At 38.6% G+C, this 72,089-nt stretch overlaps 5 protein-coding genes across 5 annotated transcripts; 1 reads left to right on the forward strand and 4 right to left on the reverse strand.

Moving 5' to 3' along the window:
* Nucleotides 1-1,274: 1,274 nt before the first annotated feature.
* LOC114023915 (olfactory receptor 56A3) lies at nt 1,275-2,222 on the forward strand. The gene has a single exon (XM_027836702.1). The coding sequence runs from the start codon at nt 1,275-1,277 to the stop codon at nt 2,220-2,222; it is 948 nt and encodes a 315-aa protein (XP_027692503.1).
* Nucleotides 2,223-5,980: 3,758 nt separating this feature from the next.
* On the reverse strand, nt 5,981-11,208 carry LOC114023883 (olfactory receptor 56A4-like). Its single transcript, XM_027836701.1, has 2 exons — nt 10,963-11,208; nt 5,981-6,676 (listed from the first exon to the last, which is right to left on the reverse strand). Exons 1-2 carry the CDS (start codon nt 11,206-11,208, stop codon nt 5,981-5,983), a joined length of 942 nt encoding a protein of 313 aa, XP_027692502.1.
* Nucleotides 11,209-27,013: 15,805 nt separating this feature from the next.
* On the reverse strand, nt 27,014-29,982 carry LOC114023875 (olfactory receptor 56A4-like). Its single transcript, XM_027836696.1, has 2 exons — nt 29,734-29,982; nt 27,014-27,709 (listed from the first exon to the last, which is right to left on the reverse strand). Exons 1-2 carry the CDS (start codon nt 29,980-29,982, stop codon nt 27,014-27,016), a joined length of 945 nt encoding a protein of 314 aa, XP_027692497.1.
* Nucleotides 29,983-58,713: 28,731 nt separating this feature from the next.
* LOC114023939 (olfactory receptor 56A4-like) lies at nt 58,714-59,655 on the reverse strand. The gene has a single exon (XM_027836717.1). The coding sequence runs from the start codon at nt 59,653-59,655 to the stop codon at nt 58,714-58,716; it is 942 nt and encodes a 313-aa protein (XP_027692518.1).
* A 5,504-nt stretch (nt 59,656-65,159) lies between these two features.
* Nucleotides 65,160-66,104, reverse strand: LOC114023931 (olfactory receptor 56A1). The gene has a single exon (XM_027836705.1). It carries the CDS (start codon nt 66,102-66,104, stop codon nt 65,160-65,162), a length of 945 nt encoding a protein of 314 aa, XP_027692506.1.
* Between the last annotated feature and the right edge of the window lie 5,985 nt (nt 66,105-72,089).

Below are 72,089 nucleotides of genomic sequence, written 5' to 3' on the forward strand. Positions count from 1 at the left end.
GCCATACATCACTACACAAAAAAAAACAAAACATAGCTTTGACTCTGCAGATCTTTGTTGCCAAGGTTATGTCTCTGCTTTTTAGTATGCTGTCCTGATTTTCCATAGCTTTCCTTCTAAGGAAAGGGGGTCTTTTAATTTCATGGCTGTAGTTGTACAATGATCTTTGATCTCAAGAATAAAAAATCTAACACTTCTTCCATTTCTTCTCCCTCTATTTGCTAGGAAATGGTGGGGGCAGTTGCCATCATCTTAGTTTTTTAAATGAGAAGCTTCAGGCCAGCTTTTACATTCTCCTCTTTCACCTTCAAGAGGCTTCTTAATTCTTCACTTTCTGCATATTTGCTGTCTGCATTATAGTACTGAAATTGCTCTCTTACATGACAAGGATGTCCTCCTTAATCACCACATCTTACCTATTTTCCTATCCTCTTCTTTGAACACTTCTACACTTGCCAATTTGGAGTATCCTTTCTTATTATACTTTTATTTTTTCAGCTTCCAGAACAATGTCCTCTCATTTTATCTTGCTATTTTCTGACCACTCTTATGTCCCTTTTTCTTATATCACATTCTCCTTCTGTCACTTAAATATGGGTGCACCCTACTATTAGTCCTCTTTTCTTTCTCTTTACTCTCCATTGGTGATCTCATATTCAAGTTCATGGCATCAACCATCATCTTTACGGAAATAATTCTCAGTTCTATGTCAACCCTAAATATCTCCCAGAAACTCACCTCTCATATTTACAACTTCTTGTTGGAAATTTCCAATTAGATAGCCTACCAGTACCTCAAATTTAATATATCCCAAACTGAGCTCTCTTTCTTTTCCCCACAATCTTCCTTTTCCCTAGGAACAAAAATTAAGGGAAAGAGGCAGAACAAGGATTAAAATTTATAGGGACAAGAAAAGAGGTTTCTGCTATTTTTTTTTAAGATAGGAAACATAACTGTAGTTAAAGTTAAGGAACTTATACAACAGGAGATAATAAAAATATTGTGTAAGAATTGGAATGATTATTCAAACAAAGTTATGGATGAGTTTTGGAGTGGGATACTCCAAGGGTAGAGATGGAGAGGATAGCTTGAGTGATGAAGAAAATCAAATTTTCCTCTGTTACCGGAGAAGAAGGAAAAAATAGTGATGACACTGGGAGGAAAGGAAGACAGGAGTTGAGTGAGTTCTCCATTCTACTAGAATGTTGTGTGTTCCTATTTCCAAGTTCAGATGCTAAGATCCAAGGCAAAACTGAACCCTTAGAACCCACACCATGATGTTTCCCAGCAATAGCTCCTCAACAACTGAAATCTCTGAGTTTGTACTGAACTGTTTTGTCAGATCTCCAATCTGGCAGCGCTGGCTCTCCTTGCCCCTGAGCCTGCTTTTCCTCCTGGCCATGGGGGCCAATGCCACCCTCCTAATCACTATCCGATTGGAGGCCTCTCTGCACGAGCCCATGTACTACCTGCTCAGCCTTCTTTCCCTGCTGGACATTGTGCTCTGCCTCACTGTCATCCCCAAGGTCCTGCTCATCTTCTGGTTTGACCTCAGACCCATAAGCTTCTCAGCCTGTTTCCTCCAGATGTATATCATGAACTGCTTCCTGGCCATGGAGTCTTGTACCTTCTTGATAATGGCATATGATAGATATGTTGCCATCTGCCACCCACTACGCTACCCATCCATTATCACTGATGAATTTGTTGGCAAGGCTGCCATTTTCATAGTGGCCCGGAATGCTCTTGCCACTGTGCCTATCCCTATTCTCTCTGCTCGGCTACACTACTGTCAGCAAAATGTCATTGAGAATTGTATCTGTGCCAACTTGTCAGTGTCCAGACTCTCTTGTAATGATGTTACAATCAACCGTCTCTACCAGTTTGCAGGGGGATGGACACTGCTAGGTTCTGACCTCATCCTCATTTTCCTCTCCTACTCCTTCATTCTTCGAGCTGTGCTGAGGCTTAAGGCTAAGGGGGCTGCAGCCAAGGCCATGAGTACATGTGGTTCCCACTTCATCCTCATCCTCTTCTTCAGCACCATCCTGCTGGTCTTTGTTCTCACTCACGTGGCCAAAAAGATGGTATCTCCTGATGTGCCCATCCTGCTCAATGTCCTGCACCATATCATCCCTGCAGCTCTCAACCCCATTGTCTATGGTGTCCGGACCCAGGAGATCAAGCAGGGCATTCTGAAGTTACTGAAGAAGGGTCTATGAAGTGGAAATGAATAGTCTGTACACTTTGGGCCCTCTACCTCCTACTTCACCTCCTTTTTTCTACTTCTCCTTCATCTTCATAATTGTGATCAGTTCTAGTTTTGTTGATTTCACAATGTTTCATGTCATGTAGGTCTTTTATTTCTGCTTCTATGTTTCATAGTTATTGTTTCAGGGGCAGCATAATATTCCATTACTTAAAAACATAATTTTTATCCCTTTTTCAATTGCTGGACATTTAGGTTGTTTCTAATTATTTTGCTACTGAAAATCCCTTTGTAATAGATTTGTACAGTTAATGTTTTGCAAAAGTATTTTTACAAAATATTTGAAGAATTATCCTCTTTACATAAATGATTTTATATAGGCTTTCCTTTTTTCCCTTTTGTTTAATGTTTTTGGAGTGAATAATTATCAGTGAATTCACAGGGTCAAAAGATATAGTCAGTTTTGTTACTAATATGTTGACCACTGCCATATTGTCATTCAAAATCTTTGGACTAATTCACAGTCCCACCAACATACATTAATGGACCTACTTTCCCACAGACCCCACCTACACTGGGCTTTATATTTTAACTTTTTAATATTCTAATTAATATTAGTGGTATCTGAAAATTATGTTCACTTGCATTTCTCTGATTTTTGAGGTTATTAACAGTTGTACTTTCTAATTTTTAAATTGTTGATGTGTTAATGTCCTTTAACTATTACTAACTTGTATGTGCATACATATATTTATTATGGATCTATATATATGCATATATTTATCAAGTATTGTGTGTATATATATATATATGCATGTGATTAGTGATGTACAATTTTAGTAATAATAGCTCATTAAGTTATACAAGTATATACGTATATATGCATAAATGTATATATACATATATACATACACAAATATCACATATGTAATGGAGTAATCTGGGAAGCCCATCCTGATATGCTGAACTGGGGCCTGTGAGGATCATTCGATACAGAATGGATAGGGGTGAGTTTGGGCAATGCGCCTGGTCCACTTCCAAAAAACATGTATTCTGGCTTATAAATGAAGGATTGGGCCTTTGAGATGATGTAACACCCATTATGCTGATCTCCATATACTTGTGCTAATGGGTTAATCAATTTTTGATTAGTTCCTTGATCCTTGTAATGAGAGGATGGAGGGTGGAGAGTGGTTGTGACAAGAGTAATTAGTGACTTAGCCAAGAAATGCTGCCCATTCAGTATATTTTCACTGACATAGCCATTTATTAGGCTTGGTTTTTTTTTTTCAACTGATAGGATTGTTCTTCAAAAAAATTGGAAATCATTGATTTCTTTAATTGGATTTCAGGACATGTGACTAAGCAGAGACTTCCTAGCACACATGAGAAGGTATTTGGGGGACAAAGTAGCATTCTTTTAACCCTTTTAGAAAGGTAGTAATCCAACCACCTAAGTGGTTTGGGAGCTTTTGGAGGTTCTAATAAACAGAGGCCTTCCCTTCCTATCTCCCTTTTCTTTTTTATTTTAATATTTTTAGAAATTTTTAAAAATTTATTTACTTATTTTTAGTTTTCAACATTCACTCTTTTAAGATTTTGAGTTCTAAATTTTCTCCTCCTCTCTTCCCTTCCCTCTCCCCATGATGGCATGCAATCTGATATAGGCTATATATATATAATATATATGTATGTGTGTGTGTGTGTGTGTGTGTGTATATATGTATATATATGTATGTATATATGTATATATATGTGCATATATATACATATATATTCATATTAGACGTATTTGCACATTAATCATGTTGTAAAGAATTAGAACCAATGGGAGAAACCACAAGAAAGAAGAAAAGAGAGCAAATAGTCTATCTCCCCTTTCTTTTCACCTCCTTGATCCAAGAATATTCTGATTATAGCTTACAATCTAGCCTTCAAGGATTAAAATTGAAAGGTTTACATAATACTCACCACTATTTAAAGTGAGGTCTGTGGCAAAGGGGACTCCTGGGCAAGGAAGAAGAATGCAAAGAATAAAGTCTGAGGACATTAACTACTAGGGAAGACCTTGCTCTTTGTTCTAAAGAACCTGATACCTTCAACTAACAAACTCCACTAATGTGATGAGAGGCTGCAGTTCCCTCAAGTGCTAAAGGAACAAATTAGAAGAAAGTGTAGAGTGGGTTTGAATTTCTGGTTGTAGGCAAAGATTCACCTTTTCAAAAAAATTTTTAAAAAATACTAATAAAGCCATAGACTGAAAGAACACGGCAGTATCCACTCTTCTCCTGAGGAAAAGATAGACAAGGATTATTGAACGTATCACCACAATTTGATAAGCATTTTTTAAGGACCTATATGTGCCAGGCACTTCTAGGAAGACAGCATGTGTATTTTGTGCACATATTACAAATTCCAGAAGCTGGCTCAACAATTACTCATGTACTCTTATGACTAGGCTCTCATTGGCCAGTTTGTTGTTATACGTGAGACAGCTATGTGGAATTTTATTTTCCCGTTGACTTCCAATATAACTTCAATAATACATTCCAATTGAAAAATTATGAAAAAAAAAAGCTGTAGTCTTACCTAGTGGACAGCTTTTACACATTAGCCTATACAATCCTCACAAACACAAACACTCTGGAACCATCACATGTTTATTGCTCATTTTGATGAATGTTCTCCCCAATTTCATGAGCTTTGGATATGTTAAAATTTCCACAACACATTTCAATAACCCCCTAAATATTTAATTGTGATGACAGGCCATTGGTCAGTTACAAGAATGCCAGGCCACTGATGTCTCACTGACTGAACATTCAATCAATTAACATTAGGTGCCTACTCTGTATCAGGCATTTTGCCAAGTATTAGGACTATCAAGAGAGAAGTGAGAATAATCCCTGCCCTCATTGAGCTTACTTTCTAATAGGATAAATAGCACGTACATACACCAATATACACATAATATATTCAAAATGAAAATGAGATTGAGGATGGAATACAATAGCTGGGTATTTCAGGAAAAGTTTCATAATGAAAGTGACTATTGAGCCAAACCTTGAATGAAAGCAAGTATTCTAATAAGGCAAAATGAGGAGAGCACACATTCTAGGAATGGGAGAGAACCAATGCAAAGGCACTAATTTTGTGTGTGGAATAATAAGCAGACCAGTAGTTATAGCTCTCTGTACATAACTGATGCTTAAAATATTTATTGAATGGAATTAAATTTGAATGTACAACTAAAACTCCTGTCAGATGATTATTTCTTAAATGATATATTGCTGCCCTGTTTCTTCCAATCCTGTTCCAATTTTTTCTCTCTCTTTTTTCTTAATAATCTTCTCTTCTCAATGAGTTTGACCTTATATTTCATCCAATGTTTAACTTCCATTAAATCCATTTCCTTACTGACAGTCTTCCCATTAACAATGAATATCTGTAAACACCTTGACAACACAGACTTCTTGTCCACAGAATGTCCATGGAACAATGGATAATTAATATTTAATATTTAAAATATTTAAAAGAGTAATTGTGAAGTTTGATATGGGTTATTGGCATATGGCTATTCATCTAGTGGTTGAGTGAGTAACTGACCATCAATGATTTGAGGGTAATAAAGAAGGTATGGGTAGAAATGGGGTTTAGGGGTGAAAGGAAAGAATGACTGAGGGTTCAAAGGTTCCAGGGTTAGACCATGGCTCAGAACAATCCACAGGTTTCCTTAAGTCTTGAGGGAAATGAACTATATAGCTTGGCTCTTCACTTCTTAACTTTCAATAATTTCAAAATACCATGCTTGATTTCCTGAGTTCGAACTCCATAGACAATGGGGTTGATGGCTGGTGGGATGAGGTGGTGCAGAACATTGAGAAAGATGGGGACATCTAGAGGGATTTGCTTTCTGGCCACATTAGCAATGACCAGAACCACAAGCAATGTGTAGAAGAAGAAGATAAGGATGAAGTGGGAGCCACAAGTGCTCAGGGCCTTTGTGGCCACTGCCACAGATTGTAACTTCAGTACAGCCTTCAGGATGAAGCAGTAAGAGAAGAGAGTTAGCACCAGGTCAGAGCCCATCAGGCACCAGACGCTCACAAACTGGTAGAGTTTGTTAAGATGGATATCCCCACAAGACAGTAGAACAACAGAGATGTTGGCACAAATGCAATTTTCTATTACATTCCCTGCACAGTAGTCCTGCTGGGCAGCTAGGATTGGGGTGGGCAGTGTAACCAATAAATTTCTTAAGATGATAAATATGGCAGCTTTGACCACAAACTGCTCAGTGATGATGGATGGGTAGTGCAGAGGTTGACAAATAGCAACATAGCGGTCATATGCCATGACAACTAGGGTAGAAGATTCCATGGGTAGAAAGGTATTCATCATGAACATTTGTAGGAAACAGCCTGTGAAGCTAATGGGCTTCATGTTGAACCAGAAGATAAGTAGGACCTGTGCAAAAGCAATCCATCAGTCAATCAACATTTGTTAAGCACTTATATGACAGGCATTCTGTTAAGCTTTAAGGATACAAAAGAAGGCAAAAGACAGTCCCTACTCTTAAGGAGCTCGCAATCTAATGGAGGAGACAATAGGCAAATAAATGTATATGAACAGTCATATATAGAATAAATAGGAAATAATTAACAGAGGAAATGCACTACAATGTTAAAATTAAGAGAATTGAAAAAGGCTCCTGTAGATGACAGAATTTTAGTTAAGACTTCAGGGAGTCCAGTAATAAGAGTTGAGGAGAGAGAACATTCCAATCATGGGGAACTGCCAGAGAAAATGCCTGGCCCTGAGGGATTGAGTGTCTTGTTCGTGGAAAAGAAAGGAGGCCCGGTGTCACTGAATCAGAGTCAATGATAAGGAATAATGTATAAGAAGACTGAAAAGGTAGGAGGGACTTTGAATGCTAAGCAGAGAATTTTGTGTTTAATCCTGGAGATGATAGGGAGTTTATTCAATATGGTCAGGGTGGTAAGACTAGACCTGTACTTTAGGAAAATCATGTTAATGGCTGAATGGAGGGTGGATTGAAATGGGAAGAAACTTGAGGTAGGCAGATCCACCAGCAGGCTATTGTAATAGTCTAGGCATGAGGTGATGAGGGCCTGCACTAGAGTAGGGGCAACATCAGAGGAGAAAAGGGGTTATATTTAAGAGATATTTCAAAGGTGAAATGGACCTGCCTTGGCAAGAGATTAGATATGGGGAATGAGAGATAGTAAGGAGTTGAGAATGGTTCCTAGATTGCAATCCTGAAGGACTGGGATGATTGTGTTACCCTTTGAGGGAAAGATAATGAGTGCCATTTTGGACATGTTTAGCCTAAGATATATACTGGACATTCTGCTATTAGATGTCAGAATGACTGTTGGAGATGATATTGGAGGCCGGCAGAGAGGCTGGGGCAAGATAGGTAGATTTGAGAATTGTCAGCATAGAGAAGATAATTAAATCCACAGGAGCTGATAAAATCACCAAATGAAGTGGTATAGCAGGAGAAGAGGGCCTAGGACAGAATCCTGTGGGACACCCATAGTTAGAAGGCAAGATCTCATTGAGGACCCAGCAAAGAAGACTGAGGAGTAGTCAGATAGGTTGGAGGAGAACCAGAAGAAAGTGGTATCCTGAAAACCTAAAGATATGAGAATATCAAGGAGGAGAGGGTGATCAACAATGTCAAGTACCATTTGGGGTAGGGTGATTCTCATAAATCTTTTAAAGATGTCACCCTACACAACTTTTACACAATGGGTTCCACAGTGAAAGCCACATCTCATTCAGGGTGCTTCAGAAACAGAAATAGCCAAGGCTAAAAATCTAATGACTCCAAAAGAATGACCTGAGAAACTCTGTTCTGAGAAGAGTCCAAAGATAATCAAACTTGAAAAAACACTTTTATGAAAGGTGTCAAAGGCTGCAAAGAGGTAGGGGAACATTTAGATTGACAAAAGGCCATTGGATTTGGAAACTAAGTGATCATTTCTCTGGAGAAAGCAGTTTCAGTGGAATGATAAGGTCAGAAGCTAAATTATAGGGGATTAAGAAGAGAATGAAAGGGGAGAAAGTAAGAACACATGTTGTAGATGGTCTTTCCAAAGAGTTTAGCTACAAAGGGTGGAAGATACATAGGATGATAATTAGCAGAGATGGCAGGATGAAGTGAGAGTTTTTTGAGGATGAGAAAGAGATGGCCATGTTTGTAGTCAGTAGTGAAGGAGCCAGTAGACAGGGAGAAATTGAACATAGGTGATAGAGAGAAAATGACAGAGGAGGCAATGTGTTGGAGGAAATGGGATGGAATAGTATTGCTTTAACAGGTCTAGAGACTAGCCTTGGAAAGGAGTAAGGCCACCCCATCATATGAGACCATGGTGAAGGATGAGATAGTGGCAGAAGGGATATGAGTGATATGAGATGGGAAAGATGGCAGGAGATGGAGCTCATGGCGAATGACCTCAATCTTTTTTTGTAAAATATTAGTCAAGCTGAAGAGGAGTGGAGGAACCATGAACATTTTTTCGTTGTATTTGAATTTATTTTAAACTTAAATATAAAATAATAAAAGAAAAGAAAAACATTGCCATATAAACAGCCAAACATAAGACAGGATTTAATATAAAGCAATAAATTTCCATTTCAAGAAAACCTATGTAATAAATATTACACATTATTTTCAAAGCTGTCCATCTTTTTTTTGCTTCCTTGTATGTTTTCTTTTGTCCTCTGCTATGCACTTTTTACTTATTTTTTTTTAGTCTCTCTCCTATCCCCAAGAAGGCTACAATTAAGCATGGATATATAGATATATATATATATATATATATATATACACATACATACATACACATAGATACCCATAAATATACTCAAATGCATATATGTAAGACCATATTATGCTTATGTCCACTTGTCATCTGTTTCTCTGTAAGTGGATAGCATCTTCCTTCATAAGCCCAAGTCTTTCCATATTTTTCTAAATCTGCCACCTCATCATTTCCTACTATACATTAATATTCTGACCCAATCACATTCTGTCTGGAAGATTGCTATGAGAGTTTTTTCCAAATTTTTCTATACTCCCTGTATTCTTGGCTACATAGGTTTTATTTATACAGGAAATTTTTAATTTAAAATAATCAAAATTATCCATTTTAAACTTCAACACTGCTCTCACCTTATAATATGGTTTAAGGTCTGACACTACTGAATCTCATTCCTTCACATCTTTTTCCCATGGTTTCCTTGAAGTTCCTGACCCTCTGCTTTTCCAAATATACCCTGTTATTGTTTTTCTGACTCAAGATAATTTTTTAATAATTTAATTGGGAGGGTATTACATAAATAGATTATGTAAAATTGACATTTTTATTATATTAGCTATACCTAGCCATGCACAATAAATATTACTTCAACTATTTAGATCTAACTTTGTATAAAAGGTGTTCTGTGTTTATATTCCTATAGGAACCATGAAAGTTTTAAGGAGGGATGAAATGATTTGGAATAGTGACTTGATGAGGCAAGTATAGAAGGACTGCTTAGCAGCAGTGGGGGCTCAGTTGAGATTATGTAACAAAAATTTGTAGTGGATCCAGTCAGAATGGTTGCCTGATTTTCTCCATCTTCATTCAACAGCATATGTGTAGCTGGGGAATCATAGGAATGATCCAAGACAAGGCTTGGCAGGAAAGTAATAGGCAACATGATAAGGGGTCTAGAGATTCAAGAAAAAAAGACAGTAGAGAGTTGAATTGGTTCACCAAAGGGTCAAGATGGGTAAAAAAGGAGAGAGTGGCTAGTATAGGCAAGACGGCTTAGGAGAAAATTTACAAGGTGAGGAGTTGGAGGTCATAATGAAAACGAAGAGTAGAATTCAGTAAGAGAAAGCAGAGGGAGAGATGGAAAGCCAATAGATTGTGGTTGGATAAGGGGATTTGGGAATTTCTGAACATGGAGGTGGCATATATGTAGGTGGTGGCAAGATCAAGGATATGATCATCTTTGTGTGCAGCTGAGGTGGGGTAGAGGGATAGGACATCCTTAAACAATGTTCTCCATATATTCTGCAATGACCCCAGGTCACTAAGCTTGAAGTATTTCCATAATATCTACCAAGATTGATGTAACATTGCCCTCAACTCTCACCAAACATCCTACCTACAACCTCAAGATTACCTCTTATCATTTCAGTTTTGGACCTAAACTACCAGGGGATTAGACTGAATCAGGCCTACCTCACTACACCATGATTTTTGTTGTTGATATTATTAATAACAATAAAGATAAGTACATGATAACAATAATTTTTCATTGCTGTGGATTGAGATTTTTGTTTAATTTAAACTTTTGCCTGATTTCTTCATGTGGATTTTCTGTTTCTCAAGGCAAAGATTTTACTTTCTCTTTCTATAGACTGCCTAATACTAGGATCCATGAGTAGTAGTGATAAACTGAGTTATTGCCTAGTGTTAACGTTCATGCAAAATCAAGTTGATTTGCTCGATTTACTGCATGATTTTGGAAACAACTGTAGCCATATGACCTTGGGAGTGACAGGAACAGTGAGTTACCTCAGAGATGGTGATGATTGAAAATTCTAGAGGATGATAGAATAAAATGACCCGGCTTAAGCTTAATGGTGACAAAAGAATCTCAGGATAACAGTGTCAGTGGCTTCTGAAAGCTAGTAAGTAACCTCTGTAGGAGCTCTCCAACAGGAATCTTACCTTGGGGACGACAGTGAGGCAGAGTATGATATCTAGCAGGGACAGAATGACCAGCAGGTAGTACATTGGTTTATGCAGAGAAGCCTCTTGATGGATAGTCAGCAACAGCACCATATTGGCTCCCAAGGCCAGCACCAGCAGTGGGGTCAAAGGTACAGACAGCCAGTGCTGCACATCCTGCATCCCAGGGAGACAGAGCATCAGGAACTCAGTCACCTGGGTTGAGGAGTTGGGTGACAGTGCCATGGCTGGTGGGTAGTTCAAGGCCAGACTGAAAAAGAAGAGAATTATTCATCCTTAGATTGCCACCCCTTTAATATGAACATCATCTAAATCATGTTTTTTTTTTCCTTTGGCTTAACAAGAAGGACATTTTTCCAATAATGAGAGCTATCTTACAATGAAACAGGAGACACTAGGAGATGATAAGTTCTTCACTGAAATTCTTCAAGCAGAGAGGTTAGATATCCATCTGTCAGGAATTCTATAAAGGGACTTCCAATTTTGGTACTTAGGTGGTGCTGCAGATTCAGCACTCAACCCGGGATCAAGAAGGCCTGAGTTCAAATCCAGTCACAGACATTTACTAGTTGTATGACCCTGGGCAAATCCTTTAACCTTTTTATCTTAGTTTACTCATTTGTAAAAGGGGGGGTACTAATAGCATCTACCTCCCAGGGTTGTTATGAGAACAGAATGAGATAATATTTGGAAAGTGTCTTATAAACCTTAAAGCATATATAATTGTTATTTATTATTATTAGGTAACAGTTGGATTAGATGTCATCTGAGTCCCTTTCCAACTCTGAGATCCTGTGTTTCTTAGTTTTTCCCTCCCTCCTCTTCTTTCAGTTTCTGCCCAGCTAAGCTGGCCAGCCCGCAAAGTATCGACTTTTTGGTTGTCTGGGTTAGTGCATCACCTTCTTTCTGGCCCAGTAAACATTACCGAACAAAATTACAGCTTTTGCATCCCAGATAGAGCAATCATCTCCATTGATGATATGGTCGCCAAATAGTACAGAGCTAAACTAGGGAGCAGATAGTGGGGGAAAGGAGGATCAGCTTTTAATGATTAAAATCATTTAGCACTCTATGCAAGGCTGTGCAATGCTCTGAAACTCTTCTGTTACCTCCAACAGTTAATAAAATTGCTTTTTATAGAATTATCAAATCTCAGAGGACATCGACTTCAAACTACATGAGTAGGCATCTACATCTCTTCTTAAGTCGTCATCTAGACTCTCCTTGAAAGCCTTCAGTCTTGGGAGACTCATCACCTTCTGAAGTGGTTTTTTTTTAATCTTTGAGCTGCTAGTGAAGTTTTGAAATTAAGACTATTTCCTGGTGCTGGTTCAAGGGCAGGACTTAATGAACCCATAGTGGAAAAATTGTAAGGGTTCTGGCAGCAGTAAAAAAAAAAGTTTCCAGTGTCCTTCTACCCTCCCTCTAAACTTGTTCTCATATGTTCTCATAACCTCACCGGGGGTAAGGGACTATGGGTGCTCCAACTATTAGCTGGAAAGTAGGTGGCCTTTTATAGGGAATGTGTTAGAAAGAGTGTATATCAAGATTTAAATAATAATTTTTATGGGAAAGATGGAGAAAGGACTACAAAAGTATCAGCTCCTACCCCCTCCACCTTCCATCCCTGACTTGTTGGTATTTATTGGAATCACAGCATGGAAATTGTTACGAACATGCAACTTGCAAAAGAAGAAATTCAAGGTATCAATAAGCTATGAAAAGAGGCTCCAAATCACTGATAATAAGACAAAAGCAATTGTAAAAAATCCAAAATTTCATTGACACAGATTAGTGGGAAAAAATGTCAAATTTCTTGAGGGCCTTTGAGTGGGGAGGCATACTAATTCACTGCTGGTGGAGCTGGGAATTGATCAAACCATTTTGGAAAACACTTTGGAACTATACCCCCAAACTGACTAAAATTGGATCACTTTGACCCAGCTATACCATATTTAGTTATATACCCCAAAGCCGGCAATGACAGAAAGAGAAACCCATACACACAAATATTTTTATAACAACTTTTTGTTATAACAAAGAACTGCAAAGAGATTACTCATCAACTAGGAATTGACAATGAAATTAAGGGACATAAATGTAAATCAATAGTTGTGTGCAATAAAAGATGACCAAAAGAACAGATTTTTTAAAAATCTGAAAAACTTGCATTAACTGATGCAGAATAAAATGAGCAGAACCAGGAAAACTATTTATTGAATACAATTATGTAAAGTTAAACAACTTTAAAAGATTTAAGAACTCTGATCAATAACTAACCATGACTTGAGAAAACTAAGGATGAAACATGCCTTCCAACTCTTGGCAGAGAAGTTGTAGACCAGATGAACAGTATGAGACTTAGAACAGTTCCTGACACAAAGCAATTCTTCAATAAATGCTTGTTAACTCAACTTGACATGTCTTTTCAGACATGATCAATTGTGGATTTGTTTTGCTTGACTGTACTTGTTTGATATAAGGGAGGTCTTCTATTACAGGTGAGAGAGATGTTGGGTCGTGATATTAGTGAAATAAAAAGAAAGGAAAGAACATGAATAAAGCACAAAATATAGAATAGAGAGCAGAATGAATTTTGAAGGAGATATAAATAAGCAAGGCAATTTCATTACTATCATGTTTAATTTAACATATGTAATTAAAATAATTGGAGAAGTTCATAATTTTATATACAATGTTTATTTCTAGTCTTTGCATATTGAAATAATCATTTGGTTGATGTTTCAGTTCATAATTTCAAAATATATAATTATAATTTAGATGAAAATAAAAGAGGTGACATCAGTCATGTCCCTTGAGCTACTTAAGCAGGTCAAAGATAAAACTGATGGATGAACTGTATAGAAACAGATGTCAAGGAAAAGTTTGGACATGAGGTCCTGCTTTCCTTACCTTTCCCTGCTTACATTTCAATACATCATTGGTGCATGATGCAGCCTGGTCATTATCAGCATGGTGGTCAACTCACTAATAACCATGGCACTCCCTCTCCAAAGCATCCCATTGGATAGAGGTATCAAAAGTGCCCTTGATAGATGTCTTACCCTGTCACTTTCAACCATGTCAATCAGATTTTTTTATCACTAGTCCCATTTGTAAGGGGAGCAGATGGATTATATAAATGGTGACCATGTCACTATATACCATAGTTTCTCCCTTCACCATTCCTAGGTGTTTCAATAGCTAAGGAAATAAAGAATAGCTCACTGTATGGAAGTCTTATCCTATGGAAGGATATAATTATTCTCCTTCTTTGGAGATTTTCAAGCAGAGGCTAGATTATCATTTGTCAGGTATGTCATAGTGGGGATTCTTTTTCCGTATGTGTTCGGCTAGATGGTTGCTGAGGTCCTTTCCAATTCTCAAATTTTGTTATTCTGTGACCATGGTAATTTCAGTACGTATCACAGAGACCATCCCTACAGAGATTCTACTGACTAAAGAAAATAAAGAATATATTTGTGGATATCCTATTGAGTCATTTAATTGTGTAACAGACCCTCAGTCATCCCATGGCTCCAAATCAATATTTCTCCATATTTGAATCTTTCTAAGCAAAAAATAGTGTTGTTATTCCAAACTCAAGTGGCTGGGTTAGGAGGTAGTTTAAATTTCTAGCATCTCCTTCTAGATTTCTTTTCTACAGGTATACTTTCTAGTTATTTTTTTCAGTCAGTCACTGTGATATTTCAGTCCACCTGGACATCATCAAAGAGTGGGGATTGTGTCTGTATTAAGCAAATCAATGAGAACTAGTGTAGCTCTGCACCTATCCCCAATCTCCTACCTCCCAAAATCTTTGACAAGGAAGCGAGAATACTTACAGAGATCTTGTGCTTTCAAACTATAACCCTCCAGTTCAGTAAACAGCTACCCAGACAGGCTGACAATTACGGTTATGCAAACAATTTTATGAGGCTGAACTCCCTACGACAATACCAGGGTTCTGAAACATTTGGGCTGCACCATTTCCCAAGTGAACTCTTCTTTCTAATACAGACCATGAATAAATACTATTTCCTATGGTAAGGGGACCTCAGGGCCTATCACATGAAAAAGGAGAATTGAGAGAATTAGAGTCTCTCCTGGGGCATGTAAAAGTCATAGAATTTCTGCTGAATTAGTCCTAAGAGTGAGCATTGTCATTAGATAAAACCCATTTGGTGATGGATATGATTGGGTGATCCTCCTGGGGCAGGAAAGTGTTACTCCTATTGAACACAAGTTGCCTGAACTATTTGTTATAGACATATTTTTTAATGTGTGTATTCATATGTAAAATATTTTCAAAGGAATTTTATTTTCCCAACTTCCATTATAATTTCCATAATATGTTCCCACAGGGGAAAAATATAGTCCCACCCAATGAACAATCTAACCATTTGGACCTGCATACTGATCATAAGCATATACAGTCCATAGCAGAGTACCTGACACATAGTAAAACACTTAAGTGCTTATTGACTTACAGCCACACATTTTTGACACATTATGTACTTCTTACCCATTTCAAGGAAGGTTTTTAATCAATCCCATGTATTTTGTTAAGCACATTGGTTGTGAAATCATTTTCAGGATTAGTGTAGGGCATACTCCCCATATGTATTTAATCATTATGCCCATTCATTAATAATTATTGGGAATCTACAGCTACTGCTACCTCTGAATGGATGTCCATCATACATCAGCAATTAGTCAGATAGGGCTTTGAGAAAAAAATGACTTATATAAAACAATTTGAGAGAGATTAAGAACTGAACTTTGTAGTGTTGTATTGAAATAAAAGAAGAATTCAGAAAAGAAAAAGAACAGTCATGAATGGTTGTAATTGAAGAAGGTCACATGAAAGAGGTGACAATTTAGCTCAAATTAAAAATCGGGTATTATTTGAATAGATGAAGGGAAAAGAAGAGACCATAACTGATGAGTGCTGTCAGCTTTAGTGCAGAAATGACTCTGAGAAAAATGGGGGAATCACTAAAGTGATTAACTAGGGGAGGGGGAACATGGCATATTGGAGTGGAGGAAAACTGAGAAGAAAATCAGAAATGCTTCAACCCATTTGTCCATTTAGAGTGCATGTAGGGTCTAACCCAAGTGGTCTAATGCAGGATGAATTGTGGTGGAGACTGAAAGGGTTGTATGTTGGTAAAATTTACTTAGCTTGGTAGATATGAGTATATTGGGTAGGACAGAAAAAAAACCTGACAAATTACGAAATAGAGAAGATGTATTCTGTTTCAAATCACATAAAATAGTTATACATAATAAAAAAAATTCAACCACTTAGTAATTTCAGTAGGATCACAGAATCATAGATTCTTAGACATTGTTGGGAAAATAGCACCCATCACTACCCATCTATATTTGACAATCCCCTCAACCAAATACCTGACAAGGGGCCAGCCAACCTTCATTTGAAGATCTCCAGTGAGGAGGAATCCACTATTTCTTGAAGTAGCCAATTCCACTTTTAGATAACTCTAATGATTAGGCCATTTTACCTCATTACAGTGTTCTAGTTTATCTAGGATCTCATCAGCATGAGCACTCCAACGATGTAAAATAAGCAATCTATACCTGCCATCCCATTGTGTCAATCAACATGCATTTATTAAATGCCTGTTGAGGGAATTAGAACAACGAGCGGTTAATTGTGGGCATTGAGTGACCCACACTGACTCCATCTTTTGACTTAATTCTGGAGCTAGCTTAGTTCCCTTTCTATTCAATGCTGGGTCTAGTCCAATCTATATCTTATGAGAAAACTTCATTCAATTATGAGAATTAGAAGAAAACCTTATTTTATTGTTTGAACCTAGCCTTGCATGATTGGGAAGCTGAATCACCCCTATCTACTGCTTAGAGACCTTTCACTAAAAATCTAGGTTATGCTGACCAAAAACCCAATCAGATCCAAAGACTGACGCAAGAAGTTTTCTCACACTTGTACATATCAAGGAACCCATATGTCTTATCTGAAAACTGTTCCTGTACTGATCAATTCATTATTGTTTCTATTTTCCCATGATTGTTCACAGACACTTGCTGGGAATGGGTCATCTCTTTTTCTGATTTTAGAGAATTGCACCTGTTCATTCTCCATCTTCTAACTTGGAAAGTCCCTAATCTTTCCTCCAATTAGAAATCACATTCCCTAATGTATTCTGGTTGTTTCCTTTTAATTAATTGGCCTTATTTGATTAAATGTTTTTAACATATAAAAATCTTTTTCCTCTAGTAGTTAGAGTCCAGTGACAAAACTGAAGAAAGCTACTGATCCCAATCTGTTATGCAATTGGCAAGTATTGTTTAATAAAGTGATATGCTCAGAAGCTGGAACCTTTGTTTCCTCAATCATTTCATCTTTCTCTTGCCACACTACTCTGTACCAGGCACTGTGACAAACTCTGAAGATACAATGAAATGTAAAAGACAGTTCCTGCTCTCAAGGAGCTTATAATCTAATGGGAGGAGACAATATGAAAATAAGATATATACAGGATAAATTATAAATAATCAATTGAAAGGAGGCATTAGCATTAAGAGAGAGATCAAAAAGGCTTCTTACAGAAAAGTGAGATTACAAAAGGTGAGATTTTTGCTAACACTTGAAAGAATCCAGGAAAGTTAGAAAGTGGAGGTGGAATGGCAGGAGAAAGTTCCAGTCATGGGGAATAGGAATTAAAAATGCCCAGAATGAGGAAATGGAGTGTCTATTTCAAGGAACAGCAAGGAGGTGAGTGTCATTGGATTGCAGAGTACAGTGCATAGAGGGAAAGGGAATGTAAAGAATAAGCAGACTAGAAAGACAGGAAGAGATGAGGTCATGGGAGGCTTAAAAGCTACACAGAAGACTTTATATTCCACCTCGGAGGTAATGGGGAGACACAGGAGTTTATTGAATGGAGGTAGGGGGCAACAATCAAATCTGGTTTAGGAAGATCACTTTGAGAACTGAATGGAGGATTGCCTGGAGCAGGGAGACTCAAAGCAGGGAAACCAACCAGCAGCTTATTGAAATAGTCCAAATGTAAGATGATAAGGGCCTGTAACTCTTGTCCATATTCTCATATAAATTTGTGACATGAGGTCAAAACAATTTACCAGGGCCTGTCTTCTAAATCTTTTAATACTGTATAGATACTAATAGAGAACATGGCCTTTCAATTAGTAATCTCTCATCATAACTATCACCAGCCTACCATTTTTAATTGTTATATTTTTCTGATGCTTACCTTTACCATGCTTCTTGTAAGTAATTTCTTATATATAACATATTATCACCTCTTTGTGACCTTGAAACATGATCAATAAATATTTTTAGCTCACTTTAGTTTTCCAGTGCCCACCATTAATGGTATTATTAGGTCAAATTCTTTTGAGTAATTTAGAATTTCAATGAGTGATGCAATGATAATACTTTTTGGCCCATACCCCAAAAAGATCAAAGAAAGAGGAAAAGGACGTATATGTACAGAAATATTTATTATACCTTTTTTTGTAGTTTTTCATTTTTTTAAATGAAAAAGGAAGTGCTCAGCTATTTGGGAATAGCTTAGGGAATTATGGTATATTAATATCATGGATTATTGTTGAGCTGTGTGAAATGATGAAACGGACAGTATCATCAAAACAGTGAATGAATTGCTGTGGAATTGAATGAGTTGAACCAGAAGAATGATGTATACAATGACAAAAGCATTGTACATATGAAAAGTATGACCCACCTGCTAATAGAGAGATAAATCTCAAAATCTCGAATGTCACTCTTGGACAAGATCAATGCAGGAATTTGTTTGATTTGACTATGCATATTTGTTACAAGAATCTTTTTCTTTCAATGTGTGTGGTGGGCAGGGGTAGGGAGCAGTGGAACTTAGAGGAAGAGGGAGACTAGAGACTGTTGTTATTCATTCGTTCAGTCCTTTCTGGCTCTTGGTGACCCCATGAACCATAGCACACCAGGCCATTCTATCTTTTACTGCCTCCTAAAGTGTGTCCAAGTTCATGTTAGCTTCTTCCATGACATTATTTATCCATCTCATCCTCTGCCAACCCCTTTACCTTTTGCCTTCAATCTTTCCCAATATCAAGATCTTTTCACTGAGTCCTGCCTTGTCATCATGTGGCCAAAGTATTTAAGCTTTAGCTTCAGTATTTGTCTTTCTAATATTAGTCTGAATTAATTTCTTTAAGTATTGACTGATTTGATCTCCTTGCTGTTCACGGGACTCTCAAAAGTCTTCTCCAGCACCACAATTCAAAAGCATCAATTCCATAGTGCTCAGCTTTCCTTATAGTTCAACTCTCATAACCATACATTACTACTGGAAAGAAAAATTCTGATTATACAGATTTTTGTCAGCAAAGAATATCTTTGTGTTTAGCATGCTGTCCAGATTTGCCATAGCATTCCTTCCATGGAACAAAGGTCTTTTAATGACATGGCAGTTGCCATCTGCAGTGATCTTTGAGCCCAAGAATATAAAATCTGACACTGCTTCCACTTCTTTCCCCTCTTTGACAGAAAGTAATGGGACCAGTTCTCAGTTAGCGTTGCTACAAGCCAGCTTTTACATTCTATTCTTTCACCTTCATCAAAAGGCCTCTTAATTCTTCACTTTCTGCATATCTGGTGTCTGCATTATAGTAATGAAATTGCTCTCTTATATGTTAAGGATGATTTCCTTAATCAACACATCCAATGACCTTTTCTTCTACCCTCTTCTTTGAACAGTCTTCTACACTTGTCAATGTAAATTTTCCTTTCTTATTATACTTTTATCCTTTCAGCTTCCAGAACAATACCCTTGAATTGCTGTCCTGCTATTTTTCTAACCATTCTCTTTCCCTATTCTCATACCACATTCTCTTTTTGTTACTTAATTATGGGTATGCCTTTCTATTGGTCCTCTTTTCTTTCTTTTTACTCTCCATCGGTAATCTCATATTCAAGTTCATGGCATCAACCATCACCTTTATGGAGATAATTCTCAGTTCTATGTCCACCCTAAATCTCTCCCAGATACTCACCTCCCATATTCACAACTTCTTGTTGGAGATCTCTACCAGCACCTCAAATTTAGTACGTCCCAAACTGAACTCTCCTGTTCTTTCCCAAAACTTTATTTTTCCCTGAGAATGTAAATTAAGGGAAAGAGGGAGAACAAGGCTTAACATTTGTTGAGGCAAAAGGTACAAGAGAAAGGGTTTTTTTCTGTTTTTTTTTTCAGATAGGAAACAAATGTAGTTAAAGTTAAGGAACTTATACAGCAGGAGATATTTAAAAATAATATGTAAAAATGGAATGACTATTCGAGCAAGGTTGTAGATGAGGTAGAGATAGAGAAGATAGCTTGAGCCACGAAGAAAATAAAATCTTCCTCTGATACTAGAGAAGAAAAAATTGGTGAGAACCTTGGGAAGAGTGAAAGGGAGAAATTGAGTGATTTCTTCATTCCATTAGAATGTTGTGTGTTCCTATTTCCAGGCTCAGATCCAAGGGAAAGTTGAACCCTCAGAACCTACACCATGATATTGCCTAGCAATAGCTCCTCAACAACTGAGGTCTCTGAGTTTCTCCTGAACTGTTTTGTCAGATATCCAAGCTGGTAGCACTGGATCTCCCTGCCCCTGAAACTACTTTTCCTCCTGGCCATGAGGGCCATTGCTAACTTCCTAATCATTGTCTAGAAGCCACTCTGAATGGGCCCATGGTACTACCTACTCAGCCTGCTCTCTTTGCCAGACATTGTGCTCTGCCTCACTGTCATCCCCAAGGTCCTACTCATCTTCTGGTTTGACTTCAGACCTATCAGCTTCTCTGCCTATTTCCTCCAGATGTATATTATGAAATGTTTGGCCATGGAGTCTTGTACCTTCCTAATAATGGCATGCGATAGATATGTAGCCATTTGCCATCCACTTCAATATCCATCCATTATCATAGATGAATTTGTTGCCAAGACTTCCATGTTCATATGAGCCTAAAATGCCTTCTTCACTGTGCCCATACCCATCCTCTCAAGTAGGCTGCTCTACTGCCACTCCAATGTCATTGAGAATTGTATCTGGGCCGAGTTATCTGTATCCAAACTCTACAGTTTGCAAGAGGACAGACACTGCTAGAGTCTGGCCTCATCCTCATCTTCCCCTCCTACTCCTTCATTCTACAAGCTGAAGGCTAAGGGGGGTTGCAGCCAAGGCCCTGAGTTGCATGTGGCTCCCACTTCATCCTCACAATGGCAGTTTGGGATCCTAAGAGGATAGATAACTGCTTCTCTCAAGGTTCTAACTTCAAAGGTCTCAGTTTCTAGTATTTTAGGTCCTGAGCACCAATGTGAACCCTCCTTATTAACAATCAGTCTAATTGATAATGATATTGCTTTCCTAATTGTTATCATATTGCTTACCTTCTCAGCGGATGCAGGGGAGGAAGGGTGGGGAGAGAGAAAGAGAATTTGGAACTCAGAAATGAAAAAAGAAAGGAATGGTAAAAATAGATAAATAATAATTTTTTTTAATAAAAACAATCAGTCAGTACCTGGTGGACACTTGAATTCAGGAGTCCTGAGCTGTAGGTAGAGCTAAAGTTAATCAGGTGTCCACACTAAGTCTATCACCAATACAATTACAATATCAATACCAATACCAATCCTCTAGGAAGAGAGAGCCACCAAACTGCCTAAAGGGAAGAGAACCTGTCCAGGTGAGAAAAAATGGAGCAGATTAAAGCTTCTGTGCCAATCAATATTGAGATGAGGTCAATGCAGCAGCCGCAATTTACTTTTCGATACACTGTTTACTCAAAAAGTATGGTAAGAACCACTGTTTTGGAACATCAGTCCTAGAACCTAGGATGCTCTGTACTACAAATACATATTATTAAAATAAGGGGATTGGAGGAGATGGCTTCTAGGTTCCCTTATAGCACGAAATGTATGATTATATTATCTGTCCTCCACATACTATCTGTGTGACCTAGACCAATTTATTCAATTTAGGAAAAGTTATACAATGTAGTGCAAAAACCATTGGGAGTCTAATCTTGGATTTTAGTTCTGACACTACCCTTTAGCTCTGTAAGTAATTGCACCTCTCTGTACCTCAATTTCCTCATATGTTAAAGGAGTGTTGGGCTACTTCATCTCAGAACCATTTTCTATCCCTTAAATTTTGTGTTTTTCACTGAATCCCCACGTCATGATGTGTAAAATGGGGAGATGATATTTCGTGTAGTAATATGGTAGAGGGAATTCCTATTCGAGTATGGACCTTCCAATTCTGAGCTTCTATGATCACACAGGCTGCCTGAGCTAGCATTGCTGCAAGTCAGGGAAAGGAAAACTACATCAGGAATTGAAGGAGGGGTTGTTAAGCCTAAATTTTAGTCCTTGTTTCTAACACCTTTTAACTGTAATGGTACACATGTCACTTTATCTTTTTTAAAATATAATTTCCATTTAAACACTGATACTCTTCTTCAGAGGACTGTTGGAAGTATTAGATGAAATAATATAAAAAGTTAGGTGGCCAAATGGATAGTGCTCCAGACCTGGAGTCAACAAGACCTAAGGACAAATCCTGCCCTAGGCATTTACTAGCTATGTAACCCTGGGCAAGTCACTTAACCTTTTTCTGCCTCAGTTTCCTCTTTATACAATGAGGATAATAGTACCTACCTCTCAGAGATATTGTAAGGATAGATGAAATAATATCTATGAAGTACTTTGAGAACCTTAAAGTATTATATAAATGTTAGCTATTATTATTATTAAATAAAGATAATAATTCATTACCCAAACCACAAAGCTGAATTTAATTCAACAAGCATGTATTAAGTTCCTAATGTTTGTAAGGCATTTTGCTAAGCTTCAGGGATGTGGGGTTGGGGGAAGGAAGAATCCCCACACTCATAGAATCTTTACAACATGTACACAGAAAAAAAGTGGCATAAAGTAAAGTGGCATTGGGACTGGTGGAGAACAGAAAGAAGGGAAGGTTTCATGATTCTTGAGGTCAGTCTTGAAGAAAGATTAAGATGCTAAGAGGGAATAGTGAGAAGAGAGGTCAATTAAACCATTGGGAATGAACAGAGGTAGGAGATAGAATTTTGAATGTTGAGAAAGCCTTATAGTCTGGTTTACCTAGGACTAAGAATATGGGAAGGAGAAATAATGCTGCTGTTTGTCCTTCATTTTCAAAGAGGACCAATGACATCACTAATTGCTGTAACTGGATTTTAGGATATGTGACTAAATGAAGACCTCCTGGCACATATAAGAAGATATTTCAGCAGCAGAATAACATTTTTTAGCCCTTTTAAATAGGTAGTAATCCAACCATCTAAATGATTTGGGAGCTTTCAGAGGTTCCAATAAACAGGATCCTTCCACACCTACCTCATTTTTCTTTCCACCTCTTTGACCCCAGAATGTTCTGATTATAATGTCTAAAGACTTTCTAGTCCCTTTGATTCATGTCAAACATGGTTATTTCCTATTCTAGTCGGTTTTTTTTTCTGAAGATTCTGTCTTATGCTTAATATGTGTTCTGTAAAAGTTTAGTGAAGATAAGTGACCTTCTATTGAGTCTCAGACCTATCCTAAGTATCCCTCAAATGCCTACAGGTTTACCTCTTGAGAACTGGAATAGAGTAAGAGGAACTGGGCTATCAGCACTGTAGGCCTCTATCTTATAACATTGACCCTGTGTTGGAGCCTGCAGCTTCACTAATATGGTTGAGTCATGAAGGGGCTAGCCTAAGACTATTGTAACATGGAGTCACAGAAACAGTACTGTAGAAAAACAGTGATGCCTCTGGCAGCAGTCAAAACAATCAGTTGATGTTTATTTCAGCCTGAACCAGTGACCCAAGAGAGCAAACCTCTATGCTTCTGAGTAGGCAAACATTATGAAATTGTTAAGCTGAATAGAATATTACTCCCTTCTCTCTATAATGAGAGCATCATTTGGCTGTTGCTTCATAATCCAGCCATTATATGGGACTCATGAACTGTCAGACACATTACTGACAAGAGTCTTAGTCCCACAGTCATAATTCATGCACAACTTTAGTCAACAGATTATTGCATTCTGCAAGAGAGTGCTACAAAAGCCCTCTGTGGCTTTCCACTAGCTGGATCTAAATATGAAAGGTCCAGATTACATTTAAACATGCATTGTCTCCTGGGATCAGCTTATCTGTGTCCCTTTTCCCTGTCCATCCATTCTTCTAGGTGGGGAGCAAAGAGGACATATAGGGTTTAAAACTGGGAAACCTCAAAACTCAGTGATGTTTGATGAGTTATTGAGCAAATAACAATTACGTCTAACTTACAGCCTAGCCTTCAGGGATTAAACTGGGAGGCTTATAGAATGTCCACTATAAATCAGAGTGAAGTCTGTGGCAAAGGAGGCTCCTGGACCAGGAAGAGTGATGCAAAGAACAGACTAAGTCTAAGGACATTAACTGCTTGAAGGGAACCTTGTTCTTTGTTCTAAAGAGCTTGTTACCTAAAACTAAGAAACTCCACCAGAGTAATAAGAGGCTTCAGTACCCCAAAACACTAAAGGAACAAATTAGAAGAATGTGTGGAGAGAGTTTTATTTTCTGGTTGCAGGCAAAGATTTTTGCCTTTTCAAAAAAAAATGTTGATAAAGCCAAAGACTTAAACTGAAAGAACATGGCAGTATCCACCATTTCCTTGAGGAAGAGATAGTCAACAATTGCATCCGAGCTAGAATCTGGACAGTAGAGCTTCCTCTGGCAGGGACTACATGTCCATCCAATCATCATTATAGGAGAAGAGTGCATATGGTTGAAGAGTATTTAGTAGAGACTAAGCTCAGCAGGGAGAAGGGCAGTGGCATCCCTGGAAGACATCAGCAGCACTCCAATGTGAGGAACATGAGATAAGAGCCCTGGCCAAATGTCCTCCTTATAGAAATACTAGCTATTATTATTGTATATCTGCCCATCCATATGTGTTCCCCATGAATGTCCAATCTTCCCACTAAAGTGCATTTGTAGGATAACACAGCCTCGTTTTTGTGAGAAGTTTTTCTTCCTTACTGTGCCATTTAATTAAATGCCTTTGCTTAGAACTAATTATGTTCTATGGCTCTCCATTAATGGACCACATATTGGTGGGAGTTTGTGTGGTATTGTTCTAGAGGGTGCAGGCCCATTAAATACCTTGAGCCAATGGTAGCAATTCTCCAGAGGACTTTAGAATTGGTGGATGCCCCCAGATGATATACCAGTATCAAAATGGATTTAATGCAATGAGGCAGAGAATTTGCCTCTGTGTCAACTGGGCAATTGGGACATCAAATTATACTAAGTCCCCATTATGGATGGACAAATCTACTGGTTGATTGGAACAGAGACACCGGCCCTGTGGGAGATCTTAGAAAAAAATGAAGGGATTCATTTAATCTTCTACTTCTTCTGCTGGTGTCCTGTGCTTGAATTTTGTTGACCTAAATTGAATTGAATTGCATTCTTGCCCTCAAGGTACAGATACTGTTATGGAAGCTTCAGAAATTGCAGGGGAATGTTCCACATATTCCTAAGAGATTAAGAGAGTATCCTGGCATATGGGACACTCTTCTCACAGCATCTCCTGAAATGTGCATATAATTCTGGATGTTATAATTGCTTATAATAAATGAAGGGAATAGGAGGAGGAAGAGAAAGTTGTGTATATTCTTTAAAACCCATGGTTTGGTTTTTTTGTGTGTGTAAATGAAAAGATAACAACAATGTATGGTTTCCCTAAATTCTAACTCCTGAAATTAAAGAAAAATGAAGAGGTTCTCAGTCACTACCAAACTCTTGAGCTTTTTCTTTCTAGGACTACAAACTGAAGACCATAGTATTTGCCCCCTATTTCTCCTATGAATTGAGGATTCCCCTGTCATAAATCAATATTGGCTTTATACTCAATTATATAAAATGAGATCTGGGAGGGGAGTATTTTTCAATTTATCTTTGAATTCCTGTGCTTCTAGAACAGTTTCCGGCATATAGTGGGTATTTGAGAAATGCTTAATGTATTAGACTTGAATGTGCAAGAAACTATGTTACCATAGTGTAAGGAATCTCAGAACAAATTATGTACAGGTTAGCAAATTACCAGTACAAAGTGTGCTTACGGAATCCAGCTTTTTTCTGCCTCAGGATGTGTCTTAATTAGAGAGTTCTTGACTCTAAATAGCCCTTCCCAGGCCTTTGTCACTCAGCATCCCTCATGCCATCAATCCTCCTTTCCTCTTTGTATTGTTCTCTAGAACTTTTTCTTAAGATTTTCTAGTCACCAAGGAAGTGGCAAGGCAGCATTTGAAGCCAGGTGATCTAACTCCAAAACAAGTGCTCTCTACTCTGGCATATACTGCCAGTCCACATCAATATTAAACCATTTTTTCTCTGTCTTCCAATCTTTCTCTCATTTATTGTTCTCTGAGTTGAAATAGAATGACAATACCCACTCTTCACTAGAGGAAAAGCAAAGGATTTCAATGGAGGTGGAAGCTGAAAGTACTAGCCCCCGTAGCACCCTCTATTCCCAATGGGTTTGAACTTATCTTTCACCCTGTTTAGCTTCCTTTCATTTTTCTACCTGCCAGTTTCCCCAATATCAATGAATATTTACATATACCTAAATTAGATACAAACCTCTTCTTCACAAAATGCCCAGAGAAAAAATAGTCAATGAAACAAAGACAATCCATCACAGGATTTGTGTGGGTTTGAATTGCAATTTTAGCACATGGCAATGCATATGACCATTGTCAATACTGGTTGAGTAGATAACTGAGAATGGAAAGGGGTCAGGACAGGTAAGGAGTCAGTTTGACAATAATGATAAAAGTCTGAGTGGAAGTGGGGTGGAAGAGTCACAGTGAGATGAGAATAGGGGATTAGAGTCTACAGATGAGACTATTTCTGAACTATTCCAAGATCTCCCTGACTCCTAAGAAGCATGAACTTTAGCCTGGCACTTCACTTTTGGTACTTCAGCAATTTCAAGATGCCATGCTTGATTTCCTGAGTGCGAATTCCATAGACAATAGGGTTGAGGGCTGGTGGGATGAGGTGGTGCAGGACATTGAGAAGGATGGGCACATCAGCAGGCACCTTCTTGCCAGCTTTATTGGTAAAGATGAAGACCAGTAAAAGTGTATAGAAGAAGAGGATAAGGATCAGGTGAGAACCACAGGTACTCAGAGCCTTTGTGGCTGCTCCTCCAGACTGTAGCCTCAACACAGCCCTCAAGATGAAGCAGTAAGAAAGCAAAATGAACACCAAGTCAGAGCCCAGCAGGCACCAGACACTCACAAACTGGTAGAGTTTGTTAAGACGGATATCCCCACAGGAGAGTCGAGCCACAGAGATGTTGGCACAGATACAGTTTTCTATTACATTCCCTGCACAGTAGTCCAGCCGGGCAGCCAAGATTGGGGTAGGCAATGTGGCCAGTAGGTTGCGTAAGATAATGAATATGGCAGCCTTGACCACAAACTGCTCAGTGATGATGGATGGGTAATGCAGGGGATGGCAGATAGCAATGTAGCGGTCATAAGCCATGATCAGAAACGTGGATGACTCCATGGGTAGGAAGGTATTCATGACAAACATCTGCAGAAAGCAGCCTGTGAAGCTAATGGGCTTCATGTTGAACCAGAAGATGAGCAGGACCTGCCAGAATCATCACCCTCAAGTACTGTTCTTATATTTTGGCACCAACAACAGGTCAGAAAGCCATAGTAACTCCCTCTTGCCCATTAGATTAAACCAACATTACACTTAAATACAGTTTACCTCACCTTTTCCCTTGAAATGTCTCCTTAACCCCACCCCGTCCAGTCTTCTCTCTATTCTTTTCATCTGACTTGCTAATTCCCATCCCTCAGAATTTAGTCTTTGTCCCTCCACTATTCCCTCCCCTCTTTCCTCTTCCTATCTATAATCATCACCTCTTCTAAAACTCAATTCCAAATTTATTGGTACTGAGAAGCTTTCCCAATCTGAACACCCTCATTGCCCTGTACCTTTCTAGTCTTTTGTGACCTTGGTTTGAGCTACATTTATGGCATCATAATATTGGAGGCTGCAAGAAACTTTCAAGATTATCTAGTCCAACTCCAACCCCAATATTTTACCACTGAAGAAACAGGCAAGTAGGGGACTTGCTCAAGGACACAATGATATTATGAAAAGTGTTAGGGTAGTATGAGAGGCAGCATGGGATAGTGGATAGATAGCTGAATGCAAAGTCTGACAGGCCTAGTTCCAAGTCCCATCTCTGACACATATTGGCTTTATGATCCTAGCAAGTCCTAACCTCTAAGTGCTCTAGGAGACTCTTTGAGATTATATGTTGCAGTGAAGGTGCTGTAAAGATCTGCTCTCAGGTGTACTGATTCCAAATAGAATATTATTCCCTCTGCATTATCCTATCTTCCTAACATTATTGTTAATAATGTAATAATATCTTTGGCTTGCTGGTATTACTGTTCTATATTGCTCTCTTAGAAAAGAGTAAATTGAGAGGTGGGGAGAGGAAGGAGGGTAAAGGTACAATAGATCTCTTTAAACATTGGAATGACTATACCTGGGGGAAAGGCATTTCCTTAGTTATAGAGGGCAGAAATAGGAGTAAAATCAAAGTTTAAAAGAGGCAGATTTCTACTTGTTGTAAGGGGAAAAGAGCCTGGCAACTAGAGCTATACCAAAGTGTAATGGATTGCTTTGGGGAGGGGCAGAGATTCTACATTAGGGTAAGTGTTCAATCAAAAAGAGAATGCCCATTTATCAAGCATGTTATAAAGGAGATTCTTTCTCATGTGTAATAGGGAAAATATTTTTCAATATTTTTGAAATTAAATTTTAAAATGTTGAAACCTCAATATTTCATATGCAATGAACTAGATAAACATTGAGGTCCCTCCCAACTCTCAAATTCTCTGATTCTTTGAGTCTCAAGTTATATTCTTCCAGTTTCTTAGGACAATAACTTTGTTTTTGGTCTTAATCTTTATGGAGCACTAAGCTCTGTAAGCAATGATGTAATATTTAGTGGACACTCATTTCTGTTTGAGTTTGACACCATTGACGTAAGATATGAAGAGCACAAAACGTATCTTTAAAAATCCAAGAACTAATACCCAATTGAATCTAATTTTTTCCTCCTTTTTTCTTTATTCTATGCCTTTTAAAAATACTATTTCTTCTATGGGATGGCTCTCTGTGAGGAAAAGGGAAAGGGACAGGGAGAAAACTATGATCATGTAAAAAACAACATGTGAAAAAACTTATTTTAAGAAATAACAGTGGTTACATAATGAATACATATCTGGACTTAGGGATAATGTAAAGAACTTAGAAACAATGTTGAGTTAATGACTTTGGGATTGGTAATGACCATGTGAATGATTAGATATAATCCTGACTGACTGACCCTGGGGATAATGGTGACACTATCAGTGGTAGAATTACAGTAATGGATTAGGCATGAAAGAATGAGTAATCATGGGGAAGAGAACAACTAAATGACTTTGGGGAGAGTAGTGACTGAGTGAACTTGGGGATTTGGTAATATTGCAAGGTCTTGAGACTTATGGTGACAAATGGCTTTGGGGATGACAGTGATTAAGTGGGTAAAGCCAGGTATGTCAGTAAGATAGTGACATGCAGAGCAGCTGACAAATCAAGAGCCTTACCTTAGGGATGACAGTTAGGCAGAGGATGACATCCAAAAGGGAGAGGATGGCCAACAGGTAATACATGGGCTCATGCAAAGAAGCCTCTCTTTGGATGGCCAGCAACAGCACCACATTGGCCCCCAAGGCCAACACTAGCAGGGGGGTCAGTGGTATTGACAGCCAGTGTTGTGTGTCCTGCATCCCTGGGAAGCAGATCATCAGAAACTCAGTCACCTGGGTTGAAGAGCTGTTGATTGATAAGGCCATGACTGGTGGGTGGGTTGGGGCCTGGCTGAAAGAGAAAGGTAATTAATTCAGTCTTTGGCTTCCTAGGCAGCTAAGAGAAGCAATAGATAGAGCACTGGGCCTGGAGTCAAGAAGATCTGAGTTTAAACTCAAACTCAGACATTTATTAGCAGTGTGACCTGGGGCAAAACATTCAACCTCTGTTTGCCTCAGTTGCCTCAACTAGAAAAAGGAGATAATAACAGTACCTACCTCACAGGGTTGTCATGAGGATTAAATGAAATGGTATCTGTAAAGTGTTTAGCATAGTATCTGGTACTTAGTAGAAGTTATATAAATGCTTATTCCCCTTCTCCTCTTGCTGCCTCTTGAGTGTAAAAAGGCACACAAATCTTATTTCTTCTTTCTTTTCTTCAGCTCAGTGTAAGGAAAATCTGTAACAATTAGAGCTACCATACAGAGTAATGCACTGCCTCGAGCGAGTTCTCCATCACTAAGGTTCTTCAAGAAGGTTCTCCGCAATGATTTGTCAAAGGGATTGTCTGTTTAGGTATAAATTAGATGAGCAGAACCCTTCCCATCTTAGATTATGTAATTCTCCAAAGATTCCTATACCTCTTTCTTTGTTACTCTCCTTTCATCCTCTCTCTAATATGAGTAAAAATGTATAGGGACAGAACAGAAAAGGATCCAGGAAAATCAAAGGTTTGGAACATCCAAAGATAAAACCCAGAATATGGGTGGTGATCCAGCAAAGGATATTGAGAAGAAAGTCAGACAGATAAGAGGAGAACCAAGAGAGAGTAGTATCATGAAATCAGGAAGGAATGAGGATCCAGGAGAGAGTAGTCTATCTTGTCAAATGCTTGCGGAGAGATCAAGAAGGCTAAGAACTGAGAAATAGTCTTTATATTTGGCAATTACTGCAGGAGATTATTGGTAAGTCTGCTAAAAGCAATTTCTGCTTTCTTGAGGGGTGAGTTCAAAAATCAGATTAACATAGGGTTGAGGAAAAGAAAGAAAGTAGAGGCAATTAATAATCATAGAAAGGAAAAAAAAACATGGCATATAAAGACCACTATGAGGCCTGCCCAATGCAATATACAATCCCATTCCCTCTCTACAGGATCTGAGACCTATTCCAGTTCTCCCATGATATCCTGTTTGAAGACTGGTATTAAGCAGGTAATTAATTCTATACAAAGGGCAAAAGAGTCATCTGGATAAGCAGTCTAGTGAATTCAGCCCCCAAAACATTGTGGAGTCAATATTGGTGCTGCTAGCCTCCTTATACCCCCATAAAGTCCCCATATGCCCACTCTCAATTGTCCGGTGCCTTCCTAGGCTTTGCTCTTCCCCATCCAAATTGCTTTCAGATTCTTCATGTTCATTAAGGAATCAAGGACTGATGATGTACCAAGCATGTCTTAGATAAATGAAGTAGACTTTTATAAGGGATGAGCTAGAACAGGACTTTCAATGGGTTGGTGAACTTGAATGGGGGTGGGGAGAGGATCACATATACATTTTTGTTCAACTGTGACTACAAGTTAGCATTTCCTTCATTTATTTAAAAATATTATTCTGAGAGGGGATGCATAGGTTTCGTCAGACTGCCCAAGGCATCCATGACACCGAAAATGTTTAAGAATGCCTGATCTTGAGGGAAGTTGCTTCAAGGTTGGAATTTAGGCAACAGTCCTTGATTAGAAGAAGCAAGAAGGAATAAAGTATCCTATCTCCACTCCACTTTTCCAAACACTTCCTTGAATTACAGCATAGTGACAAGTATAAAACCAGCCCTTTCTAAGAGGAAGAGAAAGGAGGAAATCACACTTATCAATTACACATATCAAGACTAAGACAATAAGTGAGTTTTTGAGTTGGGATTAGAACATCCAGAGGGGGATGAGAATAAAAGGAAGAAGACTATCTAACTCCATGGATAGAGGAAAGACTAAGGGAGCCAGGTAGTAAATTATTGCAAAACAAGATGAAGGCATCTCCACCTCCAACATCTACTACTCTTATTTTCCTAGGAATTCTACCACAACCCTATCCCTCTCTGGTCCTGAGACCCTATCTCTAAGACCCTGGGTGGGACAGACTCAGGAGGGGGGCAGTCAAATAAGTTTGGTCAAGAGGCCCTTTCTCCCACATGCCCTCATGTGATGGGTGTAGGCCAATTGCTCTCCACAAAAGGAGAGTGATCCCCAGTGTCTGAAGTCGAGGTAATCTATGTTGAAAGTGAGAAGTGAAAGGATGGTTTGCTTTCCCCAGTCCCAACCCCACCAGACCTTTTCAGTGTTTCTTTAAAGGGAGGTAAGACAGAGGATAGTGCTGGGCTTAGGATCACAAAAGCTTGACTTTGGATATTTTCTCGGACACTTACTAGTTGTATGACTCTGGAGGAGTCATTTATTGTCTTTCACCATCAAGTTCTTCTATAAAATGAGAGGGTCAGATTTGATGGTCTCTATGGTTTCTTCTACCTCCAATTCTATAGTCCTGGGATCTTATGGAGTAGGATAATTTCAGACCCTAAGGACGAGCATAGTTACCTCACCCCTCCTCAACTTTCAAGCAAAGGATGGGATTATACATAGAGAACTGCCCAAATAACCCGTGATCCACAAGAGCCCCTGAGAGAGACCTGGGTACACCAAAGATCAATGGAGGAGACCCAGGGTACATAGGGAGAGAAGCAGAAGTAAGACTGGTCATTAGCCATAAGCCAATCATGTGGGTTGAAGATCAACTCACTTTGAGGACCAGGTAAAGGTTAGCTAGGGAAAAACTGGGAATTGCTGCTTTCCTTACCTCCTTCTGTCCAGGTTCCAGTGCCTCAGTGTTGCCTGATGCAGTATGTCCATTACTGGTATGGCACTCCAATCACCCCTTAGACAAGGATATGCAGAATGGGTCAATGTCTTTGTAGATGCTTCACCTCAATATTAAAATGATGGTAACTTTTGTACACGTCAAAAATTTTCTTATCAGCTGGTCCCATTTGTAATGGTAACAGGGTGGTTATTACTTGAGTGATGCCTATTTCATACACCATAACACAATCCTCTCCATTTGAGAGAGAGAGTGAGAGAGAGAGCAATATTCCTTGCTGTTCTAGTTGCTATGGACACACAAGGCAAGTTCCCTGTCTATAAGGATGCCCAATCCAATTATGGGACATTGGTCACTTCATTATACACCATAGAGAATGGCCTTCCAGGATCCCACTTAGAAAAAAAAACTTTTAGTGGCTTCTTGTCTTTGTGGATGCCTCATCTTGAGACTTGATGACATGACAGTTCCTCAATCATTTTACATAATAAATGGAACATGTCTACAAATACATTTCTTTTCAAGTCAGGACCACTTTTTTAGCTCTACCAATTGATGGATCAATTACCACAATAATAATAATGGTTATAGAGATTTATACAAAATACTTTCTCACAGTTTCAGAAAAACCTGGAAATACTTGTATGAACCTATTGGAAAATGAGAAGAGCCAAGAGAACAATTTATACAATAATAAGACCATTGTAAAATGAACAGTTTGGAAAGACACAAGAATTATGATCAATACAATGATCAAACACAATTGCTGAGGACTGATGAGTGAAAGTGCTACCCTCCTCCTGACAGAGAGGTTATAAACTAAATTTACAAAGTAAGACACATTTTTAGACATTGACAATAAGGGAATTTGTTTTGCCTGTCTGTGAATATTTGTTGATAGTGTTTCTTTTTTGTTTTTGTTTTTGTTTTTGTTATTCAGGGAGGAGATCTGTGGGAGGGAAAGAAAATAAATGCTTGATAATTTAAAAAAATTAATTTAAAATATTTTAAGTGCCTTCTCATACATTATCTCACCTGGCCCCCATAACAGTCTATGGGTGAAACAGGTCAGGAATCATTACCTCCATTATGCAAAAGATGAAACCCAGAGAGGCTAAGGGCCTTCCCAGCTACCAAAAAGATCAGAACTAGATCCCAGACTTCCTGGTTCAAATTTCAGGGCCTTTTCCATTAAATCATGCTTTTGTTTGAAGTCTAAAAGTCTTTTCATCCCACTTTTCACCATTCCTCAAAAGGTTGTACATGGGGTCATGTAGATGACTTCATTTTCTATCCATTCATTAAACTGAGAAATAACTACTTCAGTGTGCCCATACACTAACCTACATTTTTTATCAGAGATTAATTGGCTGGTGCTTCAGGGTAATGTCTAGCCTCTTCACAGAGAAACAAATCTCTCTGAAGCAAATCCTTCAGGCATATGCGCAAGGGTTAAGATATTTTTTGTCATTTGTCTTGGCCTTCTTGATACTCATTAACATCTCCATTTTAATCCCCTCTCCCAATCAGAAAAGAAAGTCTTTCCTCTATTCAAAGCCATCTATTCTACCAAGCACTGCACATGCAACGCTTGCAAAGAGACATGACTATAGATTGGTTGACCATGTAACCAATTCTAGAAAGAAACCATAATAATAGCAACAACAAAAATAATAATACCATCTACTGTTAGCATTATTATAAGCCTCTGTGAAGTGTGTGGGGCCACATGAATCATATTAGTGAAGAAGAGATCATTCTCTGTAACAAGTAAGTGAACTTGTACCATTATAGCCCAAGTCCCATCCTCAGTCTCCCACAGTCTTAGGCAAGGAAATTTCCCCAACACATATACACACACACATACACACTCACAGAAATGTTGTCCTTGTCAACTCTAGTGACTCTCCAGCTTTGCATCAGCTCCTTAGGCTCTGGCTGGTGGGTAGGGCTATACAAAGCCCTTTATGAGCCTAAATTCACCCCTCTTGAGAATCTTAGGAAGCAGAGTCATTTGTGGCATCCATTTTCCCCAGGGCTTCCAACTCCCTAACACACATACACAAATTGTTTCTTGTGATGAAGAGGCTAAAGCCTTAAACTAGAGCCCATTATAAAGGAAACAAGAACTGAAGAACTTAGAATTTCCTCTGAAATATGTAACAGTCATTGAACCTCAGATGGACTCTTTCCTAATGGAGACAAGATTGTGGTAGATGTGTTTGAATGACCTTTCTGGGGCAGAAAAATGTTCTTAGAAATTAACACAAGTAGACTACACTTGTGGCAATTGATGCATCAATGAACATATCAACTTAATTTAAAAAGCACTTATTAAGTACCTACTATTTGCCAGGCACTGTTCTAAGCACTAAGAATGTAACATGTGTGTGATTTTTGTGTACATATTACAAATTCCAGAAGCAGGCTTAACAATCATCCACATGCTCCTATGATTGGGCTTTTATTGGACAGTTTTCTGTTATGCATAAAACAAATATTTCTCTATGAATTTTTCCCATTGACCTTCATTATAATCTTAATAATGTATTCCCATTGAAAAACTACCAAAAAAAGCTCTGAAGTCCTAACGAGTAGACAACTTTTATGTATGGATCTGCATGCTCCTTAGAAACACACATTTTGGACCCATCACATCTTTATTGCTCATTTTTATGAACATTCTCCTCAATTTCATGGGCTTTGGATACACTAAATACATTGAAATTCCCAGAATTTATATGGGTTACACTTCAACATATCCTCTAAGTACTTAATTATGACGTCAGGCCATTGGTCAATTACAAGAATGTCAGGCCACTGATGTTTCACTGATTGAACAATCAATCAGTGAACATTAGGTACCTACTCTGTCACTGGAAAGACAGAAGTGAGAAAAATCCCTGCCCTCAATGAGTTTACATTCTAATAAGGTAGACAGTATGTACATACATCAGTATACACATATAATATATTCAAAATGAAAATGAGATTTTTAGGGGATGGAATGCACTAATAGCTGGGGAAATCAACTTTCATGAGGAAGGTGACAATTGAATTGATCCTTGAAGGAAACCAGAAATTCTCATAAATGAAAGTGAGAACAGAGCACATTCCAGGAATAGGTGACAACTAATAGAAAGGCACTGATTATGTGTGAAGACCCACCCACCCACCTTCACCCCCACCAGAGCACTGCATTCCTGTGGTGAAGGAACTTTCAATGAAACTATGAGCTACTCCATGCAGGGTTACCTAAGATAGATAGGTCATAGGGGAGAGTTCTGACAAAAGATGATCCACAAGAGAAGGAAATGGCATAGCACTCTAGTATCTTTGTCGAGAAAAACCCATGGATGGTAATAAAATAATAAAAGGGATGATACCAGAGGATGAGCCCCTCAGGTCAGAAGGTGTTTAGTATGCTACTGGGAATGGTGAAGGACAAATACAAGCAGCTGCAGTGTTAATGAAGCAGCTGGGCCAAAGTTGAAAGGAAGCTCAACTGTGGAATCAACTGGGTATCAAAGGAAGGTCCAATTCTGTAAATATCAGTATTGCATAGGAACCTGGAAAATACAATCTATAAATCAAGGTAAGCTACATGTGTGCAAACAGGAGATGGAAAGAATAAACATTGACATTTGGGGGGTCAGTGAACTTAAATGGATGGGAATGGCTGAATTTAATTCAGGTGATCTCTATATATACCACTGTGGGAAAGAATCCCTTGGAAAAAATGGAGTAGCCTTCATAGTAAATAAAAGAGTGAGAAAAGTAGTATTAGTGTATAATCTCCAAAATGAAAGCATGATTTCTGTTCAAATCCAAGATAAAGTGTTCAGCTCCACAGCAATACAAGTCTATGTTCCAATCCCTAATTCCAAAGAGACCAAAGTTGATAAGTTTCATGAAGACTTACAACATCTTCAAGTAATAACACCAAAATGTTGTCACATTCATTATAGGGGATTAGAATTCTAAAGTAGGAAATCAAAAGATAATTGGAATAACAGGCAAATTTAACCATGGAGCACAAAATGAAACAGGGCAGAGACAAATAGAGGTTTGTCAAGATAACTCTCTGATTATAGAAAATGCTCTTTTTTCAACAACCCAAAAGGCAACCCTACACATTGGACATCACCAGATGGTCAACATAGAAATCAGGTTGATAATATATTTTTGAAGCCAAAGGTGGAAAAGCTCTATATAGTCACTTAAAACAAGACTTGAGCTAACTGTGGCTCAGATTATGAGTTTCTTATTGCAGAATTCAGACTTAAATTGAAGAAAGTAGGGAAGACCATCAGACTATATAGGTATGACTTAAATATCATCCCTTATTAATATAAAGTGGAAATGATAAATTGACTTAAGGGATTAGATCTGGTAAATAGAGAGCCTGAAGAACTATGGAGAGAAGCTTGTAATATCATACAGAAGGCACCAAAAAAAATGCCACAGATGAAAAAAGCAAGAAAGCAAAATGGTTGTCTGATTGGTGTGTAAGGTGTTCAGGGAAGACTAGGTACCTGACCCTTTTCAGTACTGCTTTCTACCTTTGGTGGCCACTTGACTCACTCAACTCTTACCTATGGCTCCAAGAAGCTGTAGCGTGCTAAGTGGCCACACAAAGGTAAATCATTTTGGCAGATGGACTAAACAAGCTTGAGGATAATTGAGGGGTCTCAAAACCCTTTGGTAAGTTGGGGAGGGGGGTGTCTTCCCAAGCATGTAAAGACTGTACCTGGTAGAATGGGCAGATAAGAACAATGTGTTCCAGCAGTCATGATGGCGACTGAAATAGGCACTGTGGAGCACTTACAGCTTTGGTTAGACTTCAAAGAAGCCAAGGTTATCCACTGAACCTTGAGCCATCACCAGTCATCTTGACTTTTGTCTTGCCACTGGACTTTGATGGCTCTGGAAGGGAAAAACTGACAACTTCATGTACCTCTACCTCACTGAAATCTAATTTATGAGTGAGTCATAAAGACATAACCCATACCATTCTACCATTTTTACTTACCTCAAAGTCATGTGCCAGCAGGCAAGTGATGAAGCTGCAGGTGCAGATACAATGTACTGTAGTTATAACCCTATACACAGACAGCCAGGGCCATGGGGTCTTCTTCTCACTGTAATGAACCAGCAGTGTGATTTGGCAGCCCCTTTGGTGTTGGAGCAGCCTTTTTTAAGGATCACACTGCTCATCTCCTGGCATGAGGAAGGGACTAAAAAATATGCCCTAAAAATTGTTTGCTTCACCCAACTCTGGCCTGTTAGCTGCAACAGATGGGGATCTCACCCTGCATTGAAACACATAAAAACGTACAAAAACTTTTGTGAAGATGATTCCACTCAGCATTGGTACATAGAATGAACACACACTTATGAACAACATGAAACCCAATAGACCTTAAAGATGAACAGCTCTTATTATGAGAGAACTCAGCAGGAATTACATCAAAATAACAGCCCAGAGAAAAAAAGGTCTGGCAAATGAAGACCAGCTTACCAAAGCTGGGGCTGGAAACACGTCTCTTTTTTTCTAGAGATGTAGAGCACCAAGAAGCAGGTATGACTTTTGCAATCAAAACTAATCTAGCCAACAAGCTTGGATGCCTACCAAAAGGAGTGAATGGCAGACTCATGACAATGTGATTGCTCCTTGCATGAAAGTATCATGCTACAAACATCAATGCATATGCTCCCACCATGACAGGCCCTGATGAGGTCAAAGAAAATTTTTCTGAAGACCTGGAAACCCTCATCAATGTTCCAAAAGAAGACAAACTTATAATTTGGAGTGACTTTAATGCCAGAGTAAGCACAGATTACAAGACATGGCAAGGAGTTCTTGGGAGGAATAGAGTGGGAAACAACAAAAACAAAGGTCACTTACTACTAAAGATTTGTGCATCTCATGACCTTGTCATCACCAACACTGCCTTCCATTTACTTAAATGCAATAAAACTTCATGGATGCACCTTGCAACAAACATTGGCATTTAATAGATTGTCATTGTAAGGAAAAGAGATAGACAGGATGTGAGAGTGACTAGGGTGATGTGTGGCACAGAGTGTTGGACTGATCATAGACTTATCCTCTCCAAGCTAAACATTCACATTCAACAAAAGTGGTGGCCCCAAGGCAAGACAACTACCAGACGATTCAATGTCAACACATTAAAGTATGTCTCTGAGTGTCAACAGCTGGTCGTTAACTTGGAAGGAAAGCTGAGCCAACACATGATTGGCAGATATGGAGCAGAAGAGGAAAGGGCAGCTTTCAGAGATTTGGTGTACAGCACTGCATTTACTCATCTGGACCAGGATACTTGCAAATATCAGTATTGATTTGACCAAAATGATGGGGAAATTCAGAAGTTGCTAAGTGAAAAAATGAGAACTCCACAAGATTTACTAGAAAAATAGTTCATCCATCTCTAAGAAGGCAGCATTTAACTCTATCAAAAGTAATGTACAAGAGAAGCTTAGAAAGATACAAGATTCTTGGCTCAGTATGAAGGCAGTTAAAATTAAGTTTTACACTGATAGTAACAATTCAAAATACTTTTATGATGCCCTGAAGGCTGTTTATGGACCAAAGACCTAGAGTAAATCTCAACTACTCATTGCTGATAGAGCCACATCGATTAGTGATAAGGACATGATCCTAAGGAAATGGGCTGAATACTTCCATACTGTTTTCAACAGACCATCATCAATCAATTATGAAGACATTGACTATAGCTCAGCTCTAGCCAAACTTCCAACTAAAGAATAGATTTTTGAATGCCATTAGGCTTCTCTCAGGTAGCAGTGTCTGATGCTATTCCAATTGAGATTTACAAGGCAGAGGGTCCACTGTTCATGCAAAAGCTGACTGAGATTTTCTGGGTTATTTGGCAAGAGGAGGTTATCCTCCAGGAGTTCAAGGATGCCTCCATTGTCCATCTGTATAAAGGAAAGGGAAATAGTTTATCCTGTGACAATCACATGGAGGTCTCTCTTTTAGTCATTGCCAGCAAGATTCTTGCAAGAGTCCTCTGGCTAATCCTTCACCTGGAAGATGATGACATACCAGAGAGTCTGTGTGGATTCAGAAAGAGCTAAGGAATGGTCAAAAAGAGGTTCTCCACCAGCCAACACCACACCATTCATAAGCTGAGCCATTGGTTATAGCAAATGTAAAAAGTTTGAATGCAGTGGAAAAGTTAACTTACTTTGGCAATATATTTCCAGGGATGTTACACATAGATGATCAGGTTGAAGCATGCATTGCCAAAACTAGCTCACTATTTGGGAGACTCTGAAGGAAAGTGTGGAGAGAAGAGGTATTAAACTGCCTACCAAAAGGAAGATCTAGAGAACCATTGTGCTAACCTCGTTGTATGCCTGTGAAAACTGAACAGTATACCAACATCATGCTAGGAAACTGAATTGCTTCCATTTGAATTGTCTTAGGAAGATTCAGAAGATCACCTGGGAAGATAAGGTACCAGACACAGAGGTCCTCTCTTGAGCTGAGCTGCCAAGCATTCAAACTCTCCTGCAGAGAATGCAACTGAAGGGCTGACCATGTTATTCAAATGACAAAAGTATGCTTGCCTAAAAGACTTTTATGGAGAACTCACACAAGGCAAGTACTCACATGGAGGTCAGAAGAAGTGATACAAGGACACTCTTGAGATCTCTCTGAAAAACTTTGGAATCAACATGAGAGACATATGAGACATGAGAGACATTAGCACAACCAGCATGGCATGCCTACATCAAAGAAGGCACTGTACTCTATGAGCAAAGCAGAATTGCAGTAGCTCAAGATAAACTTGAGATGTGCAAATTTAGAGACATCTCCCTCCCAAATGTTCATGTACACTATTTGTGCCTAATCTATAGTAGAGCTTTCCAATCTGGTATTGAGCTGTTAAGCACAGTCAGACACACTTTACCTTGACCCCAACTTAATGGTATCATTTTGGGCCTCTTCAAAAATGAAAGGCAACAACCAACCAACAAACAAATAAATAGCTGAGGAAAGAAGGAATACAAAAGGAAAGGAGAAATGGAAAGATATAACCAACTGAATGCAGAATTCCTGAGAATAGTAAGGAGAGATAAGAGTTTCTAATTGAGCAATGCAAAGAAATTGAAGAAAAAAATGGGAAAGACAAGAGATCTCTTCAAGAAAATTAAAGATATCAAAGAAATGTTTCATGCAAAAATGGGCATGATAAAATACAAAAATAGTAGGGACTTAACAAAAGGAGAAGAGATTAAGAAGAGGTGGCAAGAATATACAAAAGAACTATACAAGAAAGATCTTAACATCACCAATGACCACATCCTAAAGAAAGAAGTCAAATGGGTCTTAGGAAGCATTGCTAACAATAAAGCTAAGGGAGGTGATGAGATTCCAGATGAGCCATTTAAAATCCTAAAAAGATGATTCTATTAAAGCACTGCACTCAATATGCCAGCAAATTTAGAAAACTCAACAGTGGCCACTGGATTGGAAAAAAATCAGTTCACATCCCATTCTAAAGAAGGACAATGCCAAGGAATGTTCAAATTACTGAATGATTGTGCACGTTTCATATGACAGGAAGGTTATGTTTAAGATTCTGCAAGCTAGGCTTTAGCAATATGTAAAAGAATTACCACGAGTGTAGGCTGGTTTTCAAAGAAGCAGAGGATCTAGAGACCAAATTGCTAACATTTGCAGGACTGTGGAGAAAGCGATTGACTACACTAAAGCCTTTGATGGTGTGGATCACAACGAAATGTGGCAAGTCCACAAAGAGATGGGAGTACCAGATCATCTCACAGGTCTCCTGAGGAACCTGTTTGTGGGTCAAGAAGCAACAGTAAGACCCAACATGAAACAACTGATTGGTTCAATATTGAAAAAGGAGTATGACAAGGTTGTATGTTGTCAACTTATTTATTTAATATATGCAAAGTACATCATGTGAAATTTCAGGCTGGATGAATCAAAAGTTGGAACTAAGGTTGTTGGGGAAAATATCAACAATCTTGGATATGTAGAAGATACCACTCTAGTAGGAGAAAAGGAGGAGGAATTAAGAAGCTACTTGAAGAGGGTGAAAGAAGAGAGTGTAAAAGCTGGTTTTAAGCTTAACATTAAAAAACTAAGATCTTGGCAACTGTCTCTATCACTTTCTGGCAAGTAGAGGGAAAAGAAATAGAAGTAGTTTCAGAATTTGCAACCATGAAATTAAAAGATGCTTTCTCCTTGGAAGGAAAGTTATGGCAAATCTGAACAGCATACTAAAGAGGAGAGATATCACCTTGCCAAGAAAGGTCTGTGTATTCAAAGCTATGGTTTTTTTTTTTTTCCGGTAATAATGTATGGCTGTAAGAGTTGAACTATAAGGATAGCCGAATACTACAAAACTGACACTGTTGAATTGTGGTGATGGAGAAGACTTTTGAGAGTTCATTGGACAACAAGGAGATCAAATTAGTCAATACTTAAAGAAATTTACTCAGGCTATTTACTGAAAGGTCAAATATTGAAGCTGAAGGTTAAATACTTTGACCACATAATGGTCTTAGGGACTTATTTGAAAAGACCCTGTTGTTGGGAAAGATTGAAAGCAAAAGGAAAAGGGTATGGCAAAAAAACGAGATAAATAGATAGTGTCATGGCAACAATGAACATGAACTTGGAGACTTGTGAGAGATAGTGGAAGTCAGAAGGTCCTGGCATGATATGGTCCATGTGGTCACAAAGAGCAAGACACAGCTAAATGATTGAATAACAACATGTGTGACAATAATAAGCAGGCCAGTAGTTATATCTCTCTGTACATAACTGATGCTTAATATGCTTATTGAATTGAATTAAATTTCAATTCCTATCTCAAAGTCTTATCAGCTCACTATTTATTAATCCTAAAGAATACATTTTGCCCTCTTTTTCCCACCTTCCTCTAATCTCTCTCTCTCTCTCTCATGCACACACACACACACAAGATGAATTTGGTCTTACATTTCACTCAATGTTTAATTGCCATTCAATCTGTTTCCTAACTGACAGTTTTCCCATTAGCAATGAATCTGTAAACACCTTGACTGCACAGAACTTCTCTTAATTGCCACAATAAAAATCTGTGATAAAGAGAAACTGAGATACAAAGGTTCAAGTATATTCAATTTGTTAGCAAAGTTAGCAATTGCCAATAAATGAGGTCAGCACAGAGATGATAATTAAACCCACAGGAGTGGATAAGATCATCAAGTGAAGTAGTGTAGAGGGAGAAGACGGCCTAGGACAGAACCCTGTGTGAGACCTACAGTTAGAGGGTATGATCTAAATAAGGACCCAACAAAGAAGACTGAGCAGCAGTCAGATAGATAATAAGAGAACTAGGAGAAATCAGTATCCTGAAAATCTAGAGAGAAGTAACTATCAAGGAGGAGAGGGTCATCAATAGTGTCAAAGGCTGCAAAGAAGTACAGGAGTACTTGGACTGAGAAAAAGCCATTGGATTTGGTAAAAAGGGATCATTGGTAACTTTGGAAAAAGTAGTTTTAGTGGAATGACAAGGTCAGAAGACAAATTGTAAGAGATTAAGTAAAAAATGAGAGATGAGACAGTGGAAACATCTATTGTAGGTGGCCTTTTCAAGGAGATGAATTAAAATGAGAGAAGAGATATAGGATGATAAGTAGCAAGGATTGAAGGATCAGTGAGGGTTTTTTGAGGATGAGGAAGAGATGGGCATGTTTGTAGTCAGTAATGATAGAGCCAGTAGGCAGGGAGAGATACAACATAAGTGATAGAGTGAGAATGACAGAGAGATAAATGTGTTGAAGGAAATGGGATGGAATGAGATGCTTGAACAGATTTAGGGATTAGCTTTGGTAAAAAAAAAATAATGCCACCTCATCATGTGAGACAGGGGTAAAGGAGGAAATAGTAGCAGAAGGCATATGAATGACATGAGATGGGAAAGAGAACAGAAGAGAGAGATCATAGTGAATGGCCACAATTGTTTTTTGTAAAGTATGAGGCAAGACTTTCAGCTGAAAGAATTGGGGGAAATAGAACCATGAGAAGTTTAAGGAGGGATGAAATGGTTTGGAAGGACCACTTTAAAGAATGGGATAGTGAGTTGATAAGGTACATTTAGAATTGCCTAGAAGCAGTGAGGGCCAGATTGAGATTGTATAACAGAAATTTGTAGTAGGCCAAATCAGAAAAGTGGCTTGATTTCTTCTACTTTCATGTAACAGCACATGTGTAGGTGGGGAATCATGAGAATGATGCAAGAATGAGGTTTGGCAGGAAGTAATTGGTAACATGATAAGTCTAGGGATTCAAGAAAGGACATTATAGAAGTGAATTGGTTCACCAAGGGATCAAGATGAGAAAGAGGAGAGTGTGACTAGTGTAAGCAAGATGGCTTAGGAGAAAATTAATGCATTGAGGGATTGGAGGTCATAGTGAAGATGAAGAGTAGAGTTAAATAAGGGAAAGCTTTGGCTTAACAGGAATGAAATCTTTCCAATAACGAGAGCTGTCCTACAATGAAACAGGAGACAGTAGGAGATGGTGAGTTTTCCATCACTAAAGTTCTTCAGGCAGAAAGGTTGGATGCCCATCTGTCAGGAATTCTATAAAAGGTCATCCTGTTTTGGGGGTTAGGTGGCACAGTGGATTCAGCACTCAACCTAGGGTGAAGAAGACCTGAGTTCAAATCCAGCCTCAGACATTTACTTGTTGTGTGACCCTAGGCAAGTCCCTAACCTTCTGTTTGTCTCAGTTTCCTCATTTTTAAAATGAGGATACTTGTATGGACTGATGCTGAGTGAAGTGAGCAGAATCAGGAGAATGTTGTACACAGTAACAGCCACATTGTGTGATGGCTAATTTTGATAGACTTAGTCCTTCTCAGCAGTGCAAAGATCTAAGACATCTCCAAAGGTCTCATGATGGAAAATGCTATTCACATCCAAAGAAAGAACTATGGAGTTTGAATGCAGATCGAAGCAAACTATTGGCTAATTTTTCTTCTCTTTTGTTTTGTTTCCTCTTTCTGATGGTTCCTCCTATTGATTCTAATTCTTCCTTACAATATGACTAATGTGAAAATCTGTTTAATAGGAATGTATATGTATAGCCTATAGCAGATTGCCTGCCATCTTGAGGAGGGAAGAGAAGAAAAATTTAAAACTCAAAAGCTTATGGTACTGATTGTTGATAAATCAAAATAAATTAATAAAAAAAGAAAAGAATAAGAAGAGAAAATAAATAAATGCTTGTTAACTCAACTTGACATGTGTTTTCAGACATGGTCAATTGTGGATTTGTTTTTCTTGACTGTACTTGTTTGATATAAGGGAGGTCTTCTATTGTGGGTGAGGGAGATGTTGGGTAGTGATATTAGTGACATAAAAAGAAAGCACATAACATGAATAAAGCATAAAAATGCACAATAGAAAGCAGGATGAATTTCAAAGGAGATATAAATAAGCAAGGCAATTTCATGACCATAAAGTTTAATTTAATATATGAAATTAAAATAATTGGAGTTCATAATTTTATATACAGTTTTTGTTTTTAGTCTTTGTATATTGAAATAATCATTTGGTTGATGTTTCAGTTCATAATTACAAAATATTTAATATAATTTAAAATAGAAGAGGTGGCATCAGTCTTGTCCCTTGGGCTGCTTAAACAGGTCAAAGATAAAACTGATGGATGAACAATATAGAAGCTGATGTCAAGGAAAAGTTTGGACAAGAGGTCCTGCTTTTCTTACCTTTCCCTGCCTACATTTCAATACATCATTACTGCATTATGCAGACTGGTCATTACCAGGATGGTGGTCAATTTGCTAATAACCACAGTACTCCCTCTCCAAAGCATCCCATTGGCAAGGGGCATGACAAGTGTGTTGCTGCTTTGGTGAATGTCTTACTCTGTCACTTTCAATTATGCCCACCAGATTCTTTTATCACTAGTACCATTTGTAAGAGGAGCAGAGGGATTATATAAATGATGATCATTTCACTATACACCATGACTTCTCCCTTCACCATTCCTAGCTGTTTCAATAGCTAAGGACATAGAGAACAGCTCACTGCATGGAAACCCTAATCTTACAGAAGGATGTAATTACTCTGCTTACTTGGAGATTTTCAAGGAGAGGCTAGATTAACATTTGTCAGGTATGTCATAGTGGGGATTCCTTTTCTGTATGGATTGGGTAGATGGTTGCTGAGGTCCCTTCCAGTTCTCAAATTTTGTGATTCTGTGACTGTGGTCACTTCAGTACATACCACAGAGACCATCCCTATAGAGCTCCCACTGACTAAAGAACATAAGAACATATTTGTGAATGTCCTATTGAGTCACATAATTGTGTAACAGATCCCATGACTCCAGATCAAGATCTCTCCATATGTGAATCTTTCTAGGCAGAAAATAGTATTGTCATTCCAAACCCTAGTAGCTGGGTCAGAAGGTAGTTTAAATTTCTAACATCTTCTTTTAGATTTCTCTTCTACAGGCATAATTTCTAATTTTTTGTCAGTCACTGTGATATTTGAATCCATATGACCATCATTAAAGAATGGGGATTTTGTCTGTATTAAGTAAATCAACAAGAACTAATATAGCCCAGCACCTATCCCCAGTCTCTCATCTCCCAAAATTCTGGGCAAGCAAACACATAGACTTCCAGAGGTCTTATGCTTTAAAGCCATAACCCTCTAGTACAGTAAATAGCTACCCAAAAAGGCTGATAAATTAGGTCATGCAAACAATTTTATGAGGCTGAGGTCGCTACTCCTGACAATACCAGGGTTCTGAAACATTTGGGTTGCATCTTCTCTCAAGTGAACTCTCCTTTCTAATATAGACCACATATAAATACTAATTCCTGTGGCAAGGAGACCTTGAGGTCCATCACATGAAAAAGGAGAATTGAGAGAATTAGAGTTTGTCTTGGGGCGTGCAAAAGTCATAGAACCTCACTGAATTAATTCTGAGAGTGAGCAGTGTCTCTAGTGACAAGTCATTTGGTGGCAGATATGACTGGATGGTCTTCCTGGGGTAGAAAAGTGTTGCTACTATTGAACACAAGTTGGTTGAACTATTTCTAGTAGATGTATTTTTTAATGTGCGTATTCATATGCAAAAAAATATTTCCCCCATCTTCCATTATAATTTCCATAAACCATTCCTACAGCAGTGAAATATTATCCCCTATTTGATTGTCTATTCATTTGAACCCACACTCTCATCATAAGCACATAGTGTCCTTAGTATAGTGCCTGGAACATAGTAAAACACTTAACAAATGCTTATTGACTGACAGTCATATATTTTGGACACATTACACACTTCTTACCCATTTCAAGGAAAATTCTTATCAACTACATGAGATTTTATGATGTTAAGTACACTGGTTTTGAATGCATTTTCAGGATTGGTGTGAGATATACTCCCTCAAATCTAATAGTTATTCAATCATGATGCTGATTCATTAACAATTATTGGAAATCTAAGGCCACTGCCACTCCCATCCCCTTGAATGCCCATTCCACATCATCAATCAGCCAAATGGGAATTCAAGGTGACTTATATGAAACAATTTGAGAAAGATTAAGAAGGACTATATGTGGTATTGTATTGAAATATAAGAGGAATCCAGGGAAGAAAAAGAAGTCATGAATGGTTGTAACTGAAGAAAACCACATGAAAAAGGTGACAATTTGGTTCACATTAAAGATTGGGTATTTGAGTGGGAGTATTTGAATAGATGAAGGGAAGAGAAGAGACCATTTCTAATGAGTGCTGTCAGCTTGAGCACAGAAATGACACTGAGAATGAATAGGGGCTACTTTAAAATCAATGAGGTAATTAACTGGAGGAGGAGAAGGATCATGATAAATAGGAGTGGAAGAAAAATGAGAAGAAAATCAGAAACACTTTTACCCGTTTTTCCACTTCGGGTCCATTTAGGGCTTAACCCAAGTGGCCCACTGTAGGATGCAGTATGGAAAAAGCTGAAAGGGTCATATGATGGTAAAAATTCCTTAGCCTGCTAGACAAGAGTAAATGGGATAGGAAAGGAAAAAAAACCAACAGTTTACGAAATAGAGAAGATTTATTCTGTTCTGAATCATGTAATAAAAAAAGAATTCAACCTCCTAGTAATTATGGTCAGATCACAGAATCATAGATTGTTAGACTTTGGTGGGAACATAGCATCCATCAATACCCGTCTATATTTTCCAGTTTCCTCAAACAAATACCTGACAAGGGGTCAACCAACCTCACTTGAAGATCTCTGGTGAGGAGGAATCTATTACCTCTTGAAGTAGACAATTCCACTTTTAGATAACTCTAATAATTAGGCCATTTTTCCCTTATTGTGATGTTCCAGTTTATCTGGGATCTCATCAATATGAGCACTATTTCCAACAATGTAAAAAAGCAATCCATACATGCCATCCCATCCTGTCAATTATCAAACATTTCTTAAGCAGCTACTCTGTCCTAGGCACTGTGCAAAACACTGAAGATACAATGAAAAGTAAAAGGCAATCCCTGCTCTCAAGGAGCTCACAGTCTAATGGAGGAGACAATGTGAAAACACAGGGTAAATAGGAGATAATCAGCAGAAAAAAGGCATAATCCTTAAGGGAGACAGCAAAAAGGCTTCTTACAGAAAGTGAGGTTTTAGCAGACACTTGAAAAAATCCATGAAAGTTAGAAGGTGGAGGAAGAGTGGTGGCAGAGAGTTCCAGATATGGGGAGCAGGATTTGAAAATGCCCAAGTGAGGATATGGAATATTTAGTTCAAGGAACAACAAGGACGTCAGTGTTCCTTGATTGCAGACAGCAAGACATGGAGGGAAAGGAAATTTAAGAAGTATCACAAATGAATGTAACAAAGGTAGGCTGAGACACAGACTTCAAGAAAGAATGGTTTATTAACAATGATGCATATACCTGTTAACAAAGTGGCTCCACATTTATCCACTGAAAGTTTTTTTTTTTTAATATAGATCTTTTCTCCTGGGTGCAAACCATTGAGTGATATGTCCAAAAGTCCAGTCTTCACTGCTGCTCCTGCACCATGGAGTTCACACAGCCTGGTTTGCAATTCCTATATATAGGAAACAACAGAGGTATCTCCTCTTAGTAGTGATATATATGTGTGTATGTGTGTATACATACATACATACATACATACATACATGCAGACATACGTACATACATACACACTAGGGAAAAAGGTTTTTCTTGGATAGGAAAGTGTCCTAAAAGCATTTCAGGAGGAGGTATATCTAGTTTCCACCTTGGTCTACTGTGCAGATAGAACAATGCTAGTGAGAAAATATCAGATCATTTTAGACAAGTTTCACTACACAACTTGCCAATCATGATTTTAAGCTCCTTGTTCACATGCTCAATTTAGTCTGAGTTTTGGGGGTGGTAAGGTGTGTGGAATTTTAGGGTAACTCCTAGATGAGAGTAGATTTAGGATAGGGTTGGTAAAGCGGTGCCCTTGTCAGAGTCAATGCGGGTCAGTAGGGTAAAATAGGGAACAATCTCCCTTAAGAGTATTTTAGCAACAAAACCAGCAGTGACACAAGAGCCAGGAAAGACCACTACTCACCTTGTAAGTTGGTCAACAGTAACAAGACAGACCCAATAGCGTTCAGTCTTAGGCATACAGATGAAATAAATATGTGAATGCTCAAAGAATGTGTAAGTTAGAGGGCACCCACCATAGACTTTGGAATGGAAGGCATGCTTATTATAAGCCTGGAATGTAGGGCAAGAGGCATATACACAGGCAGCAATGTTGGTGACACCTGGGGAAACCTCCTAATTGAATTCCTAATTCCTTGAGTACTAAAGTTGCTTCCCTTATGAACAGATGGATATACCTGGTGATAGAAACTTCAAAATAAGTGGTTTGCCCTCCACGGTCACCAGACTCCAGCAACCCATTTTGCCTTATGCCAATGTTTCCACTTGTCCACTTCAGAGACATTGTAAGAAAGAGAGACATTATCATTGCCATTGGGTGAGAGGTTAAAAATATGTGTAGGGCTTCCCAGGGCAGCAAACTTGGCAGCTGCACCAACCCAATCATGCCCTTCTGAAGCAGTATCAGCCCCTCCCATGTAAGCAGAGCAGTGAATAATGGCCAGGGCAGCAAAAAGTTTCAGGATAGATGAATTCCACATTCACAATGATCTTACTAGTAGATACCAAAAATCCCCTCAGTAGCCAGAGCTTCCCCATTGTGTGACAGACACTGAATGCATAATATGAGTCTGTATAGATGGTGATGCTTTTTCTTTTGGCTAGATGACATGCCTGGATAAGGGCCACAAACTCAGCTGCTTGGGCACTGAGATTAGAGAGCAAAGAAGCCACCCAGACAGTGTCATATTCAGAAACTACAACAATACCAGTATAGCAGGTACCCTCTCCTAAAAGAAGACCTGTCAATACAGAAAATAAAGTTAGAGTTCTATAAAGGAGTATTAGAAAAGTCATCACAGGGCTTTTCTGCCATGTCTACAATGGAGGCAGAGCCATATGAAAGCTCCCAGAGACTGGTTAATCAAGGAGAAATGAGGAAGGGGTTGAGAATTGCAGGGTGCTTGAGGGTGATGTTTTCATTACCCAGCAAAGTCACTTCATATTTGACAGGTCTCTGATCTGGGACGGCCTGAGTCTAGTGACAGAATAAGAGGGCCTTAACTTCATGGGGGCACTGTATTACCAAAGGGGTACCCAAAACCAAATCACAAGCCTTCTCCACAAAAGAACAGCGGCAGCTACAACTCGAAGGCAGAATGGTGCTCTAGTAGCCCTAGCATCAAGCTGAGCAGAATAATAAGCTACTGGGTCGAAGGGGGTCCTAATGCTTGATTTAGGACACTAGAAGCCACCCCGCTCTGCTCATGTTGTTGTTTCTTCTTTCATTCTTAAAGAAGACCAATGACATTAAGAGGGTGATATCTTGATTTGCAAGTGAAGTGGATTTAAGTGAGGCAGAGCTGTGCAAGGTCACCAGCCTCACTTTCTCCCCCAGAGTCATTGGAGTCCAGTGGCAAGATATTGTTCAAGAAGACTGGTGATAGCTCCAGACACAGTGGGAGACTTTGGCGTTTTCAAACTAAGGTCTTTCCCAGGTCCCAGTTTGTCTGAAGCAATGCCCATTCAGTAATAAAAGGCTAGATAAGAACTGAGGCAAAAGATGGCTTAGCTGACTTTCATAAAAGAATCAGTCTGGGAGGAGAAGATCCTCAAAGCTTCTGACCAGAACAGAAATAAGTGCTATTTACACTCACTCTGAGTCATCAAAATCCAAACCATCTGCTCACATACAAAACAAGTGAAGGACTTATAATCTGGGAGTCCTACTACAGATGCAGATAATGGGACAGAGAAATGTTAATGAGCCAGATGCAAAGTTTCTGGAACAGAATTTTTTCAGTCAGACAAGCAAGTGGCTAGGTAATCTCACCAAATGAGAGTGTCTTGCTTTAAGGATACCGCTCAGCTGCTACTTAATGGAGGTTGCAGAGGATTGTTGGAAAGCCTGAATGAGTTTAGACTTAACAGGAGTGGGGAACCTTCAGCCTCAAGGCCACCTGTGGCCCTCTAGGTCCTCAAGTGAGGCCCTTTGATTGAATTTAAACTTCACAGAATAAATCCTTGTTTGTGAATCTGTAGTTTTGGATTCAGTCAAAGGGCCACACTTGAGGACCTAGAGGACCACATGTGGCCTCAAGGCCACAGGTTTCCCACTCCTGGTTTAAAACAAAGAAAATGAGTCCCAGAAGCCAGGATAAACCTAAATATTCCATCTGTGGAAGGCACCATTGACTATTAATTTAAAGATTTTATGGCCTTTTTGATGGTGTTCCAAATGAGATGGTGGCTATCTTCCCGGAAAGTCTCAATACTCGGCAAAGCTAAAAACAGATCATCTAGGTACTGAACTAAGGTGGTGCCTTTAAAAGTGAAGGAAGTTAAATATTGTTGCAAAATTTGAGAAAATAAATTGAAGCTTTCTACACACCCTTAAGGCAGATGAGTCCATGTCCATTGTGAAAGTTTCCAGGTAAAGACAAAAAAATGCTGGGCATCTGGGTATATGGGGATTGAAAACAATGCTCAGCAAAGATCTACCACAGTAAAGCAGGTTCCCTCACAAAGAATTGAGAAAATGATAGTAGCAGGATAGGGTCCTGCTGAATGCCTAGGTGTGACATAAGCATTGATCGTATGCAAATCCTAAACAAAACAACTCTACACTCCAGGATCAGAGTCCCACTTTAACATAGAGTTAAAAATCAAGAAATGAGCAAACAACAACAAAAAAGATCCTGATAATAGAAAGTTGCTATGGTGAGAAGGAAAATCAAAATACAACTCAGGATAATACAACAGAGTCAAAACTGCTACATCCAAAGCCTCAAAGAAAAATGTGAATTAGTCTCAGCCCAAAAAATGAATTCCTGGATTAGCTCAAAAAGGATTTTAATCAAATAAGAGAGGTACCACTAAAAGAGGCACTATAAACATTTTTTGTACATATAGGTCCTTTTCCTTTTTCTTTTTTATCTCTTTGGGATACAGACCTAGTAGTGGTATTTCTGGGTCAGAGGGCATGCATGGTTTTATAGCCCTTTTGACATAATTCTAAATTACTCTACAGAAAAGAACCTATATGTACAAAAATATTTATAGTACCTCTTTTAGTGGTAGCAAAGAATTGAAGATTGAAGGGATGCCCATCAGTTGTGGAATGGCTAAACAAGCTGTGGTATGTGACTATTATGAAATACTCTTGTAATATAAGAAATGATGAGCAATATGCTCTTAGAAAAAACTGGAAAGATTTACATGAGCTGATACAAAGTGAAATGAGCAGAACCAGGAGAACATTGTACACAGTATCAGCAATACTGTACAATGATCAACTGTGAATGACTTAACTATTCTCAGCAATAGAAGGATCCAAGAAAATTCTGAAGAAAGTAAAATGAAAACTGTTATCCATATCCAGAGAAAGAATCAAAGGAGTCTGAATGCAGATCAAAACATACTTTTTTTACTTTATTTTTTAATGTTCTCTTTCATTACAAGACTATATGGAAATATGTTTTGTATGACTGCATATGTATAACCTCTATCAAATTGCTTGCCTTCTCAATGAGGGGGAGAGAATAGATACATGAGAGAGAGAATTTGAAACTCACTATTTAAAATGAGCAAATATTGAAAAAATTATGTGTAATTAGTGAAAATAAGATATTAAATTTTTAAAAAGACAAAAAGAAGACAGTTTTGGCAACTGTATGTAGGATGTATTAGAGAAGGGATAGCAGTTGTGTATAGGAAAGACAGGGGTACTAGAAAGAGGGTAAATAGAACTCATCTGAAGCAATGAAGGTCTAACAGGTATTGATTCCAGGAAACAGAGTGCAGGATATTAATCTTTTCCCCCAGCCTTTATCCCTCTTGGAAAATTGTAATCCACATACCTCTCTTGACATACTATTGGCTGATTATTTGTGGACTAAAGATCAGAAAACCAGAAACTTACTTGAAATTAGTTCAATTTGCAAATTAATAGACTAATAAGCAATTGGATGAATTACTTGTCCTTGATAAAGTCTATGTCTCTGAGTTGGTAATATCCACTTGCCAAATACTTTGGGGTTTCTGTTCCCAGAGAGACCGTTAGAAATAAATAAAGGCCATATCCACAGTAAGTGATTAAATCCAAAAAAAAATTAACAAAAATTAATTTGGTGTCTACTATGTGCTAAGCTTAACAGTAACTAACTAAGATGTCAATTTGACTTAGAAGATATGCCCAATTCAAAAGTCAACTTTGTGAGGCAAATATTTTGTAGACAATTTACATTGGCTTTTAATCTGATCTCCCAGGCATTGAGGTGGTATAAAAAATGTGCCCCAAGGTATGTAGGGGTGGGGGAGGATAGGGAATGTTTATACTTATTGCTATGTTAGTAAATAGCAGTTTGTAAAAGCTTATTGATAATAGTTGGTTAAATGATACTGGGAAGCTAATAATTGGTGATTAATACTGGGGGGAATCACCAGAATGGGAAGTTGACAAGAATCATCCTGACCCATGAGGTGAACTCAAGTTGAGTTTAAGTTATCTGATTCATCAGGAGAGTTAGGATAAGCACTTCAGAGGATGTACTATATGATATAAAGTTATTTCAAGAAGGAAAAATTGCTAATAACTTGTGGGATGAGGAAAGGCTTCACAGAGGAGATAACAATTAAACTACGCTTTGAAGGATGCTATAGATTCAACAAGGCATTGATGAATAGGGTATTAATTCCAGCTGTAGGGTCTTTACAAAGACATGGAAGAAGGAGATGGTATGTCAGTCAGTTAACAATCATTTAAGTACTTACCTGAACACTTTTGCAAAATGGCTAGTATGAAAATGTATGTTGCATGATTTCACATGTATAATTAATATATATTTTTTTCTCAGTGTGTGGGGAGGGGTTGGAGAGAGGGAGAGAATGTGTAACTCAATTTTTAAATGAATGTTAAAAAGAAAAAATATACATATTTGAGAAACATTTAACAAAATAAATAAAAGCATATTACAAAAATTTTAAAACCAGGTCACCTATTAAAACTCATATCTACAAACCTTCTTTTTTAAACCCTAAAACTGAATTTTCTAACCTGATTAAAAATCTCCCAAATAAAGAGTTTCAGTCTGAACACATGACAAATGATGTTTTTTATTTGTCCAAGTTTCTTTTTGCATACATTGATATAATGATATAATCTTCGTTTCTTAAAATTATAATTAACATAATTGTGTCCTGAATTTGAACTATACTTTTATCCCCAGCAAAAATACAAAATTGTCATAATGAGTCATTTTTTGATATGTTGATATAATTTCTATTATTAGGATTTTCTTTTTAAAATTTTGCATCAGTATTCAAAAATTATATTGGTCTATAGTTTTCTTTATTTCCTCTATCTTTACTTAATATAGGTGTTAGGACTATTTATTTCAAAAAATGAGTTTGGTAAAGTGTTCTCTCTTTTGAATTTTTGGTCTTCTAGGTAAAAATTTAGTCTTCCATTTTTATTCTCCATAGTTTGCTTTTGGGTATCTCCCTCACCCTTTGACTCCTCTCCTTTCCACTGCTGCACAGATTCCCCCAAAACTGAGCTATTTAATACCTTCAATCTCCTCCCATTCTATAAATGGAGCTCAGTTCAGCCTAGGTCCTTGCTTTGAATAAACTCTAGAGGAAGAGGAGTGACCCTAGCTGAGTTTATGTCACCCTTTCACTTCAGCTGTATACTCTTCCTCCTTTATCTTGTGGCTATGAATAGAGTTCACATCATCCATTACCACCTCCAGCTCCAAATACCCTCCATTTCCCTCCCTTCACTGGGTAAATTCAGAGTCTCTCATCTCTTCTGACAGCAGAAGACCTTTAGGTTGAACCACTACTGTAGAGGGTTCCAACAGCTGGGAAAAGGACAGAAAGAGGGTGGTGGCAGGAACTTAAACTGTTTAGCCTAGAGAAGATTAAAGACTAAAGTAGACTAAAGGTATGATTAACTGCCTTCAAGTATCTGGAAGATTATGAAAAAGTTTTTAATTGGACCCATAAGGGAGAAGTAGAAACTTTGTTTTGGTTTTGTGTTGTTGTTGTTGTTGTTGTTGTTGTTGTTGTTTTTGCTAGGTCATGGGGTTAAGTGACTTGCCCAGGGTCACACAGCTAGTAAGTGTCAAGTGCCTGAGGCCAGATTTGAATTCTGGAGGTTGCAGAGAGGAAAAGTTAGTGCCTATAGAAAGGAAAAAGGGAGAAACTTCCAACAATTAGAACTGTCTAAAAGGAAAATGGGCTGCCTCATGAAGTAATGACTTCCTCATCATAGAATTCTGCAAGTGGAGGTCATTACCCACTTGTCAGGGATATAGTAGAAGGGATTCCAGTCTATAGTGTGAAGAAGACTGGATTTGAAATCAGAGGATTTGACTTCAAATCTTGAACCTGATACATATGAGACTGTGTTCATCTCCAGGCTACATGGCTGAGTCATCTGCACAGGACTTTCTCTACCATGCCATAGAAACCTTTTCACCCTGGAAGCTCACTCTACCTCTGATCGACTTTTCACATGGGAAGTACCCTCTATCCCCAGGGCCCCTCTCTCTCTGGTTGGCTAGTTCCTCCTTGACCTTCTTCTTTAAGTAGGAGGCTGAGACCAAGCACATTTTAGTTCCTCTCCAGGCTGAACTGCTGCTTATCTCCATATGACTCCTTTGCATACCTCCACCTGGTTATCGTTTTTTCCAGTCACTTTTTAGATCCCTTTTATGTGTTATCCTCTGCCATTGAAATGTAAGCTACTTACTTCTAGGGCTGTATTCCAAAGAGATCATCAAAAAAGGAAAGGGACCCATATGTACAAAAATACTTTTAGCAGCTCTTTCTATGGTGGCAAAGAATTGGAAATTGAGGGGATGCCCATCCATTGGGGAATGGCTGAGCAAGATGTGGTATATGAATGTAATGGAATACTATTGTGCTATAAGAAATGATGAACAGGCTGACTTCAGAAAAACCTAGAAAGACTTATATGAACTGATGAGGAGTGAAGTGAGCAGAACCAGGAGAACATTGTACACTAACAGCCATGTTGTGCAATGACTAACTTTGTTAGACTTAGTCCTTCTCAGCAATGCAAGGATCAGACATCTCCAAAGGTCTCATGATGGAAAATGCTATTCACATCCAAAGAAAGAACTATGGAGTTTAAAAGCAGGTTGAAGCATACTATTTGCTCTTTTTTCCCTCTGTTTTGTTTTGTTTTCTCTTTCTTGTGGTTCCTCCTATTGGTTCTAATTCTTCCTTATAACATGACTAATGTGAAAATATGTTTAATAGGAATACATATGCATAGCCTATATCAGATTGTGTGCCATCTTGGGGAGAGGGAGAGGGAGGGAGGGGGAGAAAAATGTAGAACTCAAAAGCTTATGGAAGTGATTGTTGATAACTCAAAATAAATTAATAAAAAAGAAAAAAAAAGAAATGTAAGCTACTTGAAGACAGGAACTGTCTTTCTTTCTGCTTGTATCTGTATTCCCAGCACTTAGCCCAGTACTCAGTAAATACTTGATAAGTGCCTGTTGACTGATTATATTTCTTTAGGTAAGTCATCTCCTCTCTTGTTAGCTAGGCCTATATGATCTTTAACTTCTTTTCCAACATACAATCTAGAAAATGAGTGCCTTTTCTGAGTAGAGGTCAGACAAAATAAGCTCTGATATGTCTCCCAACTCCAAAATTCAAGGATTATTATTTTCATTTTATTATATGATCAAAAGGAGTGAAAGATACTCCCAGTTTAACAGGTCAGAGAGCTCCCAAATCTGTGGGAGTAGGCAGAGAAGTAACAAGTTACCAATCAGTCAACAAAAATTGATTGATGCTTAATTTGTTTTATAAAAGAAACGTGACTGCAGTCTTTAATCTCATGACACTACCATCTTGTATAAGACATATATGTTGTATTTATAAGACATATATGTAAAAACTTCACAAAAGCAACCTTGCACCAGAATTAAAATATGATACAATAATATAAGATAAGCCTGTATTATGGGTATAACTATGATGCTACATATAAGGGGAAAATAACTCAAACAATATGAAGTGGGTGATGTGCCCTGGTGATCCAGGAAAGCAACCTGAGAGTCCTTGTAAATACTTGCCAGAAAGCATTACCCATGTTGTTGCTGTTGTCATTGTTTTCTTTTATCTTGCTTACATTATTCATTGCCTAAGAAGTCCCTGTAGCATAACACCACTGTCTTAAAATTAACTTTCCAGGAAGCCATAGTCCAAATAAGCACAAACGTCAAAGGAATTGTTTCCAGTCATTGAAAGACAGTCACATAAAGGGATTGGACTTGGAGTCAGGAGTAACCTGAATTCAAATCCTTCATCTAACACCTACTGGTTGGGCAAGTCACTTAATCTCTCTTATCCTCAATTGACCTATTTATAAAATGAGGGTGATGATATCTGTGGCACCGCTCTCTCAGCATTAATATAAGGAGGCATGTAAGACATTTGCCAAACCCTAATGTAAATCTCAGTAATTATTATTATGAAATAGATTTGAGTGGACTTACCCTAGAAAGGAGATGAGGACTGGCTCTGGAGTCATGGGACCTGGGTTTAAATTCCACTTTTGATGCATATTTGCTTCTGTTGCCTTGGGCAAATCACTTAATTTTCCTGGGTCTCAGTTTTCTCATCTGTAAAATGGGGGTTCAGGAGTTTGAACTAGTTTGAGGTTCCTTTGTGATGCCTATGACCTACCTAATAGGATTGTAAAATAGGAAAGTGCTTTTAAATCCTCTCATGCTATTGGAATGCAAGTTATGATCATTCATCTTGTATTGCTGCTTTTTTACATCCTATCAAAATATTAGTCTTCCAAACTGATCCCTAATTATCTATCTTTCTGCTTTTCTCAGGAATAAGGCAGCCTTATCACACAACAAATCTTGGGCAGCAGACCTTGGTCAGTTTGTTTAAAATTGCATTTATGCTGGACTTTTACCCAACTTCCAAACCCCTTTAGTTGGAAAGCCTGTTAGAAATAAAGTAACTAGAGATTTTCAATGGAAGAGAGAAAGACAGAGAGAGACCTTCACAGTCATTTGGAGCATCTTGAAGAAATAGGAATGGAATTCTGTCACATAGTAAAAATAAATCTTTTAACCCACATCATGATGCCTTCCATTCAAAAAGATGGTCTATCAAAAAAGAGATAGAACCCACCCCATTCCTCACAACCTCCTCAACAGCTTCTGGATCCCCTGCTTGATCTCCTTTGTCCGGACTCCATAGACAATGGGGTTCATGGCTGGGGGGATGAGGTGATGCAAGATGTTGAGCAGGATGGGGACATCATGAGGAATTCTTTTTCTGGCTACATTGGTGATGACCAGTACCAATAGAATGGTGCTAAAAAAGAGAATCAGGATGAAATGGGAGCCACATGTGCTTAGGGCCTTGGCTGCAGCCCCCTCTGCCTTGATCCTTAATACAGCCCGAAGGATAAAGGAGTAAGACAGAATGATGAGGATGAGGTCAGAACCCAATAGGGTCCAGCCAGTCACAAACTGGTAGATCCGGTTGAAAGTGATGTCATCACAGGAAAGCATAGAAACAGATAAGTTAGTGCAGATGCAATTTTTGATGGTGTTATCCCCACAGTAATGGAGTTGGGCAGAAAGGAGTGGAATGGGTGCAGTAAGGAGAGCATTCCTCACCACAATGAAGATGGTGGCCTTGACCACAAACTGATTAGTGATGATAGCTGGATAACGTAGTGGCTTGCAGATGGCCACAAATCGATCATAGGCCATGACAGTGAAGGTACATGACTCCATGGTCAGGAAGCTATTCATGATGTACATCTGGAGGAAGCAAGCAGGGAAGCTGATGTATCTGAGATCAAACCAGAAGATGGCCAAGACCTTGGGGATAACAGTGATACAGAGAACAATATCCAGCAGAGATAGTACACTAAGTAAGTAGTACATGGGTTCATGCAAAGATGCTTCTAGCCTTATAGTGAGGAGAAGTGTGGCATTGGCCCCCATAGCCAATAGGAACAGCAGGCTCAGGGGCAGAGACAGCCAGTGCTGCCAGCTCTGGTAGCCAGGGAAACAGATAAGGAGGAACTCTGAAGGCAAAGGAGAGGAGCTGTTACCGATGAGTGCCATGAAGCAGGTCCTGAGTTGGGCAGGTTGTCTCTATGGATTCTTTCCACAGACAGGGGCAGTAGTTAGTTCTCTCATTAATATGTTCATCTTAGATTCTAGAAGGACATGGCATCTCATTAAGCAGGGAAAACCTTTATAGAATAGCTTCACTAAATTCAAGAGAAATGGTTTGAGCAGTCCCCACTCCTTATTGGGTCTGGTAGGGTACAATTGGGGGCATCTCATCCCCTATCCCACTATCACAAAAGCCTAAACTCTGAGTTCATAATAGGGACAAGAGCCTAATCCAAGATGGGAGTAGACAAGAAATGCCTTCTGTTCTATTAGAGAGCATTCTGTGGATAAACAAGTGAAAGAGAGGTTCAGTGATGAAAGTCTCCATTTAGTGGCTTTCACTCAGGCTTCAGGTGCCAGATTCAGTTGGGGATAGAACAATAGAGGTCTTTTTGGAGGAAATCACCTACTTGAGAGCTAAAACTCTGCTGAGATTGTAATAAGGTTCACCTCATCTCAGTCTCCACAACAAATAGTGATGGAATGATACTAAAAAAAGACATTACCCTCTGTAGAAATAACACAAGTGCCAAAATAAATATACTATAAAGTAGAATGTAAAAGTTGATCAAGGACCAAAAAGATGGTAGGCAAGATACATTTTCCCCCATTCTACCCCCACAACAAAAGCAAAATTATGCATTGATTTGGAATAATTATAGCTGACTCTACAAGACAATAACAATAGAACCCCCAAAAGGTAAAATCCTTATTAATACCAGAGAACGCTATTATCTAATTCTTAAAGTACTCATTCAGCCTTTCTCCTACAGTAGCCCCTACCTCCTCTGTTAGGAATGCACAAACTAACCCAAGGGCCTGTGCCTGGATCTCACATTGGAATTCCATCTTGCTTTTGAGACTTTTCAACATGCATCCTTCCCTGCCTGACCCCAACTCTGAAACAAGCAGTAGACACTAATTCTTCTCAGCCAATTGACAGGAGAGGAGAAGAGGGGAAGCTTTCTCACCAAAATTGAGCAGAATGTTTTGCAAACACCACCAAACCAAAGAAATACAAGCAAGGTAAATAAGCACAATTGCCAAGCAAACAATAAGTGATGAAATGAATTACTCCATGCTTAGAGGTTATTGAGAGAAAGAATGAGGAAGAGATCAATTGACCTATGGGATAAAAACAATAAGAGATCATTAAGAGATTTTTTTTCCAAAAATCTCAAATTTCAAAGATGAAAGTTTCTTCTTGACCCCACATAACAAGGTAAAGATGTAAAGTTGGATTTAAAGAAACAGAAGAGGGAGGGATAGAGTAGGAAACATAGGTGATGTAAAAACCAAAACTAAAAATATTATTTTTTGAAAAAGAATGCATTAGAGACTATAGAAAGCCAGGAGAGCTAGCCATTTGCACCAAACATTGAAAAATCAAGTTAGGTTTGTGGAAAAAAAAATATTATCCAGGGTAAGTACTTCATTTCTCCACATAAATACATGCACCAAAGCTAGAGAAATCATTTGTGTTTCTTAGGTTATACACACATAATGTTTTCATTTCTATGGGACCTCAAATACCTTATACCTTAGATGTGGTAGGATTTAAAATCCTATAGTTCAAAAGAGTAGAGCACCTAGTACCATACTAAGAGCATTAGAAGAGGATATTAAATCAAAACTAGATAACTGATTCTTGCTCACATTAGATAATATCCTTATTTTGGACACACATCAGGTATATACTGGTGTACTCCTAAGTGGTGGTGTAGTAAACCTCATCCGGGGGGGAACATGTAGCCATGATCCTCTGTACTATTGCCAGCCTACCACTGTTCCTCATGTAATCACTAAGCCTCCAAAGAATCTTTAAGATGGAAGAGACTTCAGAAGCCATCTACTTCATGCCCTACCTGAAGCATAGATTACCTCTATAACATTTCTCACAGGTGCAAATCCCACATCTCCTTGACAACTTTCAGTGTCAGTTGTTAGACAGTTCTGATGTTTTCAAAGGTTATCCTTATACTGAACCAAAATCTGCTTGTGATTTCCATCCCTCAGATCCAATTTTGACACCTAGAGCTTTGTAGAACAAGTGTAATCTTCCTTCAACTCAATAGCCCTTTAAATATGTATTAACCTATGATGTCCAGCATAGATCTTCTCTTGCTCAGGTAGTGTGTCACAGTAAAAGGAGTCCTGGATTTGGAAGTAGACTTGGATTCAAACCAAATGCTGGTTGTGCTACTTAATGCCTAAGTGACCTTGGGAAAGTCACTAAACCTATCTGGACCTCAGTTCCTACCTAGGAAAAAGAAAAGGGTCAGATTAAATGACTTTATTTCAAATTTTTGATTCTATGCTGCTATGAAAATCTAGTTGTTCTGTGAAAATCTAGTATTTAGTAGAGAAGTTAGAAGTTAATTTGTCTAACTCACTTACTACAAATGAAAATGTTTCTAAAGCATCCCTGACCAGGTAATGTGTAATAAGCAACTGGGATGATGAATTGCCGGGCTCCCTGTGATGCTGGTGCCTCAGAGTAGCCCATGTACAATTCCTAGTTCTGTTGTCAACTCTGGGGATCTGCCTGCTCCCACTGTAGATCAGGGCACAAAGGGTCTCTTTACCGCATTTACTATCTCCCTCTGTCTCACCCCAATACCTCCTCCTTTAGAAGAGAAAAGATACTATTGTCTCATCACCCCCATTTCTCTCCTTTGTTCTCTCCTTTGACTCACTGAAAAAGATCTGGGCTAGGGTCTTGCTGCATGAACCAGACACCTTCAGGCAAGATCTGGGGCTGCTCCGTGGGTACTAGATTGTAGCTGATATCACAGAGCAGTTTGTATGGCTTTCAAGTTCAGCTCCCTTTTGTTCCCCAGTGCCAATAGGGAGAAGAATTTGGGCAAGTGGGACCTGAAATCCTTTGGGCCCCCTGGGGATTCATAGGAGATATTACCTGGAGGAGGGAAGTGCCTGGGAGACTCTGGGATTTTTAAAAAATGATAATGAAAATAAAAACATGGAATGTGAAGGGAAAAGACTTTAGAGGACAGGGGACTGATTTGTTTTGGGTTTTGGTTTTTTTGTTTGTTTGTTTGGCTTTTTACTTTATATCTCCAATACCTATAACAATGCCCAGTTTATAGTAGGTACTTAATAAAAATAATACCCAGCATTTATACTGCAAGTTAAGGTTTCCAAAACACTTTACATATGTTATTTCATTTGACTCTCACAACCCAATAACAACTTTGTGAAGTAGGTATTACTATCATCTCCATTTTGTAGATGAGGAAACTGAGACTGAAAGAGGTTAAGTGACATATGCAGGGTTGCACAGATACTAATTATCTGAGGCAAAGCTTCAACTCAGCTCTTACTGACTGCAATTCGATCACAATAACCACTCTGCCACCTACATACCTATAAATGTTTTGTGATTAATTCAACAATAAAGCAAGGTGAAACATCACAAAAAGAAAACTTCCTTGGTAAGACCTATGGGGAAGAGACAAATGGAGTAAGGAGAACAAGTCTAAGAGCAAGAAGGCCTGAACTGTAGGAGAAAGTAATGAGGCTGGTCAAAGGCAAGGACTATTTTTCATTAGTCTTTGCACCCCCAGGATCAAGCATGATGCTTTGCACAAAGTAGGCACTTAATAAATGTTTATTGAATTAAATTGTATAGAGCTATTTACATGAAGAACCATCTATGGGTTCATCCTTGTCTTTAATGATCAGAGTAGTAGACCCAATCTCAGTGAGTAGCCTTGAGGATAATACTGTTTGGGTGCTTTCTGCACAGGAAAGGTAAACAGTCCCCTTAGCAAAACTTGGCCTGACCTATTGGAAAGGTGTATGACTCACAATGAGCAGTTTGATACCTAAAAGAAGTAGGGGGGCAGCTAGATGGTACAGTGGATAGAGCATTGGCCCTGGAGTCAGGAGGGCTTAAGTTCAAATCTGGCCTCAGACACTTGACACTTACTAGGTGTGTGACCCTGGGCAAATCGCCTAATCCTGATTGCTTCATGCTCCTCCCCACCCCAAAAAAAGTAGGAAAAGACCTTTGAATTCATCAAAACTGCTAAAATACACATGTAAAGAAATACAGTTGTCAAATAGGATTTCAGCAGTAGGTAACAAAAAAAATTAACAACTGCATAAACATAAAGGCTTAAATCATCTTCTAAAAATTATTTTATTTTGTTAAATATTTCCTAATTACATGCAAAAAAAATTGGCAATCATTTTTTTAAAGTTCCAAATTCTCTCCCTCCCTCTGGCACCCCCAACTCCTTGAGAAGGCAAGCAATGTCATGTTTATTATACATATGAAGTCATGTAAAACAAATGCAAATGAAAACACAAACAAAATAAAACAATAAAATAAATAGAGGGAAAATACTATGATTCAGAGTTCATCAGTCTTCTCTCTGGAGCTAGATAGCATTTTTTTATCAAGTCCTTTGGAACTGTTTTGGGTCATTGTCTTGATCACAGTAGCTAAGTCTTTCACAATTGATTATCCTTATAATATTGCTGTTACCATGTATACTTTTCTCCTGGTTCTCCTCACTTCACTTTGCATCAGTTCATATAAGTCTTCTCAGGTATTTCTGAAACCATCCTGCTCATCATTTCTTATAGCACAACAATATTCCATTAACAATCATATACCACAACTTGTTCAGCCATTCAGCAATTGATGGGCATCCCCTTGATTTCAAATTCATTGCCCCTTAAAAAGCGCTACTATAAAAATGTTTGTTCAAATAGGTTATTTTTCCTTTTCTTTGATCTCAACACCTGGAGTGAAATGGAGACTTGGTTATTCTGGACCTCATCCTTAACAGAAGGTTCTGGGAGAAATGAGGCAAGCAATTAGAGAAGCCCCTGAAGGCAGAGGATACTCCCAATGGGAGAAGTAATCCAGGGGTGAAGTGAGCTTCCAAGCTCACTTCTAAGGGGTTTCTATGACATGGTGGAGAGAGTCCTGTGGAGATGAGCTTGCATATATTGTAATAATGGAAGACAACACCGAAAAGGACTACCAACAAGGCCAGTTTGAGAGAAACAGAGGATTTGGAGGGATAGTATGAAATAATACAGAAAAGGGAAGGGGGAGCAGATGGTGGAGGACTTTCAATGTCAAACTCTAAATGTCAACAGTGGAAATGTGAATTGAGACAATTAAGACAAACACATACATTCACGCAGAGAACTATAAACACACAGACATCCAGGCAGAGGTGCAATCAAACATATGAAGGGGAGGAAAGGTTGGAAGTGCCCCTGAGAAGATACTTTATCTTCACCTGGTGCAAACACAGAGACTTAAGAAAGGAATAAAGGACAGAAACCCAGTACATACAGATAGATGCACATTTCAGGTTATGATACTATAGTGGAGAGGATAGCATGACCATCCCTACCCTGTTGCTCAGTCCTCACTTCACAGCACTAGGTTGGAAGTGACTTCCGTGTCCTCACACCCTCCTTTTCAGTAACTTCTGGATGCCTTGTTTGATCTCCTTGGTCCTCACACCATAGACAATGGGATTCAGGGCTGGGGGGATGAGGTGATGGAGGACATTGAGAAGGATCAGGATGTCCATGGGAACTCTCTTCCTGGCCACATTTGTCAGAACAACAACCAGCAAGATGGTGCTGAAGAAGAGGATGAGAATGAAGTGGGAGCCACAAGTGCTCAGGGCCTTGGCTGCAGCCCCCTCAGCCTTGATTCTCAGCACTGCCCGAAGGATGAAGGTATAAGAAATGAAGATGAGGATGAGATCAGAGCCAAGCAGAGTCCAACCAGCCACAAACTGGTAAATTCGGTTGAAAGTAAAATTGTCACAGGAAAGTCGGGACACAGATAAGTTCGCACAGATGCAGTTCTCAATTATATTTTTTCCACAATAATGAAGTCTGGATGAAAGGATTGGAATGGGTGCAGTAAGGAGAGCATTTCTGGCCATGATAAATACACTAGCCTTGACCACAAATTGATCAGTGATGATGGATGGGTAGCGCAGGGGGTGGCAGATGGCCACATAGCGATCATATGCCATGACCATAAAGGTGCATGACTCCATGGGAAGGAAACTGTTCATGATGAACATCTGGAGGAAACAGGCAGAGAAACTGATGGCCCTGAGATCAAACCAGAAGATAGCCAGGACCTTGGGGATGACAGTGAGGCAGAGCACGATGTCCAGCAAGGAGAGAAGACTGAGCAGGTAGTACATGGGCTCATGCAGAGAGACCTCCAGTCGGATGGTGATTAGGAGGGTGGCATTGGCCACCATGGCCAAGAGGAAGAGTAGGCTCAGGGGCAGGGAGAGCCAGTGCTGCCAGCTCTGGTAGCCAGGGAAGCAGATGAGGAGAAACTCAGAGAGTGTAGCAGGTGAGCTATTGTTGGCTGGTGCCATGAGGTAGGGCATGGGTTGGTCGGGGTTTACCTGGAGGCCAGCAAAGGTAGAGGTAGGAGTCAATTCATCAGAGGCGATGACTGGGCCAGGAGTCATCAGGCTAGGTCAAAATCTCTCCTGAGCAAAGCTAGCACAGCATCTCACTCTTTGTGAGCATAGCTGCCCCCTCAATAAGGTACATACAGAAAAAAAATGGAAATATTGGTCTTTCTATCATCACTTCCTCTCTCTGAATCTCTATTTACCCATCTGTAAAATGAAGAAATAGAATTGGATGATCTATAAGGTCCCTTCCACAGCATGCACTTTATGCTTATAAGAGCCTATAAGTTCTGGGCTTGCAAAGGGGAAGTTTGAGGATTTATATTCTATTGGACAGTGTCAAACAGAGCTCACAAGACCTAGGTTCAAATCCCTGGCTTTATGTCTTCTATGTCATCCTGGGCAAGTCCCTTAATCTGAGACTCAGTTTCCTTATTTGCAAAATAAGAATAATATATTGTAGAGTTGTAGAGAATATCAACAGAGATAATATATTTAATGCGCTTTGCAAACATTAAACACACTAGAAATACATTATTATTGTTGTTATTATGGGAGAATCAATGATTTTAGGGCATATTTACAGAATAAATGTTGCTGGGAATAGCCAAGTAGAAGGAAGAATAAATGATGTTGAGATCTGTTATTCCATAAATTTCAGTTTCTTAATCAGGTCCATCAAAGTATATGTGAGTTTGAGGTGTGCAGTCTGAAAAAAATTATCACTTGATTTTTTGTTGATCTAGGCCAGTAGCCTCTAATCAATTTTTTTACATACCCTATTAGTCAGAAAATGTTAAGGATGCATTCTCAATATATGCATATTTACTCATTTATAATTATATGTGAGGATGTGATAGTAAATGAGTAAATGTATTTTACTCATAGATGTTTGTATTTCTGTACTAAGGATGTAGTTTTCTGTACTAATAATGTATATTTTAAAACTTATTGAAGCATAGAAATTGTAAAAACTTGAGGTAAAGGTTAAATAATATTTAATCCTAGAATCAGTAAGGAACTACTAGGATTTATTGAGAAGTGGTATGATGGAGTGAGAGCTTGACTTTAGGGAAAATTCTTTGGCAACTGTTTGGAGGATGGGAAGACTTCTGGTGGGAAACTCTATTAAGAGGCTTATGATTGTCCAGATGAGAGATGATTAGGATCTGAAGCAGAGTGGTTGTTGTGTGAGTAAAGAGAGGGATAAATGGAGATTTGATAAATGTGGAAGTGTACATGAAATGACTAGACAGGTGATTAGATATGTGGGGTTAAAGAGAGGGAGAATTTGAAGATTACCCCAAGGTTGTGAATCTGAGTAACTGACATGGTAGTGCTGTCTTTAATATAAGAGGAAATTATGGAAGAAGGGTAGGTTTGAAGGGAAAAAGAATAAAATGGAGTAGGGGTGGGGAACCTGCGGCCTCAAGGCCACATGTGGCCCTCTAGGTGCTCAAGCCTAAATCTAAAATTCACAGAACAAATCCCCTTAATAAAAGGATTTGCTCTCTAAAACTTGGACTCATTCAAAAGGCAGTACCCAAGGACCTAGAAGACCACATGTGGCCTCAAAGCCACAAGTTCTCCACCCCTGTAATGGAGTCTGCTATTCAAATCACAACTCACTCATGCTTTCTCATTCTGAGCTGATTTGTGCTCCAATAAAACTGACAATATCTTACCTGAAGTTTCGCCATTTGTGAAGAACAATCTTTGTACCCTTTCCCTAACCCAGTAAAATTTTCTCTCTGTTCTTTCTTCCTTACTCAATGCTTATTTTCCTCTCCTGGTTCTGTTTCCATATCACTAACCTCTGATAATTCCTACCAAGGAAAGGGAAGCATGTAGGTATCTCCCATAAAGAGGACAAGATAAGGAACTAGGAACCCAGGAAGGATAAGTGACTGAGTCCCTCTTCAGTCCCCACTATTCACTTTCCTGCAAACCACTGGCCACCATGTCTTCCCAAGATCCTTGTACATCCATTTAAAGGAGGTCCACTTGACCTCTCTTCTACCACCCACTCAGAGGATAGGAAGAGGAGAAGCCATTAGCAGAAGCATCCCAGTATGAGCCATTACTCATCTAAAAAAATGAAATAATCCCACACCTTTAAGAGCTTATTTTTCCAATCCAACCCTGACTTCAGTCTTTTGGAGGTCCTGATCCTAGATCAAGGTCTGAACACCGACTCTTCCAATCCTATATACTTAGCCTTTAACTCCCTCTGTGCACTCTTCCCAAACCTCACAGTGCTCAATTGAAATCCTTCTGTGCAAACAGCAGCAGTTCTGTGGTAGGTTTTATGGATTCCAAACCCTCCCTTTGGGACCAGTAAAGAAAATATTTGGGTTGTTGAAGAATGGTCCCATGAGGAGTCACACTGTCCTGTCTTGCTCCTGAAGGTACATGGACTTGAGCCAAGTCTTGCCCAAGAGGATGATGTTAGGAATGGGAACAATCTCCAGTGCCTCAGAATTTAACTTTTTCACTCTTTTGCTCTCCTTCCTTCTTTCTCTGACAGTGATGCCATGAAGGCAAAGTCAAAGGAGTCAAAGAAGAATTCTCCTGGCCAAACACTCTTTACCTTAATATTGTGCTATCTCACTGCATTAATGGAAGAAATCCCTACATATACATACACACACATACTGATGTGGGACACACACAATGGGACAAATAAACACATACACACACACACACACACACCTATACTTTGTAATCTAGAGTCTGACTCAATTGCTATGTAGAGTTACCATATCCTTTGCAGAAGACTACATAGACTCATTTATTCAACTTAAACTCCTGGATCCCGTTTACCATACTCCAATCTTCTGGACCATCCAATTCTATTACTCATATAACATCTCTCCTGTATCCCTTTGGTCCATACTCTTGGCCTTTTACATCCCAGCTTGATGACTCCTTCTCTAGGAAATCTATCTATACCAACCAAACCCATTTACCAGCCCATTACAAGAAATGTTTTTGGCATTACCCGTGTACATGTTTCCCAGCTCTCCAATCTTACTGCAAGCTCCCTGGATGAGTAAGCAGCAGGGTATAGTAGAAAAAGAATGGCTCAGAAGTCAGAATGAAATTCACATTCCAACTCTGCCATATGTTCACTGTGTGACCCTTGGCAAATCAGTTTACCTCTCTGCAACTCACTTTCTTCATCCATTAAAAAAAAAAGGAAATTGGACTGATTCAATAAAAATAAGAATTTATTAAGCACCTACTCTGTGTCAGTAGTTCTACTAGGCACTGACTACAAGAAGACTTCTAAGGTTTTTTCCTACCTCTGAATCTTTTATTCGGTAAATGGCTCATATATCTTCTTCCTACTATATTTTCCCAGACAAATTCTCCTCCAAACCCAAAGACCTACAATGACACAAGTGTTTTCCAGAAGCATCCAATAGGCTTAACTTTCTTATTATACTGGGAGCTTTTTAAGTTTAGAGTCCATTTGATATAGTGGAAAAGAACACTGGGCTCAGAGTTAAAAGATCTGGGTTTGAATATTGCATTTTCATTTATTGGCTGTGGGACCCTAGATAAATCACTTCCCTTATCAATGTCTCAGTTTCCTCATCTGTAAAATAAAAGATTGGTAGAACTAGATGATCTCTAATGACCTTTTGAGTACCAACCTTCTGTAATTCTATAGTAAAAATCACTCTGACTATAAAAAATAACATTGGCACAACATGATTTTCATCATTCAAGAAATTCATTTATTATAAAAATATTATTAACGCAGGGTATTGTCCTCAACAATGGGAAAATGAAACTGGTAAAATCTGTTCTTCATTGAACTTATAGTCAAGTAGGGGGCTATACAACATGTGCACACACTATTATTATATGAAATAAAATCAAAAAATTTCAGAAATCATCTCCTCTAACCCTACCTGAACCATTAACCTCCTACAATATACAGAAAACAATTATTAAACACTTCCTATATGAAAACACTGTGCTAAGCACTTGACATACAAATAGAAAAGCAAGACAGTCTCTGTTCTCAAGAAGTCCATATTCTACTATAGGAGACAACACAAATGGAAAATTTCAGCTGCAAGCCAGATGGAAAACTCCCATGGTCCTTAGGGTGTAGCAGCAGCATAGATATTAATAATTCTTCTTTAGAGTCAAGGTCAATAAATTTCAATTTCTTTAATATTGTTTCCCACAATAAAATCATATCAATTTCATATGGACCATTTGACAGTGCCAAATACTTTGGAGATAAGAACAGTTATGTTCTGAGTAGCTGTGGCTGTGCCACCTACAGATCAGTTGCCAGGCAGAATCTCTATAGCAGTAATTTCAAAAGAAAATATCTAAGGGCACTGGACTGGAAGCATTACTATTGCCAAAGATCTCAAGTGCAGAGCCCTGGCTGTCCCCATCAGAATCTAAGGGTAGATGAAGGTCAAGGTGGTTGTGGTGGGGGTGGGATAGTCAGAGGAGGTTCAGAGTCTTGGGAAAGATATTGGTCAAGGTGGGAGTGGTGATTTGACTTGCCTGGCACATGCTGCCTCCTGTCTCTCCTTCAGGATGCCCTGCTACTTCACTTAGGTTGATGTGCCTGCCCTGTGAACGGCAATTGGTTAGCAAGTGGGGTTGGCTAGCCCTTTCTCCATAAGAATTGTTTCCTCAATAATGGCTAAGAGAGCTAGGCTGGAAACAGGAATGACGGTGGCAGAGAAGTGCTGTCACTTCCAGGACTCCTGTGCCAACCCGCCTATTATATATCCCTGATATGTGTTCATCCAGTCTCTTTTTCAAGTCCTCCAGTGACAAGGAACTAATTACCTAACCAAGAGGCTCATTCTATTGTTGAACAGATCTAATTATTAGGATTCCCCTTACCTCAATATTAAAACAAAATCTCCCTCTCAATTTCCATTCATTAGTCCTAGTTATGTTGGCTGTTATCAGGCAGAACAAGTCTTAATTATCTTCCATGCGATCACCTTTCATGTATCTGAAAATCTCTATCATGCCCCACTTCCAAGTCTTCACTTTGCCAGAACAAATATTGAGTTCCTTCAAATGATCCTGTATAGTATGGTTTCAAGTCCTCCTGCCATACTGGTCATCATTTTCTGGATGCATTTCAGGTCCTTCCCAAAATGTTGAGTCTTGTAGTAAAGAGGAATTTTGTAAAAGAGTTTTTTTTTAATAAAGACAAGTTGAACAAAGGTCTCTCTTAATTCCACATGTGTAATGGAACCTCTGCCTGAACCCTGGCATTAGAATTCCCTTATTTGTCCATATATGCTGTACAATGTCCAAATGCTAAACCACTTAATAATGCCTGTTGCATACAATATAATTGCTGATCTAGTTCCTAGACAAAAAAATTAAGTTCATGTGAAAAGTAACCTTCTAATCTAACCTGGTGAGGTCTTCACCCGTATCTAACCCATGGTACTGGAAACCTACCTATAGCTGACCTGCTCTGCAAGAATGCTATCAAGGCTTCCCCCTGTGGTTAGAAGAATTAGAACCCCTCCCCCTTATCTTTTTCTATGATTGTAATAAAATTCTTTATATTACTTTACAGTGACTCTCATTGCCTTGGTGTTCAATATGATCTCTGATCTTAGATCATCTATGTCAATATTTGGCATTAGGAAGACACTCATGGGCACCTCACTGGCTCAGATGATGCTATTGTTCAAAGTAAAAATAAAGGAGGAAGAGAGAATCACATCTCGAAGGTGATAAGAAACAAGCAAACAAACAATAAATACAAACATTAATATAGATATATATTATATAGTATATGTGTATGTGTATATATATTATAAATGTAATGATATATTTATGTGTATACATAAATATATATAATATCTATACAAACATATATACCATATAGTGAATCTACATATAAATGCATTCACAATACATTCATGTATGTATACA

Source organism: Vombatus ursinus, unplaced genomic scaffold (genome assembly GCF_900497805.2).
Source record: "Vombatus ursinus unplaced genomic scaffold, bare-nosed wombat genome assembly UNPS02004456.1, whole genome shotgun sequence".
NCBI classification, from domain to species: Eukaryota; Metazoa; Chordata; class Mammalia; order Diprotodontia; family Vombatidae; genus Vombatus; species Vombatus ursinus.

Bases quoted from the DNA above. Each gene is read 5' to 3' on its own strand.
- LOC114023915 (XM_027836702.1), top strand. From the start codon at position 1,275: ATGATGTTTCCCAGCAATAGCTCCTCAACAACTGAAATCTCTGAGTTT.
- LOC114023883 (XM_027836701.1), bottom strand. From the start codon at position 11,208: ATGGCACTGTCACCCAACTCCTCAACCCAGGTGACTGAGTTCCTGATG. The intron at 6,677-10,962 runs GTAAGATTCCTG...GCTTTTGCACAG, and splicing joins GCCTCACTGTCGTCCCCAAG to GTCCTACTTATCTTCTGGTT.
- LOC114023875 (XM_027836696.1), bottom strand. From the start codon at position 29,982: ATGGCCTTATCAATCAACAGCTCTTCAACCCAGGTGACTGAGTTTCTG. The intron at 27,710-29,733 runs GTAAGGCTCTTG...TGATTCTGGCAG, and splicing joins GCCTAACTGTCATCCCTAAG to GTCCTGCTCATCTTCTGGTT.
- LOC114023939 (XM_027836717.1), bottom strand. From the start codon at position 59,655: ATGGCACTCATCGGTAACAGCTCCTCTCCTTTGCCTTCAGAGTTCCTC.
- LOC114023931 (XM_027836705.1), bottom strand. From the start codon at position 66,104: ATGGCACCAGCCAACAATAGCTCACCTGCTACACTCTCTGAGTTTCTC.